The sequence below is a fragment of the Pezoporus occidentalis genome, unplaced genomic scaffold (assembly GCF_034315485.1).
Source record: "Pezoporus occidentalis ecotype Australia unplaced genomic scaffold, CSIRO_AGI_Poc_V1 ctg13, whole genome shotgun sequence".
Taxonomy (NCBI): domain Eukaryota; kingdom Metazoa; phylum Chordata; class Aves; order Psittaciformes; family Psittacidae; genus Pezoporus; species Pezoporus occidentalis.
This window is the reverse complement of record NW_026913103.1, coordinates 8,356,639-8,428,727: the sequence shown is the minus strand read 5'-3', so window position 1 is coordinate 8,428,727 and position 72,089 is coordinate 8,356,639. Positions and strand designations below refer to the sequence as shown.

Here is a 72,089-nt window from a genome sequence, read left to right as displayed (position 1 = left end):
TCAAAAACATTTCAGTTAGTGTATTTTATACTAGAGAAGCATGAAAAGAAACTTTACAAAAAATACTTGTGACACCAAAATAATATTTTGGCACTGATCCATAGGTATGAATTCAACCCCAAGTCCGTAAAACTCAAAGCTTTGCATTTTTAATGAATCTCTGATGCAGGCTTCTACGCTTTTCAAGTTATCCTGCCTCTCCCAGCCCTGCAGAGAAACACGCAAACTAAAATCCCTTACTGTAGCCATAGTTTACAGCTTAGTTACTGATTTTAGTTGTTTTGGGGTCTTTTTTCTATTTGCAAATATTCTATGAAAAGTCTGTTATTTAACTGCTCATTTCTTTAATGTGAGTAATTTAATTTTCAGGTTACACACTGGACACACAGTATTCACTGCAAATATCAAGTAAAATCCATTTAAGATTTGAACTAAGACTTAGGATCATCACTGGTAAAGCAGTAGAGACAAGACCTTACTTTGAGTTCCCATGATGAAATTTAACTACATAATGCCATTGTGTTTACACATATACCTGACACTAGAAGTTAAGTAATTAAGCTTACAACTGGATCAAGGGACTTGTCACAGGAGGAACAACAAAATGCTCTTCAGCGTTGGTTTTACTTTAGAATAAAGAATAAAAGGGGGGGTATTTCACTTAGTTGGTTGATTCTTTTATTTTTTTAACTTTTTTTTTTTTTTCATAAATGTGGACCTGACAACATCAGGTTTATGAACACACCAGGTTTATGAATGCATAGTTTATGAATACATTTTGCTTTTAACAAATTGCCTATGCATTGGGAAATGTTACCCCTGTCTCCCCTCCCCAAAAAAGCTAAGTGCTCACAGTGACATTTTATAACAGATATTTTTATACTACCTAATTAAAATAGGAGATTTCATTTCAAAATATTTTTCCATTTTGTTTTTTTTTTTTTTGAGGGGGGGCGTTAAGTTTAAAAAGTCCTCAGACCAATATGTGTCCCTAATGATTTAGGATTTTAACTTGCTATCTACTAAAAACCTCTGAACGTTTTAGGTTTGGGTAAACTTGATGCCCTGCTCTCAACAAAGTGCAAACAAACCTGCCATGCTGGAAGACCTCAGCAGAAAGACAGAGGAGTCACAAACTTCTGCCTGAACTCAGCCCGAATTTCAGTTCCCTTCAATGCCACAAGAACAGTGGGAGCTGCCTGCGGGCTGTTGGTGGTACCTTCCTCCACCATATTCCATGTGCCTTCAGCCACCCGATATAAATCCACTGTCATGTGTGAGTCAGAGCCCGAAGACTCCCTAGGGCAGAATTGCTATTTCATAGCAACCTTTTTTGGTATGCTCTGAAATTGGCCAAGTCAAGCAGCTGCTATTCTGCATTAGTCATTTGGCAGGCAAGTTGATCCTGCAATTTGTTGAGCACACATATTAGTCCTTTAATGTAGTCCATTAAACAAACCTTGGTGCATATGAGTCCTCAAATTCAGTGGGAATACCACAGCAATTGACAGATTTTGGTTTTAAGGGTTCTATCGTGGCCAGTAAGTGGGAAATTTGCCATGGAATCCCACTGGTGTGGGGGGGGATACTCCAGGATCAATCAACTCTGTAACAACATGGAGGAAAAAACACTTTTATACGTCATGTGTGGTTTAACCCAGCACCGTTGTTCTGCTACAGAAAAGTCCTTGACATGCAAAATCTGCATTTTCACTTTGTAACGCTACAGTTAGTCTTTGCCAGCATCTGCTTGGATCCACTATGAAAGTGGAAGTAAAACTGAAGCTACTCCAATTAAAGGCGTTGCATGTTTGCAAAAGCTTAAAATGCCTTTTTCTTCTAACTCCACACAAGACACATCTTCCTGGATAATCCTGTGAATCCGGGCAACAAAAAGCCACTTCACACAGCATGGCTCATCTGGATAGCGAAATATCCAGAGGAATTAGGTCTAGGGAAATGCTCTGATTTTCAGTTGTTTGAAGGCAGGACAAGTTAATAGTGTCACTGGTGAAGATAATCCAAGGAATTTCAGAGATAAACAGGAACTGAAATCTCCCTGGCTAATGGATATCTGATGTTACACCTCAGGGTTTTTTTCATAAGTCTGTGCTTATAAAGACTGTCAACAGCAATGGATGTAGTGGACTTGAACCTCCTCATACCCACCAGACAATGCTGTTCTTAACCAACAGTCGTATACTCTTTGACCTGCAGCTACTTTTAAATGTATGCTGCTACACATCAGTGCTGACCCACCTCAATTTCATTGCATGTGGCTATTGCTGTTCCCAGAGCACTGATAGCTGGCTGAAGGCTCTACTGTGGAGAAGAAGAAAAGGTCACTACCGAAATAGCTTTCCAATGCAGGCCCTGTCTGCAGGGGCAGATGCATCTTCTCACACACACTCCACATCCCCCTGCAGTCAAGGGGCTCCAGGAGGAGCAGACAGGCCTACCTATATGGAGAAAGGAAAAAGGTGGATACATCCCTGATAGGAAAGACAGGTCAAGTAAAGGGAAATAAAAGTGCATTGGAATAAGCCTTGCTCATTAAAAGGGTCTGGAAGCCAGTTTGGAGGATTTTCTTCCTCTGACCCATAAATGTCTCTTTGAAAAGAAGACTTGTAAACCATTTAAGGAAAGTGTATTTGAAGGAAGTGGTTAAAAGAAAAGAATATGAAGCCAGTCACTCCAGACAAAGGGGGCTGTGTTTATCAAAGTTGTTTTAAAAGGAAAAAATAAAGTAACTATGTTGGCTGAGTAATTTTTTTCCTGCTGAAGATGGCAAAAATATTAATTGAAGAACTTGACAAAAAACTGGCTGTTATTTAGTCAGCTGTACTTAGAACCTAATTTATGTCCATTTGCATCCTCATTGTTAGGAAAGTATCCCTCAGGAGCTAACAGTGTGAGATAGTACAAAATGTTTTGTTGTCGTGTTTTTACTTTATTTTATTTGAATATTATATTTCATTGCCTACAACCAAACGCTTGGTAATTGTATTAGGTTTTCTCAACATGACAAAAGGGTGACATGCTGGGTGAGAATTTTAGTGGAAAAAATTATTTAAGGAACAAAAAGTCTTGTTTCTTTCAACTCCCAACCTTTTGAACACCAGCAAATAACTGAGTAGAAAAATGTCATCAGAAAGAAGTATCTGTGACCCAGTCAGGACATTAACTGGCTGAAATGAGGTGACAAAGTACCTAGAGTCCAGCTGTCTACAGGAAATATTCAGGTCATCAAGGTGGGGGTACTTCCAACTCACCAAACGTGTTGAGTATCCTTACAGCAGGCCCCTAGATCCCCCTCACAAGGCACACCTACAACCTCCACTTCACACATATATACAAGGCACACACACAGTTCTTAAAACACACAGAAAAACAATCACAGTATGAAACAAAAAATACGACAAAGCTGGCAGGTGTCTGGGGACAGTGGAGTATTTCCTCCCTTTATTCTTTTGCTTTTTCCATCTGTTTTAATCCTCTCTCTCCTCCCAGCGTCAGCCCTTCCTGCACTCAATCCTTAGCCATGCTGCCCCTCTGCCACAGCCATCCTCCCATTCCCCGTACATCCCTGTACATCCTGTGGCGATCAGCAGTGCCAGCAGTTAGCCATGGCCTGCATACCCAAAAGGACAGGTAGCAACTGAAATGTTCCCCCCAGGGTCTCCTGTAAGCATCGCCACCAGCAAACTTGCTGCTGACAAAGGCACTGTGCCGGCCCCAGGAACCAAACACCCAAAGAGCAGGGGCTTTCCTGTAGCCCAAACGCAATTTACTGTAATCCCTTGCTGCCCCCTGTGCTTATGCAGTACAGACCTTCTTGGGTTACAAGACACTTTGAAGATCTCACCTTCTCCCATTACCTGTCTTTTACAAAAAATGGCCACAGATGTGAGCCTGCTAGTGTGTCAGAGGACTGCAGTTAATGATTTATAAGCCAATACTTCCTATTGGGCATGTTTAACATAGGGGTGTATGGCCGAGGAGCAGGCTACCTTGCTGCAGGAGCACCCTCTGCTGACTCCCATGTGGGGCAGCAGCTCTGAGGCGGGGGGACGACTCCCAAGGGGGGGCTGCAAGGATGCTACATCTCAGCTTCAGGGTCGTGCTGACTGTCAAACCCCTCACTCTGCTGCAAGTAACAAGGTTAAATGTCCCAGCAAAGCCCAGATGAAGAGGACTCTAGTGGAAATACTCTGATGCATAATCCTCAGGAGCCCTGTGCAATGCACCCCAGCTCATGAAGCATCACCTGCAGAAAGCCCAGTGTCATTCCTGTGAGCATGCTCCAGCAATCACACAGAAAAGGCTCCTCTTGAGCCAAAGCCACAAGGAAATGGTCTAGACAGCTACACCTGAAAATACGCCATTGTGTGTGATGGCATTTGCCATGTACTCCTAATTCACCCCAGGTCCAAGTGCATCACAGGAGAGGATGTGGGCAGATACATTTGCCATGTCAAACATGACTCTCTGCAGGTGGGACCGATGCTCTGGACCAGCAGTCACAGCCTGAAAAAAAAAGCCCTCCTTGGGAGTGTGCACTGGGTGGATCTTCTTCAACTCCCTTCCCGTCCGTGACAGCTCTGGAGCTGGAAATGCCAGTAACAATGGTGAGAACAGTCAAACAGCATCTTCCTGCAGGGATGTGTGGACTAGATCATTCTAAATAAACAATGTGGCATAGGAAGCAATGGCTGCTCAATGAACACCCATTGTGTAGCTCAAGAGTACTGTTGGCAAGTGCTTGTCCTTCCTACTCTTCCCACATCTATCTTTATGAGTCTATTTATTATTGTATTTAAATGTATTTAAAAATATTTTTAACGTTTCTGAACACTTTTTAAGCATTTGCTAATTGGTGAGCTAATGGTTCTTCACATCATCAGGAATCCTGGAGAGATTTTTAAATTGATGATTAATTTCAGATTCCCAAAATGCAGTGAGTGGTATAAATGTTACAGAAAAGCTTTCCAGGGCGCTGTGCGGTTTCATCTTGCTTTCAATTTTGCTTACGTTTCAGGCCACTTTTTTACCTGGAAAGTGATTACAAAACCAAAAAGCTCATGGCTCTCTAGGCATACCTCTACCGACCTGAGGAAGAGTTTGCTGAAAGCTTGTCTGCTTTTTCAGACTAGTGCAATAAAAGATATTGCCTTCCCTTATAAGCCTTGCCTTGCTGACTGATCAAAATGTTGCAAATGTTATTTCCAGCAGTGCTTTATTATTCAGATTAGAAGGGCAGGTTTAAAAACCTACTGTAGGGGCATGTCCTCATTTAGCTAAAAATCAAACAGACATCTTCCTGCCTGAGACTTTTGGCTGCTTATCTCCAGGCTGTGGCACAGGACCCCATTTGTGCACCAGTAGGAAACACAAATGGCTGCTGGAGGCTCTGCCACTGGACACCCTTCATGCCAGGATGGAGACTGAGGCTTAAGTGTCCTCTCATCATGCAGCAAAGATCCCAGCTGGGCTACTTCTGGGCTATTTCTCCTTCCACACTGGTGTTTGTGAGCCCCAGACTGCCCTTTCCTGCTGGGGATGCTGCTGGTTGATGCATAGAGGGAGGCACCACCGGCTAGCGTGGACAAGCACTGGGACACATGGAAGCTGCTGCATTGATACCCAAGCAGAGGACTGTCATAGACTCCTTTACATGTATAGCATGGGTCTTCACTGGAGCTAAGGGCCACCTGTCTTTACAGGCTGCTGCACATCTAGGAATGCCTGCAGGGACTGATGTTACCAAATTTCATTACACTATGCTTTCTCAGATTATCATACAACATAGAGTTTGTATTGTTGGGTTGCTGTTAACAGGGCAGGGACACAGGCAGAGGTGATTTTGTAGTAAAAGGTGAATTCTTTTCCATTCCCTCACCCAGAAGGACCCCAGAACACCTTCACAGAGGGCAGATCTGAACCATTGCAAGGACAGAGACCTTGGACCAGGACCAGGACCAACTGCTATCAGAAATACTGTGCATGTTACACTGTCATGGAGAGGCAATTTATTTAGCCCTGTTTCTGTGTATTTAATATTTTTAAAGGTGGTGGAAAAAGTACAGATAGCCTCCTTCTGCCAAAACATACCTGGTAATAGACCTTGAGCTGTTATCTGATTGGAAAAATGTTCTGACTGAACCGTCTTTTGGATTTCAATTCTGGAAGAGCTAGTGCATCAAAACCACACATAACATCTCTTTTCCACAGTTACATAATTATCTCAGTTTCTTCTGAGTGTCTTTCTTTGTCTCTTTTCCTTTTCATACATGTATTTTTCTCTTCTGTTCAATAGGGAGGAAGAGTTTCCTCCAGATAGTGGTTCATGACTTGGCTTTTCAAAGTACCAGCTTTAAGCTTGCAGCTGTAATGTCACAGGATGGACCACATTCCTATGAAAAAGCTGAACCTTTGGGGGTTTTGTCAGACCCTCACTTTTCTGTGACAACAACAGAGAAAAGATTGTCAGTAGCAATCATCTTGGGCATCTTGAATGTCACCCAGTCACAGATGTCTGCACACAGAGACTTCCAAACTGTTCTTTTAGTTGGCTGCTTTTAACACAGCCTTTGGACAAGACAATCCCCAAAGAAAACCAAGTTTCCACTGGAAACCAGGTTCCATGTTTTTCCACCACATACAGGGTTCAGTTTTGTCTTCTAGGTGCCTCCTACTCAAGAGGCTCATCCTCTGTATTTTTACCAGGTTTTGGATCAGCAACAGTTTGGTGTAACCTGTGAGCTTGATATTCATTCTCATGGTTTACAGTCAGTCATCAGGTACAACTAAAGGGCAGTTTTAACTACATGGTTTATTTTGCTAGTGCTTGTCACAAAGCAGCATCTAACAAACTCCCTGGCTACCTCAGCCACAGAGAGTAAGGCACATGCTGTCTGACAGAACAATCTGCTTGCAATAGCAGAAAGAGGATTTGTTCTGAAGGTCTTTTATTTAGGAAGAGGGGCAAAATGTTAAGGAGTGCCAAGATTTTTCTTTTGCATATAAATCCTCTCACTTTTATATCAGGGGTCATGCACCGCTGAGGTATGTGGTAAGGAAATAGCATCCTGAACTTGCCTTATACCAAAAAATGAAACAGATCTTCAATATTCCGTGGAGAAGAGAGTGTGCATCATTTCTTGAGAATAAGCCCTTTGTGTCTCTATTATTTTTACAATGCGCTTTAATGACCTGAAAGCATGTGCGCGCCTTCTTAAATCATCACATTCAAAACTACATTTTGACTGTAAAATATATTAAGAATCTTATAGAGGAAGTTATGCCATGTGTGGGGTTTTCTCTGTTTTCAGCAATAGGATGAGTTTTGCCCATACTACAAGGACAAGCTCCAAAAAAAAATAAGGTGGGAAGGGGAACACATTTAAACAAAAAGAATAAATCCTAGCTCTAGACACCAGTGTTAGGAAAGTCACCCTCACCAGATGGTTAATACAGACAAGGGAAAATAGCCAACTTGATTTCAAATGTGAGAGTGATTTTTAAAATGAATTATAGAAACTACTTCAGATTCATTATTTTAAGCAGTGAAACTCATGTGTTTAGCTTATGGGTCTGGTTTGAATAAAAGTTTGTCTTTCTTGAATAGAAATCATATGTGATTCCAGGCAGCGGCCTGGACCATTTGCTAATACTAATTGTTGCTGGTTGAAAGTAGGGTAGAGGATTGTTAAAGTCTTCCCTGGCAGCAACTTGATCTGTGGAAATGTACTTTACAGGAACTGTGATGAGGTTCACAGCTGGCAGAAGCCTGTGATAGGGTGGCCACATGACTTTACATCTCCCCTTTAATAATGGAATAAAAGCTCACATGACACAAGTTTGGAAGGTAAAGGATGGCAGGGATCATATAAACTGAAACAGGGATGTATATTTTTACAAACATTTCATATTTTGAAAGATAATCAATGATGTGGCTACTTTGAAATAATATTATCACAATATGCTGAAGTAAAGCTGGCACGTTAGAAAGCCACCAACAAAGACCAGATGGGCTGTTGAAGTTCTCACATGAAGCATCAGTGGTTTAAAAAAAAAGTGTTAGATTATAATCGTATCAGTTTGCCCTTGCCCAATCTCAACAGAAACCTGGTCAATTGGTAAATACTTCATTTTCTGATAAGGAAGAGCTGTAACATTAGTTAAATAGATAAAATGTGATTATTCTGCATAATTTACATGTTAGCACCAGTATCCTGGTAAATTCCAGAGTGAAACCTTATCTTCAATTTCTGAAATGCCAGGGTTTTGCTATTTTCAACCTTCAAACAAAACACAGTGCAGCCTTGCTATTCACATCCAATCTGGCTGCATCTTACTGCTGTGTGAAACACCTAAGGCATGATTCAGCTGCCCAAAAGTAGGTCTTGGAGCCCTTAAGAATGCCCTGATGTGCCTGAGACACATCCAATGATCTGGCAGATATGGTGCATAACCCACTGCACCCCATGTCCCTGTGTCCCCTTCCAGGGTGGCAGCAGGGAGACACCCTGTGGCATGGCAAACACTGACAGAGACTGAAAGTTGAAGCACTGAATCAAGTTTCCTATGTCTGTGGTGTAAACCTGGCAAGCTACCTTGGGATAAGGCTCTATAGGGACTCATAACAGAGATGTGGGCAGGGTACAGAGAGGAGATGCAGGTTTGACGCCTAGGTGGGTTGCTGTGGCTCCTTTCCCACAGGGAGCATGCTGGAGTTGTAAGAACCGTTCAGCTCCAGTTGAAGGGGTGAATGGCATTTGGCTGGTGTTTATACTGGTAACATGTCACTCATGAGTTCATCAAGAATTTCAGCCTGCAGTTCCAGTCAGAGAATTACACACTTATTTTCACTGCACACCCAATCAGTACCAACGTGTTTTCTGAAGCTTTGTCATGCTTGGGTAGACAGAAAGTATTCTTTTCACTAATATTTGTATTGTTTCACATCTGGTTCAGAATAATCCTCATGCTATTGTCAGTGGAATTGCTCTGCCATTTCCTTTCATGATGTACTTGATGGCTGCCCTGGAAAACAGTTTATTTACAGGTTCACGAAGATGCCATTGGGTATATTTCACATTTGGCAAACTACAAAAGTAACATTTACAGTTATAAACAGCTGCATAGACTAGCATATATGTTATACAACTTTCTTCACAGAGAGGTATACAGGGTAAATATAATGTAAATAGCTTTCCAGAAGTCAAAATGAATGCAGAAAACATGGAAGACTCTTAGGGAAATAGAAAGAAGTGCAACTTTTAAAAAAACTCTTCCCTTCCAGCCCTTCCCAATCCCAGTCATGGTTATTTCACATTCTCTCTCACTGACTCTCATTTTATATTGTACTGAAAAATCCCAAACCTTCACAACCACTGATTCTTTTCATTCATGATTTTACTTCTCTACCAATTTGCAAAGAAGCAGCTGGCTGTGAATGTTCTTGACACTAAAATGTGGGCATTGGTCATGCTGTTGTCTGGGCCAACTCTTGCTTTTCCTTGACGATTTGTTTTGTGATTCTTGCCAAGTTCTTGTCATCATGACAATACTACCTTACAAGCATAGCTCTAAAAGGAGACTTCTAACTTCTTCACCGTTGTCAGGTGGAAGGGTGAGATGTACAAGAAATTAAATATTTCTATTCTCTGACGTGTTTTGAGCAGTACATTGCAGCATCAGGTATGTCTTTCATGGATAAGCACACACTGCTACCCATATAAATGCTACAGCTATGTAACAGCCACTTGTATATAAAGACTGCAGCTCCCCTGGCTGTGGGAATTCCAGAAGATTGTAACAAACTCACAGGTGCCCGTGGCAAATATTACCTGAGAGAAAGTTCATTTTTTACACTCATAAACCTGGTATTACTGAATGAAACTTGCCTTGTCTGTATATCTCTAAAGAGGAATGGAGGTTGCTGTACAGACAGATCTCTGATTCAAAGACCAATGCAGTATCTCACTGATTTTCCTGTCCCTCACATTCCTGAGCAAATACACATTTTCTTCTCTCTGCCCCTTGTATGTCCTTCAGTCCTCTTCCAGTGGAGGGTACGAGGGAAACAAGTACAGAAGGTGCAACAAGATTAATTTCACTGCCTGTGGGTGAGTGCAACCCTACCCTGTAGTCTTCTCCTGTCTCCTCTACCACACACTTCTAAGAGGTGCAAAGCAGCTCCAATGATGTGGACAAACAGATCAAAGGACCAGCAATTCACACCTGTTCACTACGGACAAGGCTGCAGCACGGATCCCAGGACAGCTTCTTGGAAAGGACTGACGTAAACTGGTTTCCAGAACAGCCAAGATTATGCAGAAGACCACTGAGGACACTGAAAAAGAAGAATAAGACAGACTGAAGCCACCTGAGACCCACACTTTCTAAGCCATAACTGAGAGTTTCTGCATGTGTCTACCTTTCACAGGCAGTTTGGTGCAACCGCTGAGCAAATGTTGGCTTTTCCAAGAATGTGCTTTGGAGAACAGTGTGGACAAAGGCTAAGAAAAGCCTTCAGAAAAGACAAATGAAACAGGAATCAATGGAATCCTTTCACCAGGTGTAATTCGTGTGTCTTTTAAATGCTATTAACACAGACAAAAACAAATTCTCAGTTTCTGTAATAGTAAAAGCGGTTGCAATTATAGTAGGTTAGGATTCAGTGTTTCATTTTCTTTTATGCATTATAACATCCAACCATCTTTTAGCTGTCTCTGTCACCAAGTCCTGACTCCCTGTTAAGGCTCAATCTTTGGCACTTGTAACTAAAGCAACGAGACCAAGTCCTTACACTTATCCACTGAATGTGTTGGCTCTGAGAGCTTTTTCCAGAATTATGTCAACTTTCCACTTATCACTTATCTTCCTACCTCCTGCAAGTGCCCCTACTCACAACACTTTGTACATAGCCTGAGCCTTTCAGAGACAATCATGCAACATATTAAAACCATTCTAATCTGATGCTTCACACATAACCCCTCAATCACAGCTCGTACTGATTCCAACCATCAGGCTCATAATCTCTGTAGCACATTGGCCAGGAAAGAAAAAAGGGAAAATCCATTTTCATTCTATCTTATCCACAACATGTGCAAATATTACCTCATCCATCCTTGAGCTGGCTCCAGAGATTAACCCAAAGCTGACATGATAGATGTCTAATTTAAAAAATAGCCCATTTCCTGGCAGTTGATTTTATTGTCAGTTTTGTTTTAAACTTCAGCTTTGGGTGTGACATTGCTACCAGAATTTCACATTTTTAAATACCAATTCACTTTCAAAGGCTGAAGCCAAGGATGATGTCATGTGTGCTGTAGCTTAGCACATATCTGCAGTGAGAGCTTGAAGATTAAAAAGAAAGTTTTCCTTGCAAAAACAAGAGCAAGACACATACGAAAAAGATTTTTGCAGGAAAGCAATGTGATGCTATTTAACCTTCTGATTAGGTAAAGCACTACATGAGTCTCTTTAATTGAGGGAATGTTGCTTTAGCAGTTTACTAGGCAGGAAGTGGCTGCTGATGCCTGTGGAAAGCAGGCTGCATGAGGTTTGAAGCAGCACTCTGAAGTGAAGAGTTTTACTGAGCTCAGCAGAGGTAGTCTGCATTTGTACTCATGCAATTCCAAGTACAATTTGACCCATGGGGATGAAGGACACCAGCTAAATGAAAAAAATAGCATGAATCCTTTGTTTATGTTACAGAAAAGCTCATATTGTATGCAACATTACTAAGAAATAAAATATCCTTTGCAGTGAAACAGTTTGTTCTTCCTAATCCAGTATTATTGTTTATGCATATGTTAAATCATAGTATACACATGGTTGTAAAAGCTGATTTATTAACCCAGCATCTGCTGGGACTAATGTCCCTCAAAAATGTCCCATATGTCAAAGGCGGGTACAGGCTCAGAGAAACACTCACCCCAGCTGGTCAAAAGGAGCAAAATTAAAACAGGTTTTGCTTTACAGACTACAGTATTTTTGTTTGTTTTCATTAAACACTCTTACTGATTTTAAACACCTGTATTTGTTAACTTGTTTAGTTCTTTCAAACTTAAGAGTACAAACAGTGCCATATGTGCTCACTGCTGGCATTTCTGTTCCCCATGCTAACATTTGCCACCAGAGCCAGGCTTACCTCTGACAACTCAGTAAACATGCCTCACGATGACATTTGAACTACGTGAGGTAGTTTGCTGCCTAGAGAACGCAGCAAAGACACATGGAAACCTCCCTCTTAACACCTATGACACCCGCTGTGGAAATGTCAGCTCAGCTAAAGGAAAGCAGCATACGGGGGAACTGCATGTGGCCAGCTCTCCTGTCTCTGGTTGTTAGCTTTGTCATCATTTGCATTAGCTGGTTGGAGTCTGTGCAAGCAGGTGGAGGGGTAAACTCCAGAGACTTGCACATCCTGCTGTTATATTATCACAGGGGCTAGCTTAAAATGAAATGAGAAGCTTTCAGTGGCTGCATGAAGCAAGTCTGCTCACCTCAAGTCACAGCTGGCCAAGAAGATTAAGAAGTGGTTTGGCTTCAATGTGTTAGTGCTTTCACAGAGATGAAATAGAGTGCATTTCAGGGCTCTTTAATCTACCAGAGGATGCTCTCACAAGTGGAACACTCAAGCCATTTAAGTGATGAATTAGATGGGATTTTTACAAAAGGAGTAATCATTATTAGTGACAGGAACCAGTTAATAGGGAAAGCAATGTCTTTATGGCTGCCTTCCTAGAGGGCAGGCCACAGTCAAACAAGTTACCAGTCCTAGTACCACATTGCTTCCAATGGGCAGGAGATTAGACTACATGATGCGTAGTCATCTTCACCCTGTATACTTTGGGAACCCACTGAGCTGTGGATAAGTCACTTCCACTCCTACAAGTATAGCAAAATGACAGCCACGCTTCTGCTTTCACAAAAAAAGAAAAAAAAAAAAGAGAAATCCTTTAAATTCTGTTAATTTTTTTGCAATTTGAGCAGCTATGCTCAGAAAAACCAAACTCATTTAAGGCATTTCCCTTAGAGTGCCCTCATTTTGAATATTCAAGCCACTTTTAGCAACCATTAACCTAATTTCAGGTGGATCCTTTTTTATAGAATATTTCAACTCTATTTTCTCCTATGATTGACTTGTCATATCTCATTCCAATGTCTAATAAATGCCTCCTTGGGAGGTGTATAGTCATAGAACCTGGCCTGGAATTATCCAACCTAATTTTTGGCACCCAGATTTCCTGAAAAGTGGTTAATACAAATGAGCATCTCTTAAGCAACGATTCTTAGCTTCTTTTTCTGAGGTAGTTTGCCCCTTCACACAGAGACCATAAATAATGACATTAAACATTTGTCCATGTTTAGGATTACATAAACATGTATCTCTTTTGTCCTCAAATCCTGTCCCCTTTATGTTCAAGACCTATATTTCATACTTTGCCGTTCTTGTAAGACTTTGCACCCAGCCTGTGCTCCATGCTATAGGGAAAGAAGTCTGTGCTCCTCTCTACTGGTTCATTCTCCAGGGGAGGTTTAGACTGAATATTAGGAACAATTTCTTCACAAAGAGGGTGATCAGGCATTGGAACAGGCTAACCAGGGAAGTGGTGGAATCACCATCCCTGGAATTGTTAAAAACTGTGTAGATAAGGCCCTCAGTGACATGGGTTAGTGGTGGTCTTGTCAGTCTTGGGGTAATGGCTGCACTTGATGATCTAAAAGGTCTTTTCCAACCTAGCTGATTCTATGATTTGTTTCTATGACTCATAACCAGGCAACAGTTCCCTCTGTAAGACAGGGGTGTACCTATATACAAGAGCATGTGCATGCACATATGCGTGTTCACACACATGCTGTCGCTTTTTACACATGTACAGCAGCTTTGCCTGCTTCACTCCAACAGATGACATAGGAAATACTGATACTAATAAAGGCTGTGGGAGCACAGGCAGGGAGAGGTGGTGGTAGGTACATGTATACATACATTTCTTCAAAGAAGGAGAGGAATGCTTAGTAGAATATATAGACTCAGATAATCATTTAGGTTAGGAAACACCTTAAAGATGATCAAGTCCAACTGTTAATCTAGCATGGACAAATACACCACTAAACCATGTCCCTAAGCACCAAATCTGCATGTCTTTTAAATATCTCCAGGGATGGTGACTCAACCACTTCCCTGGGCAGCCTGTTCCAATGCATGACAACCCTTCCAGTGAAGAAATTTTTCCTAATATCCAATCTAAACTTTCCCTGGCACAATTTGAAGCCATTTCTTCTTGCCCAGTGGTTTGTTATTTGGGAAAAGAGACTGATATCCCTGGCGGTGTTCAGGACCAGGTTGGACAGAGCCTTGGGTGACATGGGTTAGTGCGAGGTGTCCCTGGCCATGGCAGGGGGGTGGAGCTTGATGATCTTAAGGTCCTTTCCAACCCTAACTATTCTATGGTTCTATGATTCTATGACACATGTTTAAATGGGAAACAAGGGGAGAGAAGCAAAAGATGGCAGCACTTATTTGCCAAAGGCTACAGAAGAAAGATTAACTGGGCTTGTGGATATAGAAGAACTGGGACAGCTTCTGCTGTTCATGTGCAAGTGCGTATACATGTTGGGGTGAGGGAGAGCCATGCTGAGAACAGACGAAAACTTCTGATCCTCTCTGGACACATCCCATGTGAGCCTGGCAGCAGCTGGATGAGACAACTAACAGAAGATGAGGTCAAGCAAGAGCTATGGTACAGTCTTGGTTCATTGAAAGCTTTCCAAAAGCAGGAATCCAGTGTTAGGAGAGGTGCATTACAGTCCTTCAGAGGACTAGTCAACAGTCCCTCAGAGCCACTTGAGTCACCACTACTCCTAGAGACTTTCTGAAGCCTCTCTCAACATCACACTAATAGAAGTGTGTGAAATTGTCTCTTCCAGCCTTGTAAGGCACCAACAATATGAATTGCTCAGAAAATGCACAGATTTCTAAACATGTCATTCATACCTTTTTCTTGTTCCTCTTTCTCCTGAAACATCCCTTTCACTCCATTCTTTAATATGTGTCCTTTTTTGATTACTAACATTAGCCTTCAGGAAAGCTAACTCTCGGCACACTAGTAAGAATGTATATATTAATCTGATCAGACTCAAAGTCCTCTAAAAAGGCAAAAAAAGCACCTGATAGGATTATCAAAAGTTTCTAGGCAATAAAGTATCTCAAGAAAGGTGTCTTTACTCTCCCAGGTGTAGACGGTGGCTTGTATACATTCCTGAAATCAGGGGCATGCGTCTGGGAATGCTATTCCAAAGAAAATACGCAGGGAGGTCTATTTCACATCACTTCACATTCCTTTCTGAATTTGCACCTCTTTCCATGTCCAACTATTGGGTGGTTTTTATTGCTTATTACGTTTTGAACTTGACACTGTGAAGATCAAATAAGCAGCCAGTTATCAATTAACTTTCCAAAGCAAATACTTCAATATTCACAGCACATATGTGTTGCAGGCATAAATGCTGGGGGGTGAGGGGTGTGTTGGGGTGTGTATGTGCGCACATGTAGAAAGAACCAGGAGAAAGGGCTACTCAGTTAACACACAAGTTTCCAAACATGTGGATTACACAATCTTCTTGTACCTCTTTTCCCCACAAAATCTCTTTCACTCCAAGTGCAAGCAGATACACATACACATACACACACATGCTCACCTTTGATATAAAGTGGGGCCTGGCTCTTGCTGTGAATGTAATTTTCTTCTGTTCAATGGCTCTCTCACACTCTGCTGTAAGCGGTCTGAGGGGGCCACCAAGTAAGGAGAATTTTGGCCCACCTTGTTTTAAACCTCATCACACATCAGGGCCAGAAGCAGCAATAACTTCTCATTATAAATTGTGCCTGTTATTGTAATTTATCAGGATCAAACAGTTGCTGGCAGCCCCTTCCATAAGATCCGGTTGCAGTGTCTATATCAGCATCAAGCAAAATCAAACATGGCTTGCGAACAGAGGTTTAGTGATAAATAAATCACTCAGGGAGCTTTAGAGAAACAAGTCTTCACACACACCAGTGTTATGGTACTTGTCTTTATTTCTCTTCCAGCTTTCCTTTCTTTTCTTTTCTTTTTTTTTAATTTGATTCACAGTGTTCAGATGACATGTGTTTTGCCTTATTCAGCCATTTGGAGTACAGGTGCATGACTGTGTTTTTGATGGAGTGTTGCTATTCTGGAGTGCTCCATCCAAAACACAATCCCACACATGTAATCCAAACTGCTGAAGATGAGTCAACCATCTTCCCTTTACCATGATAATTAGACATTTCTTTTTTCATTCAAAGTTTCAGTCTTTATTATTAGTTGCAGATGCCATGCTTGAACTGTACTGTTCAATCTTTAAAGGCTTTCACACCAGGCTATTTTATCCCTCAGAGTGGAGGAAACTAACAAAAAGCCCAAGCTTATCCAAACTTAAATTAAATCAAATAAAATATTATTGCACTGCAAGAACACAGTGACACCTAAATACCTTTAGTACACATATAAAAATTGTAGCTTAATATTCTATTAAGTAAATATAGCAGCTTGCCAAGGAAGGTTTGTTGCAATTAAAGGATTCATGGAACAGCAGCTTCCAGTGTTACTAATCCATGCAGGCCACACATCTAAGTGTCTTTGCTTTGAAAACGTTTCAGTTTCTTATCACCTTAAGAAAATGACGATTTCCCAGAAGGCTGAAACAACAAAGAGCTTCACCAGGTTTTAAATCCTTAAGCTAGGTATTATTTTCCAGACACATGCTTGCAAAAGGCTGTTTTCACAGGGCTTAATATACACTGTCGGAACCTTGGGACTGCTGGTGTTTATTTCTGGTACCTTAGGAGCTAATAGGTGATTAGTGGGGCAGATATGGAATGAAAGAAAAGACACAGGAAAGCAGGTGCCATAGACCTTTAAGGATAAGCTTTAAGAACTATTTTAGTCCTTCAACAAGCCTATCTCTTGGTGGCATTTTTGGCAAGAGGTGGGTGGCAGACAGACACTGAATGTTCAGCTGCTGTAAATCTCTTGAGTAATGACAGGTTGGATCCCTACCCTAAAGCACTGTTTACAGAAAAAAAGAAATCTTCTGCCTGTTCACATTTGAGAATTTCAGAGTGGTGAGATTTTCCTTTACACAGTACCTGGCTGGCTTTTGTTTTCTGTACACAGAAGATCAATTTAGATTATCTTTAGTTCCAGGTACGGAAAAATAAACCAGAAAGGACACTTGCTGACTCTACAAAGGCTGCATCACTTGGTGGAGCATGACACCTCCTTGTCAGGTGCCCCCAGCACAGAGTAACAAAGGTGGTTGGGCTATAAATGTGTTGTAGGTGAGGGATCAGCACCTAGCTGAAGTGGCCCCAAGCAGCCCTGGGGATGTGGCAATAGAGAAGACCTCAGATTTCGTTGACTTCCCCCTTCCCCGGCTCTGTAGTAGCATCTGTACAAACAGCATGGGACTGGGCACTGCATCTCTATGAGTGAGAGGATGACGAGTGAGACAGCTACATTAAACTGACAAACATGTGAACTTGCTTCGCACAGGGAACTCAGTTGTAACAGTCACCCTGTTTCCCCGTTCAATACTGGTTAACACATCCCAGGGTTTTTGTTATTATGTGTGAACCCGCGTTTGAGGGGGGTTTATTCCTTCACTGGCCTTTTTTCCATTCACTGGGGAAAAGGATTTCCTTCATGTTCACCTGGGCAGTCCATGGATCAGCTGGTGGAGCAGAACGTGTATAGGCAACAGTTCCTGGCAAGGATCTGATTTTGCCCCCTCAGCTTTTAAGACCTGATGCTCAGTTCCCTGTGCAGAAATGTAAGACTGAACCTCACAGCACGATTTCAAAGAAAATAAAAAAATGTGGAGCAGATTATCTTAGGATGAAATTATAATGAGAAAAAAGCTTGAGGAAAAGGGTAACTGGGATAAATTTCACACTCCAGCTCTCCAGCCCAACTGTACACCGTAACTACCTTTTGCCTGCTGAAAATGCCATAGAAATACTACTAACAGCCGCTCGGATCATAGGAATACTGTTTATAACAGACATGAAGACAGGAAAACTGTGGAATACATTATTGGTTTAGAAGTTAAATCAAACTCCTGGCAAATAAATCAATAATCATTCCAAATTTTCTTTCTAAAAATGTAGGCTAATATATTGCAAGGCAAGTGATCCATCAACAAAGTATGACCTTTCAAGTCAGAAGACAATCCTGTCCAGTAACTAACTGCTTAGTGAAATTATTACCTCAGCAGCAAAATTAGTATTAGTTATCGTACATGTATACACCTGCTGCTATGCCCCATGTTAGATCCAGGGAAGACAGACTTAGAGGTACCAGAGAAATGCCAGCAGTCACATGCAGGTAAAGACCAGATTGGAGGAACTGTTCTTATACACCTCTATATAAGGAACAACAACCACGCTCCTGAGTTGCTGCCACCACTGGTGTGGGGCATACTTAGAGCTGGGCTTCAAGCAGGGAATGCTCCTGGCCTCAAATAGATGTGAATCTCAATGTTGTGGATGCACAGCAACTTTAAAAACATTTTCACTGATTTTCCCAAGAAAATTTTCCACCTCTTCACTTCAGCAGAAACTCCAACACAGAATAAGCATCCTGTACTGAAAGGAGTGAAGCACGATCCCTGGCCAAGTGGGTGTTCCAGGTTCCCAGCACTCCAATAACAGATCATTTTTAAATCAGCCCCTAAAAAAAACCCTGAAGACCTCCCAGTTGCACTAAATGCCACAGTTTGATCCTTTTTTGGCCAGTAGGATAAAATGTGATGTTATGACTAGCTGTATTTTAGGAAGAAATCTCCTGTGGCAACCCTCAAGCTACCTTATTTTCAGAGGAAAATGTTAAAAATTGCAAATCTATCACTTTAGATCTTCCACTGTTTCTGTAATGGCAAATATAATTGCACTTGCCATATTGCACTTTTTTGGATACTTATCTGCAGAGAAACAATGTTCCTTTAAATTAGCTTTTTAAGATAAACACGCATGCATGTGCTGTTTATTGTACTTTAAAATACCCCCTCAAAAAAAAACCAACCAGTTGAAAATGCTTCAAACTGCATTTGGAGAATGACCTGAGATGTGGGAAAGTTGTCTATTGCTTATGTTATTTTTTCACCCACTTTTGAGTGCTTTGAGGCTACATTTCCCCTGAGTTATGACAGATATTGCCACCCACCTTAGTTCTTCCTGCCTCTGCCCTAACAGAACCTCTTTGTTGTTTTATCTAATCAGATTCAGAGGCCCTGCTAGAGTTGGCTCTTTCAGACTGTTCAAAGCACTTGTATTTCTTATTTCCCAGGCTTCAGAAGAACTAAAAATAACCAAGTGAAAATCCAAAATGCAAAGCTAATATTCTTGCCAGTGTTAAGCAGATATGTTGTCAGGATTAACAAGAGATTTTACAGATCTGAAAAATCTGAATAAATCAGAACACTTAATTTTTCTTTGCTGAGTGTTCTGAGTTTAATCTTTCCTAATCTGCTAAGAATTTTTTATAACAATATTTACCTTTTTTTCTGAAGCAAAGATATGCAGTGTGTCTTCATGCAAAGATTAAAATTTATTGTAAAACTGTCTATATACAAAGGAGAATATTCATTCTCCTTATTAATTTAGATGAGGGTTTGCAGTTCAAACCATTCGGGGGTGAAAGCAATCCAAGTTCTGCCTCCAGTCCCCATTGCAGAGCAGGAGTCATAGGTGTGTCACCTGATGCCAAGTACTGAGAATTTTCGCTGGCAAATGACCTGCAGGCAGCATAGGACAGAAACATTTGGTGAGTTTAAATGGGCTACAGTTGGTCAAACCAGACACATCTATCTTCGAACAACAATTTTCTCAGGATTCGTCAAAAGTTAAAGCTTGTAACAACAGGGATCTTGCTGCACTGGTTGCATTGGTCAGTAAAGCAATGTTTACAGGGAATGGATAAATGGAAGAAAAAGCAGTGTAAAGTGTCGGCAAATGCACTTCTTTCAAGTTGAGAGAGTGAGAAGCAGCTATAATTATTGATTGCAAACATTCATGCTCTTGAAGGAACTTTTAACTACTTCCATTTGCTGGCAATAGCAGTTTTCTCTATGATGGGGAAGGGTTTATTCCTGCAGCCAGTACTTACAGCAATTTTGTCCTCCCCTTCTTCAAGAGGAACTGAAAAGCTGGAAGCACAGGGCACAATGTAAAGGCAATTATGCATTCACACAAATTAGCCAAAGGGAGGATCTGTTTTTAAAAAGTCTGAGACACAGTGCATGTCTGCTAACTTCCAGAAGCTGGGAACTGGCCACCAAAGAGACAGCCCAGCTTCTAAACTTCTAAACTTACAGCCATTCAAGGGATCCAAGCTTGAAGCAGAAATAAGATTAGGGACTGGTCTAAGCCTCTGGAATAATTAGAAACACAACACAGAATTTAGTTCTCAGCCCATGGAGAAGCTGCATGATGAAAAAACCTGGCAGGTGAGATGTTAAACTCAGTTCAAATTAGCTACTGTAACTCAGTCTATCAGAAATCTGGCCCTCAGGATCTGAGGACTATGGCTAATCAGCAGTGGAACAAAATAAGACCTGCAGTGAAACAAAAGTGACAGTATTTAAAATGTTCCTTTAAAATGAAATTACAGTTAGGTGAACTATTTTATAACTAATCATAACTTAATAATGCCAGACTATCATTATCTCTTGCACAAAATACAGTTCCACATAATTTTTCCATTTTCTGTGAAACTTGTAATTTTACAGCAGGCTTTTCTTTTTTGATGCGTATACTGGAAAGGGTTTTTATTGCATAGTCATATAAGGAAGCATATCACAGTGGGCATGCACAGAAAATGCAGTTTTAGCTTCTTAATTCACCACTGTTTGTTTGCTTTTCATTCAGTATGAAACTGTTAACCTCTAAAAAACATAATCAAGAATATGGCTAAATATTTATTATCATAATCTCATATTTCACATATTTTCAAGTTCAGTACTGAAATACTATCCAACTCGATGCCTCAGCCGAAGTGGATGTGGCAGACGTTTTGCTGCTTTTTTATTTGATGTCTTTTTCCCCACTGACATTTACGGATGATATGACTCTGTTAGACAACAAAACAGAAGTATGGATATTTTATGCCTTTAAATTTTATTAACTGTTTGAAATTATTCCACTAATATGCAAAGCCTTATATTTTAGCAATAATAAAAAAAATGTGCTAAGTGTACATATGCCATACATTTAAATGACAAGCCAATCGCTACAGCGGGAAAAAAATCAGTTTTCACAGGAGTCAACAAAAGCTTCCCATCCATGTCAGCAGAGCCAGAATTTTACCTTAGAACCTGGGGCTGTGTCCAGCAGGACCTATTTCAGAATCTGTGATCACCCTTCTGCTTTAATCACATTGCCACCCAAATTGCCACATTCCTGGCTGAAATCCACGGCTAGCCCTGCGCTCTGTTTTCTAAGCTCCACTGCTAAGAGCTGGTTGGCATTAGAAGGAAATGAAAATCTTTTAAGTGGCTATTGTGCATGTTATTTGAATGCACTGGATGACATTTCAACACCAAGCAATGCCTCCTCTCCACCACAGTCATCAAGAGTGGTTTGGTGGTTTCTTTCCTTCCCATATGGGCACTGAGGTTTCCAACAGCATTGATCCCTCTGCACATTTTTCTATACTTTGTACAAGCCTCTTTGAACCTATTTCTGCAAACAGAGAGGCTTCAATGTGCAACAGTTTTTCAGCAGCTTGAAGGACTGAGCCCTTGATGTGATTATTTGATTATATATGAAGTAACTCTCATGATCAATGAGTGATGTCACAGCTATTACTTTGAAGTTAACGGCAAAATTTGCATTGGCTTAAATCTGAGCAGGATCAAGGCATGCAGCATCAGACTGACATTCCTTAATTAATTTCCATATTTCTCTTTAAATGCTCACGCCTCACTCCATGCTTTTTCATGAGACCAGAGAAGAGAGCAAATGCTGGAAACTGATGTTTTCACCAGCAACAGGCTGTCACGCGTAACAAATAGCTCTAGAATATGAGTTTCTGTGGGCATCCTGTCCTTGATCAGCTCCCACGTTTCCCACAGACAGCAGCATAAGTTGCACACAAAGATGAAATAAATGACCCATACCTTGCAAATGGAAATACAATACTCCATCTGCAGACAAAAGGCCTGATTGAAGGAAGTGCTTCAGCACCTTTAGTCATTTCTACAGACTTCAGTGGAAAATAGCCTGTATTTCTCTGCTTCTTTGAATTAAACTATAATTTATACTTGCATTAAAAAAAAATCTGGGATACATAAAGGCCATATTGGAAGCACAGTCTTTATTTCTCAAGCTAACAGGAAATGAGAGACAGTAATAAGATTTTAACTAGCCTCTCACTTGCACCAAGTATCCAACACCCGCTGAAGAAAACTTCCTTTCAAAATCTTTTCATTCCAAGTCTGCTCAACAGAGAACCAAAATATGTGTGTGTGTGCGTGCGAACAATGTTCATTTGTATTCTTAAGTGAGCTTGTTTTGCCATTTACTAAATGCTGGTGTAAAAATTCCTAAAGCAACGTGACTCTCACAACAAACACAACTGACAGACCCTAGCTGGGGAGCACATGCAAGCACAGACTGCAATTGTTCTGTGGTTATTTGAGAGACAGTGGTCAGGGAAACAGGGGTCATTAATTTCTCTGTGTATTTTAAACATTTCCAGAGATGTGCTAAAATGCATTAAAAGCACAGCAGCTGACATCTAAGGCTGAAACATTAGAAAAAGCTTTAGTAGGGGATTTCTTTGTAAAAGCGAGAAGGAATGGTTTGGCTTTTGACCTCTGTAGTAGCGAAAGCAACGCCCTTTTAACGCTTCACATATTGCTTTTCCAAAAGACAGCTGACCAACTCCTGGAGAAGCACATCCCTCAGAAACTTGAGGCAGAGATTTTGGCTGCAGGTGGCCACAGTGTTTGCCCCACAGGCTTCAGGAAAGAAACAAGGCTTGTCCTCTGTGTGGACCTGGCATTGCCACCAGACAAGGAAACACACTTATGAGAGAATCATAGGCTGGTTTGGGCAACCTGTGCCAGCGCCTCAGCACCTTCACAGTAATGAGTTTCTTCCTAATATCCAATCTAAACCTACCCTCTATCAGTTCAAAGCCATTCCCCCTTGTCCTGTCACTATACGCCCTTGCAAAAAGTTCCTCTCCAGCTTTCTTGCAGATCCCTTCAGGTACTGGAAGGCTGCAATAAGGTCTCCGCTTATTTAGTTTTAATTCCGCCGCTCCACCCGCAGTCTAACACAGAGACAACGCGAGCGGCAAGCTCAGAACCGACAGCGAGGGAATGACCACTGCCGCTTCCAGCATCTCCCTGCTCCCGCCGCCAGCAGCCCGGGGCAGGCAGTCCCGATCCCGTCCCGGCGGAGGCAGGTGCGTGGGCACGCCACGGCGGGCCGGGTGCTGCTGCGTTATCCTGGCGTGACCTCTCATGGTAGAAGCAGTGAGCGGCGGCGCGCTGCCCAGACGCTCTCCCCGGTGCCGGTATCCGCTGGCGCCGCCCGCCGCTGCCCAGCAGATGGCGCCGGTGCCACACATCACCGCGCGGTGACTTCCGCTTCAGCCGCGCGGGCCGGGTCGGGTCGGACCGTGCTGTGCCGAGCCGACCTTTGCCACGGTAGTAATGGCCGCCGGGCACCGTGCCGTGCTGTCACGTGTCGCGCCATGCGCGTCGTGGCGGGAGGGCCGAGGAGAGAAGGAAGCCGGCGGATTGGTCGGGATCACGTGTTGTGTCCTCCCTGCCCCGTTGCAGTGTGGTTTGGCGGGCGGTACGGTGGCCGCGAAGGTTTCCTAAGTAACCGCGCCGTGCTGCCAGCGAAGGAGGCTGCCATGGCCGTGGCGTGGCCCAGGTATGCTGCTGGCCCCCGGGGCAGAGCTGCGCTCGTCTCTGAGCCACTGCGTCCCCTGCCGCTCTGCGGCGTGTTCCTGCGGTCCGCGGAGCCGAGCTCTGCCTGGCGGTGCTCCGTTAGTGGCTTCTCTTCTCCCGTCCCCTTCCGTCCCGGCTGCACGTCTCCGAGCTCCCGCCCTGCCGGGGTTGTCGCAGTCACTCGGCAGCACTCGCTGGGCCCAGAGAACGGGGCTGGGGTTGGGACGAGCCCGTCAGTGCCAGGGGTGCTGCCCGGCCTACGCCTGCTCTGCGGGTGCTTTAAGGGAAGCTGGAGAAGGAGGAGGATCGGGTCATGGCTGGTCCTGACGCTGGGGTGATTAAAAGATTATGGGAAATATGTTAGGCTGTATAAGCTTTCCTTCGTCCCTGCGATTTAGTCATATCTTACAAAACCTTCTGCTTTCTGCACTGTGTTATAGCATATACCTCAGTAGGTGACTTCTTTGTTTTACCTACAAAGTCATTTGTGAGCCTCCAGTTCTCAAGGTATGGCCGTAGTGTGTGTTTGCTAATGGTGATGTTTGTCGATAATCTTCTGTTACGGAGATTGGCGGACATATTATTTGTCCCTTGGAAAAATAAAGTTTCATATTGTTAGATTTTGTGAAAGATGTAATTACAGGGTAGATAGAAGTACAGATAATGTGAGAAGAACGTTTTTCTCGTAAGGCTGACATTAAGTATTCTGCATTTGCTGAAATAGTTATCACAGCTAGTAAGACATCTAGTGTTTAGCATCTAGCGTTCCTTGTAAACGAACGTGTAAAAGGATACTGGATTGTGTCGTGAGAGGTAACAATCTCACCATGTTTTCAGTGGTACTGCCAAGTGGATGTAAGGGTATCTTACTCAATAAGTGTATGTTACAAGGATAGCTTACTGAATTCATAGGCAGTCTGCTATAACTTTTTTGGTTTTTACCTGCTGAAGGTAAAGTATCGGGTGGTCTATGGATGAATAAGGAGTGAAAGCAGGAAGCACTTGTCGCAGCTCACCTATCAAAATCAATTCACTAGGTGGGTAACAGTCCCGTATACTGAGAGGGCTCCATACTGAGAGAAGGTTTTTTTTAATGGTAAAAGCATTTCTGCAAGTGTTTAGCCCTTTTATGTTTACATAGCACTTCTCAGCCTGGAAGAGGCTAGGATAGTTTAATGTTATACATATGCAGTTTTGAATGTAGCCATATATGTTGAGCAGCTTGATATACAAAAACTTGGTAGAGTTTTGAGTGTGGAGTATGTGTTATACCTGAGAAGTCAATAGAAATTTCAGGGAATGGGAGGGGGACAAGTGCCACTGGCCTTCCGTGTCAGGGCATGTCAAACCAAATGTCATCCTATAATCTTTAAACACTTTCATGTATTTATTGTTTACTGAGTTCTAGGCACAGTGGGGACAATCAACCAATATTTAAAATGCCAGATGTCTCCAGTTTTGGAGAAAAAACATAAAAAGGAATTCAAAGGCCTTAAAATAGATGGGAAGTATTACTGCAGTGGATTCTTGTTCATTACCAAAATGCTTAATTGTGGATAGCTAAGAGAGCTGTCTTTTGAAATGTAGCGATGTTGAAGAAAATCATATTTTATCCATCACCCAGATTTTAATTGCTGAAGCTGTTATTTTGGAAATGAGTGTTTTGATTATAAGGAATTTTAGGTGATCCAGGTATGTTTGCATTGATTGTTTTGTTAAGTAAATAATTTAGATTAGGGGTGGGAGGAATGAAATCTGTCATCAGTCTCGAGAATTATTTTTTGCTTAAAGCTGTCTATGAAAACAGGAAAACACTGGGTTGCCTCTAATTTCAGATGCTTATAATTAATTTTATTTTAAATCTTAGGTTTTAAACTCTGTTGTTTGGAAGGTAACATCCAGGTGCAGATTATGGCTCATCAACTTTCTAAAGAAGAATTAGATGAGCAGTTTGAAGAGTTTCTGAAAGAGGTATGTTTTAGAGGAAGGTCACATCCTTTCTCTTTAAAATAGAGGGGGAAATGAAATGGAAGATGCAGCTGTGTTTTTTATCACGTAATTCACATAGCTCTCAGGTTGGGGTCTTTGCAAGGTCTTAATTTAATTGCTATACTTAATTCATACTATGCTGTGTTATTTAAATGGAAGAGTTTTGTGATTAAATAAATAATTTTGTTTATTTGTCATCACTGCTAGGTTGTATTTTCAGAAAGAGCCCTTCTTTATTTTTGTTTCAATTTAATTGTGTTATTTAGTAGCAGATGCTTCAAATTAATATAGTTGAAAATGAGATTAAAAACTTTTCCTGTATGTAAGCACAAGCTATGTTTTAATAATTTCCTTATTTTTCTGTGCAATATCTAATTTCACTGAATTCTATTTAAAAATTCTTACTAATCCTAACAAAATGAAGTAGTGATTAGAAAATTTTAATTTGATTCCTCTTATTCCCCATGGTGCTTGATGATTTTTGAATACAGGCAAGTCAGTGGGTTATGACTTAAGCTAACAATTACCAGATTTGGTCAAATGCACTAACTAGGTATGTGGGTTTTTTTCCACTATGTATAGACCTTTAATTTCAGAATTTTCTCTGTGGTCTATCAGACACACAATGTGGTAACCCTGAGATAAAAATACCACATGCTTAAGGCCTTTGTTAAATTCTGCTACTGTATGTAAGTGTAGCTAATGCTGGCAGAGAATATTCTTGGGGTCTCTATTATATGTAATGTATGCTTGAAGTGTTTTTCATGTGGAGGATGTGCTACAGTTTAATTACTTGTGAAAAATGTAGGTGCTTGATTCTATAAAAATTGAACTTTTTACTATGTAGTAAAGATCTGTAGTAATGAGAGGCTTCTTTATCAAGAATTTAACTTTCCCAGGTAGGTCTATAACTCATGTAAATGTAACGTCAATGAGAAATCCGATATTGAGAGAATAGAAAACCAAAATGCCATCTGAAATTAAGATTCACAAATAATTTAGAGGTGAATTTTGTCATTTAATTTGATGATGTAATTGAGATGACATTCTTCAATTCATCGACATTATAGTTATTAAAAATAGAAAATTAGGCTGTGCCTTTCTGCCAAAAGTTTTTTACTATTGTTATAAAGGGAGTTGATCTGGAGAAGAGAAAGGAGGCTTATTCTTTGGTTTATTTTGTGCATCTGTCAAACTCTGCATATGATTGCTTCTACTATTTTGTTCCTCATTTGGAGTGTTCTTCATGCTCTTTAGCTACTGCCAACATAGAGAATGCTTGAGTTAGAAAAAAATTAAAATAGCTGCACTGAATTATTCTAAGTGGTATTTGGCAAGTTCCAGAAAATATAACTTAATAACTCATGTCTTAATTTTTTTTTGCCATTTCAAATTAAAACAGTTTGGTTTACTATAATATACCAGCGACAGATGATGCTACTGATATATTTACTACCAATTCTGTCATTAAAAGTATGCATTGTTTTATGTTTTGTGAGCTAGATAGGGACCCAAATAACAATGACATTATCTATTCTTTGTTACTTTATATGTCTGCATCTTCTGTTATGTTCCTCCCTTTGCTTTTTTTTTTTTTATAAAAAGTGCGCAGCCCTTTAATGTTAAGATGAGAAACTGGTGTGCTCCACTGTTTGAAATTGCTGTGTAGGTGATGTTTGTGTTGAGAGTATAACAAGGGGGAATAGGAAAACTGTTTCTTAGTAGTTTGAGGAAGATTTAATACTGTTTAAGCAAATCTTTTAGAGAAGAAATGGAGCAAGGTGGTTGTTTTCTTTTTTCTTTTTCCCTTTTAAATAACTCATGGTGAAACTGGCTTTGTTTTTTTGTTGTTTTTTTTTTCAGGGGGAAGGGGTTGTATGTACATTTCTGATTAAAATGTATAAAGTTATAAGAAAGACTGCAAATACATTTGGATGGTGCAGGTCTAATATGGGGATTAAACTAAAGTCTTTTGGCATTTGCACTGAAGCTATCAGTGAGGAGGGGTTTCTAGGCTTTTGTAAATATACAGAAGGAAACACAAATGAGAGATAACAATTGCTTTATGTAGGATAGGTCTTCTAATGATTCCTTCTGCCTGGTCAAGTTTATTTCAAACCCCTTGCCAGAACAGCCTGTTGTCATCCATGATTCTCTCTTCCTCTTCAATTGTCTGTGTGCCGGTGGTCCTTCCGCTCCCCACCACCAGTATCTTGCTTTAGTATGCTTCCTCTTTCGTCACTTTAATTTCCCTTAAGCATCGTCTGTCATTGGTATAGCTCCTAGGATTCAGAATGCTGGCCATGAAGTTCCCTTGGGACATGCAGCATGAGAAGCTTGCTCTAATACACAGTGGTTCAATTAATTGCTTATTTGATGACACTTCAAGCAAAGCCAAGTTATGAAAAAACCATTGCCTGCTTCTGGTTTTCTAGGTTGGCTTATTTGGCTTGATATTCATGGGTGGTTGAGGAGGAAGACTTTCAGAAGGAAAGGCTATACCATCTTTATTAGGAAATCCATAGAATAGTACCTGGAAGAGTAAAACTACACATTAAACCATGTTTGAAAAACATTTTTCATTTTTATTAGAAGAGCAAATATATTTTAAAAATAATTGCGTACTAAAAATATCATTCGGAGTTATATTGAAGAAACTTCATGAAATAATTAGGACAACTGATCATGAATGTTTGAGTGGTTTAGATCCAATCCTGTGTTACCTGTCTACTTCCTTAAGTTTCTTCATGTGTATAGGAGGTGGTAAGCTGATTATGTGCCGTGTAATTGTCACAGTTGTTAAAACTGGCTCGCTTTATTTTTTTTACTTTTAGTTAAGATTAAGCAACTGCCACTTTTTTTCTTCTTTTTCTGTGTCTGTGTACCTGAAAGGCTGACAGGCTGTTTTATAGAGGAGCGGAAGGAAGAAATCAGTGGCACTTACTGGTGCTGAAAAGCCATTACTGGGCCAAATAAATGAACCAATCTCTTTATTTACTTTTTTCAAAGGAAGAACAAAGTCTGTAAGTTTAGCTGTTGAGACAGCTGATGTTGGGGAAAATGCACTAGTATTTTTGTGTCTGAATTTCTTTCCCAGCTGCTGCAACTTTACTGTTTGCAGTTAACAAGATGGCTGGGCCTAGAAAGTTTCCAGAACTTGGGAACAGCCTGTGGGAGTTACAGTTTCTTTAGTTACAAAACTCTAAGGAGTATGAGGATCATTGAAATCCTGCTTGCAAAAGAGAGGATACTGTTAGTCATAAAAGAAACAGCAAGTGATAATAGAGCTTGCATCAAGCACCTGTCAGTACTTCTAGCTAGCAGGAGGCACTCCAGCCTTCAGGGACAGTGACACTCGTACTTGTGACTAGTGTGTTATTTATAGGACATTTATTATGAATGTAAGGCTGTTCAGTTCTATGTCACTGAGCCAATGGAAAGAAATTGCAGCATATCCTGTTGTCTGGCAGTTTTATAATTTATTAGAATTGTGTTTTCTTAAAATGCAAGGCTCAGGGAACTTAAATTTTCTTACTGAGTGTGACAGGCATTTAGTTTTCTCAAGTGAAATGATAAGCTCTAAAGATGTTACTGGTTAGAGATAGTCACAATAATTTTCTTATATGGTAGTTCTCGATAATTGGCATTTGATTTATGGATGTTCTTATTAGGCCCCTATAAATTGAAACGTTAGGCATATAGTAAAGATAGGTTTTAATGGTAGTGCTTTTGATGTAATAGGCATCGGGCAGTGGACTGCAGAGGCTTGCTTTAATAAAACATCATGTTTTACATATTAAGTACCAACAATCCTGTTGGCTTTAGTATTCTGTTAATACTATCAAATTTTCTTATTTGGGACTATTACAAAAGGTTTTGAACTTTTCCACATGTGGTGCATTTCATATGTGAATTCTTTGTTTTTTATGTTTTATGGCTTTTTGTTAACTCTGTTCATTGTGTTCTTTAAGACACTTATACACAATTGGGTTCAACAATTGTGGCTAAAATTTAGATAAAAAGTCTGCCCCTTTCCTTAACCCCATGTTTACTGAGTTTAAGCACAAGAAAAAAAAAAAAAAGCAGCATGTAAGTTTGCAGTGCACTAGCTTAATGAATATATTTCTTTGTTCAGTGTCTGGATAGCTAATTGTGGCTCTGGGCCTGCTGTGAGGAAAAGAGCAGAGATTAGTTTAAAAAAAAAAAGCTTCATCACTTCAAGAAAAGTGCTGTTGTCTCATGAGGAGTGTGGGGGTCATTTCCTTCCTGCTAACTCTTCAGTAACTTAAGTTCATACAGTGTTCATACTCGTAGACTTTTGCTTTGTTGATTTAAGCCATCAGTTAAAATCAGTGTGGATGACTAACACATATGAAAGTTTGCTACATAGCTGGGTAGGAATGGCTCTGGCATTTCTGTTAATTTCCATGAACACAAAGTATAAAATTAATTTTTGAAATACGATTTGCTGGGAGCTGGAATGTTACTTGTGAAGACTTATTTTTAGAATATTAGTAACATTGTTCATGTACAAAGCAAGGCCAACGCAAAACTTTCTGCTCTACTGAATTATCTTTAGGGATATAGTCAGGATTTTGATTCTTGTATGTTGTAGTTAAATGAAAAAGTGTAGATTATGCTGTTCATTTGAACATATACTCTACTAAGCAGTTAACTTTTAACATACCCAAATACTGGCAATGGGGTTATTATCACATGAGGTATTATGCCACATGAAAATAGTTTTCTTACTCAACTTTGTCATGCATATACAAAAAAGGCAGACAGTGGTGAGTAAAGAGAAGCATCTGAGCTCAAAGTCCAGAACTGAGTGCCTGAAAGACAGTCAATGTGAAAATGTGAAAGCTGTCTTTAATCTGGTATGCATTTGACTCAGTCTCTTTCAGATGATTCACTTGAAAATTCAAAGAAAAAATCCAGCATTCTTGAGACATTGGGACAGCCCAGGAAAAAAGAAACAAAGAAAAAGGATTCTGTGCTGTGGTGGCTATCTGAAGAAGATTCAGACAATGGTGGTAAATAATGTAGTTTTGCAATATTTTGGCCACAGGGGGTCAGTTCTTTCTCATACTTCATATAGGCTTGGCTTCAGATTAAGTTGGTGTCACTCAAGTGCTATAGAACATTATACAATGTCCTAAATGCATGTTTGTAAAGTATAAAACTCAAATTGTTTGGGGTTTGTTTTGTTTTTTTTTTTTTAAAGGGACTGTATTCAAGCTGTAAGCAAGTTTTCTGCAGGCTTTTTCTGTAGCTTCCAAGTTACTAAAACTTGTAAAGTGCAAACACATTATAAATAGTAAGATAATTAAAAAATATAACATGAATTCTGCAGAAAAGTTTGTAGGTGTGTTTTGTAACCAGCCTGTTCTTTGTACTGACTTTTATAGATTTCTGTTTTCAATAGAGGAAAGGAAAAAGACCAATTTGTATAAACTTACACTATTTGCAACATTTATAATAAGCTGGGGAAGCAAAGAAAAACTTTTCAACAGCAGCTGATTCAGAGATGTATGTCTGTCAGTATTCTCAACATTTTCATTGCCAAGAACCATGGCTTAAGGGGAAACAGGCAGTGATGACATGATTGCTAGTTCAATATTGACTTGGTCACATAGTTCTGGAAGAAAATATATTATTGTTTGGAAGTTTTGCACCTCCAGTTTTCGATTTCTTCATTGTTTTTTTTTCTGGGTAATAAAGCTTATGAGTAGTTAGTTTCTACAGGGTGACAGTCTCATGTTCTTGTAGTAATTGGTGGCTTCTTATTTTCCTGATTTGTATAACTTACAGCTGGAGCTTAACAGAAAGTTCCAGAAATCAGTTTTTCATATGACAGAGTTAAGATACTGCTGGTAGTCTCAGATATTACAGCTGTGTTCTGTCAGTGTTGTCATATTAGGGGTGAAATCTTAGCAGTTGTGCCATTGTATGGACTGCTTATCTGTCCTTGGCCTTTTAAAATGTTGCTGGAAAACTTGGATATGATAGAGTTTCTATCAGGTAGTTATGAGGTTTTATGATTTCCTTACAGCTTTTCCAAAAATGAAAGGACAGAGTGTTCATGCTGGGCAAAGTGTGAGAATTAAGCAGTTCGCATGACCTCACTTCTTACATACTATCAAAGAAAATTTTCAGGTGACTTTAGAATTTCATCATTCTTCCATGTTTTTTTCTGAGATGCCTGAGGTAACCCGTAAAGTACTTTGTTGCTTCTCAGGCTGCTTAAACCAAAACACACTGGAATAGGTACTTAAAAGGCTGGGTGATTACAAGTTTTAGAGAACAGTGCTTGTATGGGTTAAGTACAATGCAAAGCAGAATCAGAAGACATAATATGATCGTATCAGGTTGTTCCCATCAAACCAATTCCACCTCTTTTATTTTTTTAAATTAAGGATATCTTATTAGCTGTGTAGTTTAACCAGAGATAAAGAACTGAAACATGCTTGATATGCAGTTTATTGGCATATAAAATAGACTTCTGGTAAACTTTTTAGGGGGTCTCTTAAAAAATGCTTCTCCTTTAAGAGGAAAGCATTCAGCTCGTGGACTACCCAGTTTTGCCAGTGTTGAATATATTTGCTTGCAAAAGAAGCTGTTCATATACATATTCTTGATGAGGATCTGCATGAGTTGAAAGTAATCTGCGAATCAAAGGGCTAACATATCTTGGCAGTTGTACATAATGAAACTAAGAGTACAAGAATATAGGCCAAATATTCTAGATCTATGCACTGAATTCTTCCCTGAGCACCATTTTTGCCAGATTGTTAGTTTTATTTCATCTACACCTGTCATCATTCTGCATAGAATTCTGTGCTTGGGGGCACATGCAGTAAGCCATATTCCACATAATACTTTAATATTAGCAAGCAGGGAGGCCTTTAAGTTTTATTAGAGGGTTTTCCAGGCTCTATCTTGATGAGAAGAAAATAACTCTGGCATGAAGCAGGGTTCCTGGTTGTATCATCCTGTTAGGAAAGGACTATATTTGCCACACTGGACACTCGCTAATGGTAGCAGTTGTATTAACATAAACTGTGCTAGATTAGGAAGTGCATGGCACAGAAGCAGTCTGTAATATGAATGCCATTCTGCTAACTAATGTCTAGTTGTAGGGCAATTAACTTAGAGTGAGAAGAGAGCCTTTTGCTGAAGCTGCCTTCAGTATGAACTGAATGTTCCTCTGCAGCTGTGATAGTAGATAACTTTTACGTAGCTTTAACTGAGAACGATGAATCCCACATATAAAGGGGAATTTATACATGTGTACGCACTACAAACTATGCTACGATTTCAAGTCATGTGGATAAACTTGGAGTGGTTTAAAATGACAGGTCAGGTGGCTGGAAGGAATTCGGTGTGGATAGGCTTCTAGAACTGTTCTTTGTTTCCTCTGTGTGTCTTTTTGTCTTGTGTGCTTCGAAGTACTTCATTAAATATAGTTTTGCTAGATCTAATATTCTTCAGCAGGTGTATGTTGCGAAGTATGTTGCTCAGATGTATTAATAATGGATGAAGGCATGGCAGTATTGCAATATAAGCTTCAGCATGGGATGACAGAGAAGATGATGCTTTAGAATTGTAGAATTTTGTAAGGTTATTAATTGTGCCCTAAATAGCAAAATCATTGTCCTGTGGGAAAAAGTAATATTACTGTGATGATAGCAAATATGCCAATAAGCTGAATTTCATTTCTGTAAGGTGTAATGGTGGCACGCTTTGACATTTTGTGGAGATCCTTGTATATTCTTCTAGACTTGAACCTCCATATTGGTTGCAGATAGGACTTTATTGCTGTCATCTAATAGAATAATTACATTTAAAATGTTTTTCATCTGGAGTCAAACTTACATAATTGTATGAATCTTATCTCCACCCACAGTGCAGCACTGCATTGCAAGTACTTGCTCCTGTGTATGAGTTGATGTGTTTGGATGGCATTGTGTAGAGATGCTGTTATATTAAGAAAGTCTGGCTAATCATCTTGAGTAAGGCACCAAGCTGATAAGTTGTTTCCAGTTTGAGGTTTTCATTTTGAGTTACTTTGGTATCTATATCGTGTCGTGTCTTCTTGACAGACACAAAGAGAGATGACTAGAAGACTAAATACATGCTCTACATTTATGTGTTGTCTGTTTTTTTGCAAGGCATCTTGTTAAAAAAGTGCCAGGAAATAGCTAGGGATTTGAACTAATAGCCTGTTTTCATTTTTTTGTAGATTAATCGTAAACAGTGTAGACAATTTCTGTTCATTTGGCTGAGAAATAGGAGGTACATTTTAACATATCTCCACTTGTTATTCCAGGCATGTTTGAACTCTTTGTTCTTCAGCTTTAAACTGAAATGTGCAAATTATGATTCAAGATGCTGTCTTCCATATTTGACAGGTTAAAGACCTACCTCTAACTGATGTCCTTTCTACTTGTTTTTGTCGTTTAAATGATAAAAAAGAAATTGGATAATAAGAATTCCTGTCTTGTCTTGCTTGCCTGCCTGTTCTTGCTGTTTGTCTCATTTTTTAAAGATTTTCAAACAAGATTTGTTAAACTGAGAAAAGAGAAGAAACTGATGGAAAGCCATGCTGAAATAGCAGAAAACAGTGAGCAAAAGAGTCCCCATTCAGATTCCCAGTCTGGTATTTGATTAAATGTTTTGCCATATTTTTTCAGTATCAGCTTTATATAGTGCATCTAGTGCGTTTCCTGTAGAAAATCCTTTGCAGATCGTCCATTTGACCATAGTGTTGTTACTGAAAGCAAGCTGCCACTTACTTCATTTGTCATTTCAAGAAGAAACTAACAAATGTATGAACCTTTGTTCAGCTGTCATTACATCCTACATCACTTCCTACAGTGATGTAGTAGGACAGACAGTAATGACTGTAAGCTGGGGGGGAAGGGATAACTTTGAAAATCTGAACAAAAATCAGTATGTTTAGTACAAAGAAGATCTCTTACACTTTCTGTATTTCATACTCAAGAAACATTCATATTCACTGTTCTACTTCTTTAATTTCAAAGACGGCAGTCAAAATAAGTATTCTTCTTATTTATGTTATTTTTTTTCCCTCTGCTGACCAGAAGGCTGCTGTATGCATGCTGCCCCTGGAATGGAAACAGTACAGTTGGTGTAATAATGACAAAGTTGTTTGATCTGCAGGATTATTTTAGTCAACGTAACTTCAGATTCAGGCTTTTATGTGTAGTCACTTTTTGTGCTATCTGAAGAGAAACTCCAAGGAATAATTAAGACTTCTAACATTTTGATATTTTAAATACTTTTGTGTAAATGACAATAGCAATTAACGTGTATGTACTAGTTCAAACATGGTTTTGGCGTTGAATTGAAGGAGATCAATAATATTTTGGAGAGCTATGACAAAGGAATACTTGGCACTTGGCCTTTAGTTCATGTTGGTGATCACCTACACAACCTATAGAATGTTCCCCTGTATTAGCTTTCTAGAGCATGTATGCTGTCCTGTTTTCGTAAGCCTCATGTGCATAGAATAGCTATAAAGCATCTCAGTCTGGGAGATAAACACTAGCACTGAATCTGTTTCTTGAATTAGGCTTAATATTTGAAATATGAGCAATAGGAGGACTTTGGTGGTTATTTTAAATTACTGTTTTAAAAGGCATCAGGTGTTTGCATTATTTACAACAGGAGGCAAGCTGTTGACGCTTTTTAGTTTACCTGTAAATTGGGGATAATAAATCTAGAGAAAGATGCCTCACTAGTGAACCTGGACATCAGCTGAGGGAATAAAGGACCTATGCATTGTATCAGAATGGATTTCATACTGCTTCTCTCTTTGCACTGCAACTGTCATTTGCTCACCGGCTTTCTTTAGTCATCTTGGATGTTTCTGAGATGTGTTACCGTTGGTCACGTGTCCCAGTAGTCCTGGTTCTAGATAGAAGTGTTTGGCCTCATGTCCTAGACTACTCTTGCTCTCCCTTGTGTCAAGGTAAATTGAAAAGACCTGTAACTGAGAATTTTCTCTGACATAGGCAATTCAGAAGCCTCCTTCACCCTCACAATTTGAACAAGGAAAAGTAATACAGTGCTAGCTTAAGGCATATAAAGTGTATAGTGTGACTCTCATCTAAATATCATGAGAGAGCGCAGCTTTCAGTGTTTCTAAAAATTTTACTGATGTGAATGGAAGCTTGGTTGTATTTGCTGCTAAGCAAGTCCTCACAAGGGTTTAAGCAAACAACATGCAGTTCTTGTACCTGACAGTGATAAAGACAGTAGTAATGCACATTTATCTACCCATGTTTTTCCACTTCGAGCTGATTTAGATGCTTTCTGTCAAAACTTGTAGTATAAAGCTTCTTTTATTATTTAAGTAGGTTTACTAGTTTCCTTCAGGTAGTATATTGAGCTCCTAGAGCAGTGTATTTGAATGCAAGGTATACGTGGAGCAGGAAGGAATTTGTCTTTTTTTAATTAAAAATTAAAACAAGAAAGTTTTATTCTCAGAAGTTACAAGTATTAACTTATTAGCTATAGCTTGAAAATTATTAATAATTAAATTACAAGAAACGGAACTGAGGTGTTTGTTGGGTTTTTTTTACAGAATTGTCAATTTGAATTCTCACATCTTTTTTTTTCCCTCTCTATTTCCTGTCCATTACATATAAAAACTTTATGAATGTTTGTGTACACTTAAAAGTAGTTCCCCCTAAACCTTCTTCCAGTGCATCTCGCAGCAAGGCTTTGTCTAAATTCAAAATTCTGGAAAAATTTCATAAGGAAAAGAAAGATTCGTACTTAAACAGAGAAGAAGGAAGCCTCTCTTCTGACAGTCCAGACAATTTGGAGGGTAACAAATTTACTGTATTTTATGTGATACTGAAAAGGCAAAATGGCTCAATTCTGACAGTCCTAGTCAGATTAAGTAGGAAGAAAGTTACTTTTTAAATAGATGTTTGTTACTGTCTGTAGGTTTTGAGTCCTTTGTATTTATGTTTTTAAACTTTCCTCTGCAAGTGTGGTGGTTGGAAATATTTTCCTGCTTGAAACTCAGGTTCTTATTTTAATAAATTTAAAGTGGCTGTGTATCATTAGCCTCACAAAATACTACATGTGAAGGTATGAGTAGTGACATCTTCCGAGTTGAAGACAACTGTTGCTTCAGGAAGCTTTTATGAAAAGTAACAAGTACACCCCCAAATAAATCACTCTTGGAAGCCCCACAGAAACCAGTAGGACTGTTCAAACAACCAAAAAACACAGTGAACAGAGACTTTGAAATTTATCCAAGTTGATATTTTTTTCCAGGTTTGATAGGTTTCTCAGAGTTCAGATTGTGTAGGATTAGTAAAAAGACATTTCTTGCCTTTGTTAGCAATGGTAGCATCCAATCCCCTGTAATTCAGGGGGGTGTCTGGGAATTGAGTGTAGCTGAGTGGCAAAATTCAGGCTGCAAAACTATTTGATTTTCAGATTATTATGGGAGGTAAAAAAGCTCTGGTTTGGTTCGAACTGGCAAAATTAAAATTCTGAAAGAATATTAAATAGCTTACATAAATCCCATGAAGCCTTCAAGGTCTGGGTAAGTCTGTTCAGAAAGTTCATTGAGTTTGAGATAATTTAAATGAAACAGCTCGGGAAAATGTTTTTCTCTAAAATTTTGTTCTGTTAAATGTTATAACTGCCTTTTTACTGAAGTATATGCCCATCTTCTTTCTGGTAAAGCTTACAGGACGACAGTGTCAGTTTATCTTTGATTCTGCTAACATATTCTCATTGAAAAAATAGGGTGCTGGAGGTCCGGTGAGATTATGGCTAATTTAAAACTCTGCAAAAATACTTGTGACCCAGCTGCAAACAGACTCCAGTTTGCTGTCTTGATAACTAGAATAGAGTGCCATCTGAGTAAATTTGAATTACTGTCTAGTTACTGGACAAATGGACTTATTGTACTTTTCCACTTCTGCTTGGCACTTTGAGCATTCCATTTTATACTCTTCAGTGTAGTAGCAAAATGTATTTATTTAGGTATTAACTTAGTGTACATGTAGAGCTTGACCTTTAGTTAGTGTCTCTAGCATTTATTTGTTGTATGCAAGGCAAGTCAGTGAGAGCTCTGTATCAAGGACAGAGCTGAAGTCAGATACAGGAATGTAAAAGTAATTGCCAAGATGTAGAATCTTGTGCACTTAGCCTCCCAGTAAAATGTGCAAGAGGACTTTGTCATTGAAATCAATGAAAAAAAAAATACTTCCTAACAAGGGGTATTGTGTAATCAGAATGCACATGCCTGTGGGGAAGGAACAAGGTGTTCAGACTCTTACTTTCCTCACTGTGCATACATCTTCAGTACTGAAGGGAGGGAATTCTCTATTATCATGATAAAGGTAACTGTCATTTCTTAAAAGTGACTTGGTTGGACCTGTAGAGAGGACAAAAGTAACGGAAGTAAGAGGCTGGAGTTGAAGCAGTCTATCAGCGTGCAGAAGTCTGGGTTAGTGTTCTTCAACTGAAGAGTTACTGATGTACCCATCTCCTGCAGTCTCCTGACAGCAGGAAATGAGCTGTTGTTAGTGTCTTTACCCCTCCTGGTATGTGTGGCACAAGGACACAGCTACAGTCTAAAAATCTTTTGGCCAGACATTCTCAGAAATTCTGAGTTTATTTTACCAACTGGAGATTCATGTTGGGTAAGACAGACATGGTTTCTGTTCCCTTCTGTGAGAGCTGTTAAATTATTTCATATGTCATTGGATAAAATGCATAAGAAGCTTTTCTTCTAGTCTTTTTCTAAGAGAACCTTTCAAGAATCTTAATGTGTGTTTTAGGGGCAGGCAGAAGGGACTTGGTGCTGCTTTTTAACCAGTAATGTGCAATATTTGGCTTTTAGTTTTCCAAAAGGAAGTAGATAAGGCAGCATTCTGTCTGAGAGCAGAATTCACTCTTGAAGCTGGTAAGGTGCTTCTGAACCTTCACAACACTGAAATTACATTAAAGAGAGCAACTGCATGTTGTAGTTGCATAAATATACAGAATGGGTGTTTGTCAGTGACCTTTAACTTTGGTTACTTTTTTTTCCTTAAAGCATTTAATTTGCAACAAATGAAATGTAGCTGCTAAGCTACAATTTTCAAAAATCTGTGGTGCTTTCTCCGGGATAGTAGATCAAACAAAATGAGTAGGCTTTAAACAAAGAAATGTTAAGTTCTCCATAGGGTTTGTGTGTGTGATTCCTTTCTATGAGTAACATTAAAGTAAGTCAATTTTTACAGTTGCTGTATTTGTCCCATGATGAACTTTAGGGTTGTGTGCAGATACAAAGGATAGGAAGATAATAGCCCAATTAATTCTAATTAAACAAGATTTACATATCTCATAGTAGAAGTGGAAATTGGATGAATGTGATTTACGAGACTGTATTTTTGCGGTTGCAACATAAGATTAAAATTGGTGGTTCTGGAAGATGACTGAAAGACTCAAGTGTTGTAAAAATAGCTTTTAGATGTTAATCCAGAATGCTGCAACTTTTTTTCCTAGGAATGCTTGGAACCAGTAGAAACTTTGTAAAGATACAGAACACTTCACAGACTAAGGGAGAGAGTTATGAGAATATGCACGTGGAAAAGATGCAGCTTGAGAAAAGTAATGGGGTTGCTGTCTCCTTAAGCAGAGTCAGCCTGGAGGCAAATGGTGAGAACTGAGAGCACAACTTATTTCATGAAGTTAGATAGATTTAAATTAGTTACTGTTGCAAGCAATTCACCTTAATTCACTGCAAGTTCAGATTCGTCACTTCTGCCAGCTGCACCTCATGAACTGAAGGCTCCTAGTACTAGTTTTTGATAATTTGATACTGTTAATATTTTATGAGTCTGTCTATAGTTGTGTTAACTATTATGATTATTCTATGTGAACATACAGCACAGATGCCGTTATTTTATTCTTTGTTTTGAAATTTAGATTCAGTTTTAGCTTCTGAGCCTAATCAAAGTATCGTGGGAGCTGGATTGGATACCTTGGAAGAACAAGAAGAAAAAGAAATGTTCTTTGCCAGACTTGAACGAGAAGCTTCCTCTACTATTGATTATTCAAGATTAAATAAAGAGCTGGATTCCAATGATTCTGTCATACTAGCACCATTTTTACGGTAATTTAGAGGGAAGAAAAATTGTGGACTGTATTAGTGGGCATATGTGATGGGTATGGCCAGTGAGATTTTGTGAGACAGCATCCTGTATGATTCAGTCAGGTTTTGGTTTTTGTTATAGTCTAGGGTTTTTGAGGGTTTTCTGTTTGTTTGTTTTAAGGCAAGGACAGACATGAGCTTAGTAAAAGAAAGGAGTAAGGTGGGAGCGTGACTTGGTGATGAGTGGAAATAACTGCATTCTTGTACATGACTCAATAGAAACAATTTAACATTCTTAATTGTAAGGTGTAACTAATTGAAGAGTTAACAACTGACAATAACAAGGAAATAGACCACCAAAGATTGTGTCCTCTTGGATGTTATGTTACAAATTAGTCTGGAGGAAGGATACAAAATCTTCATAGACTAGGGCAATTCATTTATAATGAGTTATGTGAGAATAATTTCAAACGTGAGAGAAATAGATCAAGGGGCAATTCAGGCTGCTGTTGCTAAAAAATACTGCGCACAGAAGCAACTTCCAATGTGAAAGGTGTTGAAGGGTTAGAAATCTGGAGAGTTTTAAGTAAGGACAAAACTAGCTTTACAGGAAAAGGGTGAAGAAAGGAAAGATTTTTTTTTTTTTTTCTAGAATGCAGTGAAAAGGTCAGAACAGGAAGCAGACCTGATAAAAATTTCTTTGAGAAGCTAATGTAGATGTTGGAGGGAAGGCAGAAAGGGAATGGTTCTAAGAGTTAGATTAAGAATTTTAACTATGGACAGTTGTAAAAACTTAAATATTGATTTTAATAATTGCAGCTATTCATCCACCTTTCTTACCTCTGGCTTGATATGATGAACAAATTTGAGTTTTTATTGCTAATTGTAAGAAGTATTGAAGTTTGGAGTTTGAAAAAAGCTGTATTTATTTGCTGACCAAAAAGAGTAAATTTTTCATTTCATTTCTCAGAAATGAAGAAACTGAAAAAGAAAAGGAAGCTGCACATGAAGAGAAATCTGGTACTGCCATCTTTCTCAATCATTCATTTGAAAATTCTTGCCTTTGGGGCTTTGTTTGGGTTTCTTTTTGTGTTTGCTTTGGGTTGTTTTTTTGTTTTTTTTTTAATTGCTGCATGTACACTAAGAGTTATGAGAACCTGATTAAACAGAATGACAGAAATTAAAGCGGTGCATTATTGCTCCAGTTCAAATGCAGAGTCTTCAGAAAACATCACAGCAGGGTGTCAGAGGAAAACATAAGTTTGTAGAGGGATGTAATTTAGAGGTCTGGAAAGAGGAAACTGTACTACAGTCTTGTACTTTGTTCTATACCCTGTGTTCCCTTTGAAGCTAGTCAGAAAACTTGACTCTTCCTACATTTCAGAAGCACAAGAGAGTCCAGCATTCTCACTGAACTTTTTTGTTCTGAGAAATATGTAAACCAGTTGACTTCTGATCCCATGTCACCCTCGCAGTTGCGGGTAAACCTTTTATTTAACTGAAAACTAATGTAATTTTCATTGTAATTATTTTCATTTATCTGTAGTTCTTACATCAGCCTTTTACGCTGCTTTTGCGTTATGCCGGTGTGACTGTTATTCACACAGAGGGTTTTAGGGGATTGCTTTTGGTTTTGTGATATCTTTTTTTTATTTTTTTTAAACTTTTTTTTTCTTTTTCTCTTTTTATTTTTAAATGGATTTTTTAACCTGTTGTGACCTTAAAGACAAACAGAAAAGAAAAAACAAACCCAATTGCCAATCAAAAAAATAAAGAAAAATTAATGTTGAAATAAGTCTTAATGTTTGAGCTACTCTAGTGTCTTAACTGTCATCTGTATTTTTGTACCATCTTATCATACCTGCATTTAATCTGTAATCTGCAGAATACTCTTAACCTGCTTTTTTCCCACAAATTACTATGCTTCACCCCTTCCATCTTGCTTATTTGTGTTTTACTTGTCATCTCTATTTCACTCTTCATTGCTAGCATATGATAGAGTGTATTCCTGTAATTTAATCAGTAGAGTATATATATCTTCAGATTTATATATTTAGCTGAACCTTTGAGAGGCCCCATTGTCAAGCTTGAATTTCCCAGACATAAAGAGGCTGTATTTGTAAACTATTATCACAGGAAATCTTTTCTCCTTGAAAGCTTGATTACTCCATAGGCCGCAACGGATCATGATAATTATAGCAGTAATGCTACAACAGTTTTGTAACCTTTTTTCTAACAAAATAGTTGAAATTACCCAATTGTTATGGTCAGTTTATAAAATTGACATTTCTGTTTTTAAGAAAACAAGTTTCTATGAAATACTCATTATGACCAGTCTCTGCGTTGTGTGTGTGCTTTTGTTTGTTCGTTGTCAAACTGCTATTTCATGAATGAAATAAGTGGATAATATGTGTGCAGGAATGATACAAGCACTGTGTATGTCTTCAGTCAGTAGGAAAAAGCTATTTTCAGCTGATCAGACTGGTCCAAAACCAAAAAGAATGCTGAAATACAGTGCCTTTCCAGAGAGTAGTTTTTATACATGAGATCAACTGTGTGTCAGGTGTCTAGTGACAGAACACAGAAAGAACACATTGTAAACCAGTGTTTTGTAATGTTTCTAGTTTTAAGCATTATGGATGATGCAGACACTGAACAGGAGCTGAGTAGGAGGAGATACAGCAACAGGGAATCAAAACTTGTGGAAGGATCTAAGTAACTGAAGAAAAGCATTTGGCTTGCTTGTAAAATTCATTCTCTGACACACTTGTGGTTTTAAATAATGCTTACTCTTGAGAGTGCTGCTGGGCCACTAGAGCAGGTCAGGGGAAGCAGAATTACAGATTCTGAGCCTAAAAACTGCTGGTGTTGTCAAGGTTAACTGCTGGTGTTGTCAAGACAAGGTACAGAGTACCTTGTCTACTGGGGAGGGAATTACATCATTTCACCTGTTAGTGAAAGTCATAGAATAAAAAGGGTCAATTCAGTTGTGCCTTGAGAAGACAGGTAAAGTGTGTCTGATCATAACACAAACTTCATTTGAATACACAGACATTATGTGTCACTTTTACTGTAGTTTTACGGTACCATGTAAAACTACTAGTAGTATCAAGTCCAGTCTCAAAACCTTTCTCTTCACTTTATGAGTAATAGTGGCAGTAGCTCTTCCTAGATTGGGTGAAGGGAAATAGCTTTCCCTTACTGCTTTACCTTCCTTGAATATTCATTCTGTTTGATGTTTATTGTACTCTTCAGGCAGCTACAGTGAAGATTTTGAAGAAGAAACAGATTCTGATCCTGCCTTTAAAACTGAAGGAAGTCACATGAATCAAAACATCATTTCAGGAGTTGATTTAAGTCCTCAAGAACAGGTATAACTGTTTATATACTTGCCTGAATTGTAAAAGCTCTGCAATGTATATAATTACAAATATACTAAACCTTCATATAATGTGTTCTGTCTGAAAGAAAATAATATAGTGGTCCTGAGACTATGTTGTTCTAGTAAGGATATGCAATGGTTATGATAAGTCACTGAAAGGATTAAGTTTTTAACAGGGTTTCCTGCTTACTCCGCCTTTGAGTTAAGAACTGTGAATGGGAGTGCACAAATTATGAGCTCAGGTTGTAGCCTCAGCCTCACAATGGGTAGCAACTAATCTCTTTTGGAGCTGCTAGGGTGGTATCTACACCAGCAAATACTTAGAGAAGCAGTTTGGTAAAGAGAAGCAGATTGGACGCAGGACCCAAAATCTACACTGTGTGAACTTTGAGAGTATTACTGTTGACTACCTTAGTCAGGTCTTTTGATGTGGAGCGCATGTGGCTGGAGCACACCAGGTGCATTCCTGGAGCATGTGTTCTGATTTGTTTGTTTTTTTTTTGTGAAAAGAATCTGTAGAGCACTACGTGTTCACCTATAATAGATAGATGAGGGCTTTTAATTCTTAAGTTTATTAGAATAGTAATTCTGATAAATGTTTGAAAAGAACAACTGCTACGTTATTTTCTTTTCTCAAATTACAGTACAAGAGAACCAAGGCAGTGCAGAAATATCCTTATGTGGAGTAGCATTTAGCTCCTGGTTACTTTTGAGAGGGTTTATAGAGTACAGGATATTGGAGACCTTTTGGCATCCTTAGAGGAGTTTTAGACAAGTGCATATTCCTGGAGCATGAAGAACTGCTTAGCTCTGAGTTCTAAGAACTGTGCTTAGATTTTTGGAACAACTTTTAAAGTTCATCCAGATTTTCTTCCCCCACCCCGAAACTTAAAAAGTAATATTTGTTTTTTCTTTATTTTTGTTAGGAAGAAGTAAATGCTGGCATGCTGGCTAAAGGTAAACTATAAACTGATCAGTAGGGGAGTACTTAATGTAACTTTTTTTTAAACTTGCTTACCTGATTTTTACTATTTTGGTATTTTTCACCTTAATTTTGTGTTCTACTTGAAAGACTGTTGGACTGAAAGGTTAAAAATTAATCTGCATATTAGCAGTTCAAAGTGATCATCAATGTAATTTTTAATTTACATATAGTCAGTACTCAGAGTTTGATGCTTACGATCAGAATTAATCACTTTACAGTTAATGGCATTATTTGCATGTTTAGGATATCAAATAAGCTTTGGTATACTTCTGATTGCAGTGAAGATAGAGTATAAATAAGAGAATTGTGTTTTCTTTAACATTCATCTTCTTGAGTTTAGTTGTATTACTTGATTCACAAGATTCAACTACAGAACTTCAGAAGGCTGTTGAAACATCAGATGTAGCTGTAGGTGAACATCGTCTTCCTGAAGAAGTCAGTGGAATTGAAATGAATGAAGCAGGTAAGGGTTGCTTTAAAACAACAAACCCCCACCCCCTTTTTTTTTTAATCAGAAAAGGAAAACCAAACACACAACAAAACACAGTTCTCAGAATCTTACTTTGGTAGAATAGGTGGCTCTGATGTCTTTCTTTGTTCTTAGGCTAACAGTGAACATGAAGCCCTTGGCTTTCAGTAACAAATCTTGAAAGGAGGAGGAAGTGTTTCAGGAGAAAGTCATCTTTCTGCTAAAGATACCTTTTTACTCTTGGTTATTGTAAAGTTGCTTTTGACATTGCAGCTTGAATTGAAATATCACTTCCTCTGGTTATTTGTCATAGCTAAAATTCTTCTTTGACAGCATCGAAAACAATTATAAAATACATTCTCTTACCAAACTTTTTTACAATAGTGTGTGCCACTTGTCACCAGAGTTGTACTCTGAATGTGTCTGTTAAAATAGTTTATCACATATGCTGTTAGTTTTAGTACTGATAAAATAGTGAGGCAGTTGAAGGGGGTGGAGAGGCATGTAAACTGAAGATGGGACTATTTAGTATGTGCTGATTAACTCAGCACTGTTTATAGTAAAAATGAGATTTTGAAACATTTTTTTACAAATGAAATCGTTATTCTCATAACAACATTATACACCAAGCTAGTAACTGAAGCACAGGCTCCAGTGGGATGTCTCCCAAACCAGAAAATTCTGTAGTGTCTCTTATGAGCCTGTGTTTTTCACAGGCACTTCCTATGAGCAAACCACCAGTGACATGGAAGCGTTACACCAAGCATACCGTCATATTGATCAGTCTTTGGGAGACACTGATGAGCAAAAACTGCACGATCCTGCAGTGGCAGTCTCAGAATACATAGTGCAAGGTGTTTCACAAAATAATGACGTCTATTCAAAAGGCATGTCAACCATAGAATCAGGTAAATACCTCAAATGCAGGCATGTATTGTACAAGTATGTAAAATAAGTGAACCAGTAATTTTTAATACTCCTTTTATGAAATGTTTTTAAATGTTGTCCTTTTTACAAATATTTTTTCTAAGTTTTTTTGTTTGTTTGTTTGTTTGTTTTGGTGCTAATTAGATTTACCTACTATGGAAGAATTGATGAAACCCATTAAAGGACATTCGTGTAATGTCAGAAATTTTGATGTGGAGCATGAGAGGTATTTACTTCAGAATGCATTTTAAGAATTGTAATAACTTAAGTCCATTAACTGTTTGTGAAAAGCAGCTTACAGAATAACTCATCTGTCTTTTTCCCCAGTTAAATGTTGACATTTCGTTATGTCTTACAGTCGCATTATGGTATATGCAGTGAAATGTAAATTGGTTTATACTGGGGATTCCCCAACTGTCTGAGTGATAAGCAGCAATGTTTGCCAGATCACTTGGAGGAGCGTTCCTCAGTCTCATAGCTACCACAGCTAGCATCATTGCTCTTCCAGTCTTCTGCTCTTTCCCCTCCCCCATACATGGATTTCAGACCACATCCTATCCTAGCTCTCCAACCTCCATAATCTAAGATCAAATCCTCTTATTCTGCTTATTCTTGTGAATCTTACTAACCTGTGCTCCATACCTCATTCTGGTTTGCTCCAGCTGTTGTGTCTAGATCAGAAAACACAGGCCTTGAACTGTCAGAAATAGGTTATGCTTAGCAATGAGTTTTGGGAGTTTATCATGTAGCTGCACCCAGCAGATATTACCATTCATTGTTTTATTAGCATTAATTGCATGCTTTCAGGTGTTCGTTCATCTTGTAGCCGAGTTTGGTACTTCCACAAAAGCAGTCACTGCTGGGAAATGGCTCTTGTCCCACAGCATGGAAGTGAATCTGTGTAACTAAATCTGCCAGGTTGTTCTTAAAAAAAGCCTACTAGCTCTTTCAGATTCAAGTAGTCTGTACAGCTGATACCTAAGGAAAAAAATGACCCACTTTTTCTGAAGTGGTAGAGAAGCAAAGGGCAAAATTCTTGTTGTATATGACTTTATTCCATTCTCTCGTAGTCCTGTGAAACTGGTAGGCAGCGCAGCAAATGACCTCAGCAGCTGTTCACCCATTAAAGAGCACCAGAATAATATGATTTGCAAGGCAAATTTATTTGAAAAATTTAACAAGGAAGAGAGCAACTTTGTGCGGACAGGTGTGAATGACAGTAACCTTCAGAGAGTGACTGAGAAAGAAATTCAGACCAGTGAAGTACAGCCTGATGTACTAAGAGAAGAAATAGTACAAGACTCTCTGCTTTCACAAGGCAGCAAAACTAAACAAGTAAGTAGTATCAGCCAGATTTTTATTATATGGAGATAAGTTTTAAATACAAAAATTTTTAGACTGCCTGTCATTTGATTATGCTCTGATGTTTAGAGATTGGGAGACCGTTGCTGTTTTTCTTGAAACTCCTGGTACCATTGCTATTGTTAGAAGTAGCCAAACCCAGTGGACTCTGGGACCAGCAGGATTCTTCCTGTCCCAGCCCAATACATGCAAGGCTACTGTGCTTCCATGTCCCCAGCTCTAGCTAGTAGCGAATCTGAGCACGTGTTCCCATTGGGAGTGTATGCGTAAACATACACAAGCTCAGAACAGAGAGCATATTTACAGAGATGGCAGGTAGAAACACCACTCAATAAGAATATAGGAGAGACCGCAATGATCAGTGCTCAGCTTAGTCACACAGATGGACTGACCAGCAACCTGGTGGTGTCACCAGCTTCTTTAATCTTATTTTCCCTCTGTTTCCCAGATCTGTTCCTACTTGATCCACCTTGATTGCTCCCATTACCTAGTTTTTGTCCTTTGCCTAAATATCCTGTAAGTTTTGCACATTCTCATGATCCACTCAAATGTTGGGGACCAACATTTACACAATTCCAAATCTCCCTGCATACTCAAATTTTCTTCTCCTTGCATCCCCTAAATTAGCCCCACACTCCTTTAGGCAATCACCTCTTCTGTCTGCAAGGTGTTGCAGGGAGAGAGATTGTTTGGCTGATTAATCCTGATGGATTTTCCACCAGGGCCAACAGGCTAAGCTTTCTTACTTTCTTGTCTTGAGCTGTGTTCTCTATTTTTGATGATCAAGTTATGCAGGGTTCCTCTGCCTGACACTGTTCCTCTCTTCATCATTGGGTTTCTGTGTTCACTGTGATTAGCCTTTAGTCACGAGCTACCTGCTTTGGTAAGCTAAGGAACCTGTAATGTAATACAACTTCCCAGAACAATTAAACAGAGCTTTACTTGTATTACGTATACTTCTAAAGTACTAAAATTCTGTAAAATTACACACTGTTAACTTGGTTAAAAATAATGCTTCCCACCACCCTGAGTCTTACAGCTGTTTAAATCTGGTAAGAATCTATATTCTTTTAATAGTGAAAGCTACCTTCAGATTACATTGGAGCCAAAAATTTATTTTAAACAAGTGTGCTCTATCACAGGCTCTTCGGTCTTGTTCCTTGAAGAATGAAAGATCGGAATCGATGACAACTAAACCAGCATTATACAAGAATATCGGAAGTCCAGCACCTATACATAAAAAGAAATCTTCCTATGGTACTCATGGGGTAGTTAAAAGTTCTGGGTATGGGAAACCCAATTCACTCTCAAAACAGTGTTTTCCAGTTAATGAAAAGAAAACACCAAAAGAAACTTTCAAAAAGACCAATGTGAAAGCCAGAAGTCCTGCAGATAAATCAAGATCTAAAGGTAATTCTATCATAAAACGACTGAGTTTTAAGAGCCAGAGAGCTTTGTTGTTCATGCTTCATATAACAAAAAAAGAAAAATGCAGAAGAAATCTTAACCCAAATGCAATTAAGTACTGAATTATTTCTGTAGCAGCATGAAGTTGCTAGAAGAGAGACTTTTAAATAAAACTTCACAGTGTAGTCTTGTTTCATTTCTATTCACTGATGCTGCCACTAGGTTTGAGTTTTCACTATTGTTTACCTGTAGGACCAAAACAGTAGAAAAGCTGCTGTTCAAAATAAATGTCTGAGTTATGTTTTTCATTACAGTAAGTGCAAAGACTTGCTGACACACAAACGTCTGTGTGATCCTCAGTTTCTCTTCTCAGCTGCTGCTTCTTATTTTTGCTTTCCTAGAGTACAAAGACAGCTCTAGAAAAAGTTTTATTTTCTGTTCCTGTTACTTCTAACACAAAGGAAAGGAGAATGCAAGGACTGAACCATTTTTTTGGGAAATGAGGCCTGAAGAGTTTCATAAGATAATTCAGTTTAGCATCTTTGCAATGGTGTTTGCAGTCTCTGAGGCATGGGAAAATAACTTTACAGATGCCAAGGTTTTAGCACACTTCTAGCATGTGTGCTTAAAAACCCTGCAAGTAGTGTTGGGAAAAGCAGTTTAAGATTATGTCGCCCCTCTTAGAGAGATGTGGCAGCTGTCAAACTAAGGAGCTGGGGCACTAAGTGCTGTGACACTTCCTGGAGAAGAGGAGGATGCTCAGCCAGATGAGGTGGTGAAGTGAATGATGAGCCTTGAGAAAATGAGGCCATAGCATCATCCAAACATGTGTTTCTCTCTCCAGCTATAACCATTGTTCATAGTAATTTCAGAAGTTAATTTCACCAGGATGCATTCTGTAGGACTTGTATAACTAGGAAGAGAATGGTATTAAATCAAAAAATCCCCTAATAATCATCAATGCTAAGGGAGCACCTTTGTGAAGGCATTGTGTGAGAAATGTAAAAAGTATTAAATTTGGAAAATGATCATTGCCTATTTGTTTTCAGGTATAACATTCCTAAGCAGGACCTCTTGGCATAAGTTGCTAAAGGCAGAAGAGAAAGGGCAGTTGTAGTTACTATCTGCATTTTAGAAGACTAAGAACAGTTCTGTGTAGCTACTCTTTAGGAGGAGCTTCCCCTAATTTTAATTTCCAGTCAAGTTGCTATTTGATGCCACAAATAAATGTTACATGTCTTTGTACACTGTCTGTGCTCAAGTCCATTTTGCAAATTGCTGTCTAACTTTATCTTACCTCATAGCTTGGAATGTGTTGTGTTTCTGTAACTTGGATAACTGGCCACTTCTTGAGCAGAGAACTGAAGTTAACCTTGTTTCATGAAGGATTTATGAGACAGCTACTTGTTTCATTTGTTCCTTTGGGTTTTGTTTTATCTTGTCATCAGTTGCTTACTTAAAAAAATAAAAAAATAAAAAACTGCAACATTTTCCACAGTGTCTCATTGCTCTCAGGTTTCTATATTTAGTTAAAAAATTCAGGTTTTAGAATATTTAAGCTATATGCTTAATGGGTGGATTATGTGAATAGATTTTCTTGAAAAGACATTAAATTCTGAATTTAATTTTGTTCTATTTTACTTTCTGCCTAAATGAAGAAGCCTTATTTGCTACTAGGATAATAAGATCTACAACAAATGAACCAACTTTGAAGGAAAGTGTTAACAGAGCTATGTCAAGCAAATCAGTCGTCAATAATCTTGGACAGCAGGCCATGGATTATTGTATGCAATATCACCATGTAAGTAATAATCAGTGGTGCTCCTAATTATAGTATGTACAACTTGGTTCACAAGCCTATTTTGTCAAGACTTTTAATAATTATCACAGTATTGGCAAATGTTGAAATACTGAATAAAGACTTTCCTTGTCAAAGACTAGTTTTTGCTTTTAAAATACACAAGTATTATACTACTCTTGTTGCTTGCATAATTTTATCACTTGAGTGGTTCTATATACTTGGTTGGAATGCTTATTAATTTTTAAAAATTACTACTTTGTGATAGAAAAGGGGACAATTTTAAATGAATCTTTTACTTAAAAGTATTCTGCTACTAATGTTAAATAGCACTACTATTTGTTTTTTTTTCTCTTTGCATTGCATTGAATACTTAATAGTAACTTCTGACTTCTCCAAGGTGACTAAATTTGCAGGATCATGATGGATTATCCTTCTTTCTTATCAAATGTATAAAAAATTATTAATTGAATACCTAAATCATTACTCCTTTTTCAGAGAGATGCATAATAGGATAGTTCTGGTAGCTGTATAGTGCCTCTCATATGAGAAGCATTCATTTCTTGTTGGGTTTTGTGGCTTGTTTTTCTGATACATATTTCAGAAATGAGGAAGTAGCTCATTAAAGTAAATGCAGAGTATTCTGCAATTAAAATATTGGGGGGAAGGGAATGGGGGGATTGGGTTGTTGGGGTGGTTGTTTTTTTTCATTTCCAAGTACCTTATGTGGTTGCTGAGAGGCTGACAAGCCAGTTAAGTACAATTGCTGAGCAGAATTTTTGATAAACAATCAGTTCAGTGTAATGGGTCGCTGAATTTTCTCTTTACTAGGATTTATCATTTTCTCCTATCAAGAGTTGTGACAGAGAACTATATTTGCTAAAACGAGTACAAGTTGCAGAGGAGGAGCTGAACACAGCTCGTGATTTGATTCAACAGCTAACCATCACAGTTTCACAAAAAGAGAAAGAAATAGAGACAAAGATAGTAGAGCTGAAAACACAGCATGAAAAAGAGCTTTCTCAGCTGGGTCAGGAAAACTACGTTCTTCAGTCTAAGGTACTTTATCATCTTTTATCCCATTACCATATAACAGTTGAAACACTGCTATTGTTATTTGACATGAGTTGTTAGTGAGTAGAAAATCCAGATTTACACAAACATGGCCAGTTTGAAAATGCATCCCTGCTGTTACATTTCTTGCTCATAAGAGCTCTGTTGGGTTGGGTTTTTTTCCTACTGAGATAAACTATGTTATCCTGAGTTTCTTTAGTTTGCTATTTGGAGAGTTCTGCAGCAGTTGTTTGCAAAGATTTAACTCGCTCTTAACAGATACTGCGTGTTACGAAGAAGACCTATATGTTGAGATATAGATTATTTTTTTTAATGCATTTTTCAATGTTGTGTTTTGCTTATATGGCATGTTCCCAAGGTTATTTGACTACGCCCTCCTGTCTAGATACATAAGAACAGAAGAGGGAGGGTAAAACTTTGGTAACTTCTAAACCTTTTATGCTTTGTTCCTGTTTCATAATGCTTATATAAATCTCCAATAATAAGATTGACTCATTGCTCTGCTTTCATATCTTAGTAAAAAGATTGACCTATTTACATTGTAAAAGTATAGTCATGTAAAGAATTCCATATTGCTGACAGCATTCTTATTAGTTCTGTATCTCTTTCTTTCTGAAAGTTAAGAAGTATGGAAGAGCTGACTCAAGAAAAGAGGTGGACCTGTTGCACAGCAACAGTTCCTGTCACTGAAGAAAAACTGGCACAAATACAAAAGGAAATTGCAGATCAAGAGGTCATTATTCAAGGTTATCAACAGGTACAGCACACAGTGTATTGAGCTGTGTTCTAGCCAGTTTCAGAAATAGAATTGTAACAGAAGGTTACTCCTTCTCTGATGAAAACAGTTACCTTGCCGTCTGAACAGTGGATTAAATTTAGGTGTGAAGGGCAAATACGTATCGCACATCTGAAAAGTATTTCACACATGTCTAGTTGGGCTAAGTTTTTCCATAATTCCATGTAACTGTTCTGAATTGTAACAATATGCTGACTTGTAGGTTTGCGAACTGGGAAAGTACCTTATGGCCAATAAAGAACCACAGACTTTTTGCCCTAAACGTAGAGAAAAGTAGTATTTTTATGCAATATTAGAGGATTCTCTTTTTAAGATGTTTTTCACAGAATCTGAGCAGATTAATTCAAGGAAACCTTTTTAGTGTTTCTGATTCTTACTACTCAGTCAGGTGTAGAAATAGATAATAATCCCTTTGAATACTTGCAGCTGTAAAATCAAATAAGTTAGTTTAAACAGCTTCCAGCTGGTGCTTGGCAGCATTTCTTGATATTGGCACAATGTCTTGCCAGTATGGCTGTAAGCATCCCAAATTGGTAATGGTTTGTGTCCACAGGATTGGAGCATGAGCATGCTGAGCTCTGATCTGTCAGCACCCATGCATGTATATGCTTTTAGAATATAGTTGGAATAGCTTTGCAGAGGAACATGCCTAGTTCTCCAGAGTGAGTATGCACTTGAACAGGACTGTAGAGGTCACTGTGAATTGCTTTAGTGTAAAGATAATGAAAGTACCCATTGTAGAAAGTCAGTAATAAAACATTTAGTGTTTTCCTCCACTGTTTCTGTAGATAAACTATGGAAATCATATCCAATTTTTTTTAACTGGATAAAACTAATTTATGAATATTCTTTAACTTTTTCTGTCTCACCTTAGGAAAATGAGAAGTTATACAAACAAATGAAAGAGCTACAAATCCAAAACAAAAAAAATGAGGAACAAATGTTTAAAGAGAATCAGTGTGTAATGTCTGAATTAATAGCTCTAAGGTAGGCTCATTTAAACATCTAACCTGAAATCTATGAGTTTTCAGCTGTATTTATTATTTTATTTGTGAAGAATCACTGCAGAGTCTATCAGGTGCATTTTTCCTGGTATTTCTTGAGTTTGTGGTTTTGTTTTTCTTTTTGAGAACTCATGTTTATTATGGGCACTTAATTCATAAGTCTTCTTGCTGATGTTAAAGACTTGTAGAGTCTTCCACTGGGGAATATTTCAATGCTAAAATTCAAATACTCTTATTCAAACCAGAATGTGTAATACATATACTACACTTGTTCTGTGTAGTATATGTATACGGCTCTGCTCACATCTCAAAATATTTTGATACTGTTATAGGATACACAGTAGATCAGGGACCATAAGGGATCCTGGTAGTGGAGGAACCATTAGATTCACAGCAGTGTAGATCCTATAAGATTTATATCCTGTGGTAGTAATGAGGAAAAAAACTAGCATTGCATGTACTCCTCATTTACAAATCTTTGCTTGGGATTTTCCTGTAGATGACTTCCACTGACGTACAGCAGGGTTTTTTTTCCCTACTCTTGTATAGTCCTAACAAACAAGTTTGTGTAAGGTGAGAAGATTTCACCTTATATGTGAATTTTTTTGGTATGAATATGAACTGCAGTTGCTTATTCCTTCAGTTTGAGCCAGCATAGATTGACTTATGGTACCGTTCTGGGGGAGCTGGGTTGGAGGTGGTGGGATTTTTTTAGTACAGCACTGTTACTATGCCAAGTCACCACATTGCATAACTGGTTTTGCTGTTATCATTTAGAGAAAAGGTAGAGAAGACTAATATCCAGGCACGAATCGTGCAGGATTCTGAACCAGCCAGAAATCAGAGCTTCACAGAATTGATTTCAGAGCTTCGAGCAGCACAGGTAGATATATACCAAGACTGGTTTTCATGCGTTCTCACTAAAAAAGCATAACCATCCATGGTGTAGACTATTAATGTAAATTAAGTAATGGGAGTATGCTACTTTTCTACAACATTAATTATTTGCTACACTTGTCTATCACAAATGTCTCATCAAATGAACTTTCACAAATAACCCCATATAAGACGCAGATTCGCTGAAAGAAGTGCAATGTTGCCACATTCATTGGCAATTCTGAAATATCTTGTGAGAGCTTGCAGAAATTAGTGATACCTCTATAGCTTTCCCTCAGAAGACAAATCCAGTGATTACACATAAAAAAAACAGAACAGAGTGCATGAATGCTCTGCTATAGCAAGGCCTGAGAATAATCAGAAACTAGAAAACCTCACTGATGCTCTGTTCTGATGCAGTTGTTGTGTTCTCATCATTTTACAGGGAAAAACTACTCATATTTTTTGTATGACAATGGCTTCTTATTCTTTATTGTCTTACTATTTGCTCTATAACTTAGAAGGAAGAAACTAAATTACAAGAAGAGATAAGACGTCTCAAACAAGATAAGCAAGCTCTTGAGGTAGACTTGGGACAAGCAAAGAAGGAGAGAGATTTAGCAAAAGCGCAGACTGCATCCATATCAGGTAAAGCACCTTCATTTTGTTGAATAATCTTGCCTACTCTGCATCACTAAATAAACAGGTAACTTGTTTCCTGTTAAAGTATTACTTAGTCAAGTGCATCTAGACCATTTCCAAATATTAACTAAGCTTCTAATAAAAGCATTCAGTGAATGACATGCTACAGTACCTTTGGCACTCTGTCAGAAACCCTTTTCTTGTACCCAGCCAAACTCTTTGTTGTTGTATATTGTTAGATTTCCGTCCCATCTTCCACAGGCAATTCCATTTACATGACAACTCTGTTCATAAGAAAAGTTTTACTATGCTGCATCTTCATTTCCTATTTAGATCTTTCTCACTTTTTTACCTGTATCTTGCACCTGAGTACTTTTTTCAAAATTCCTATCAGAAGTCTTTCCAGTTTGACTTCAGCTTTCTTAATGAGAAAGGGTGAGAAATGGACTCTTTCACTTCCAGTATTAGACATTACAAATGCTAAGGGCTGTAATATTTAGCTCCATGTCTTTTCTCAAAATGCTTGATCCCTAAATGGGAGAAGCATAGTCAATACATATCTAAGCTTATAGTCTATATCACATCCATGATGTTACTGAAAATTTGTTTACTGTAAGATGATAAAGAATAGATCCCCTGGGATTCTGTTTTAAATAATTTACATGGTAAACTCTGAACCACTGAGGTACTACTATGTATGAGAGAAAAAGATTTTTTCAAATACTGTTGCATTTAAAATCCTAACTAGGTCTGGTTTTAAAACTTTACTGCAGTAACAGGATTGTCACAAGAGTAAATGTATGAAATGTGCTGAGAAGGATAGTGTTGACTAATTACTTCTTCAATGCATAATTACTAATAAACAGTACTAAGGATATTTTATTTGTGTAGGTGAGAAGTCTTACGAATTTAAAGTTAAGGAAGAATCGTACAAACAGGAAATCACTCATTTGAAAAGAAAACTTGAGTGGTATGCAGAAAATCAAGATCTTCTGGATAAAGATGCAGCCCGTCTTAAAGATGCAAGAAAAGAAATTGAGAAACTGAACCTAGAGGTGATAACATCTTGTTTTATTGATGTTTGAACTTACTTAAAATTATTTCTTTTCTACTGATAATGTAATGTAATTCTGTCCTTCATTCTAATCCAAGTTTTTTCAAAAAAATAGTGAACTCTTTAACTTTTAAATCAAATATGGAGTCTTTATATGCAAAATTGATATTACTGCATATGCAGGGAGAGTTGCAAGTGCAGAGTGCTTAAAATCTGGTTTTGCTTCTCTTGGACATCTTGATGATGCTTCTGGAAACAAGTATGTGTTTCTTTAAAACCTACAAATTTCTTTACTAAGAAAAGAAAGTAATTGTTACATAAACAATTTGGAACATCCCTCTTGTCCTTCTCTTTTCCTCCTTACTCTGTGGTAGCGTAGACAACATTTACTTTTAAGTACTGGTTCTAGATTCTCTTACAAAAATTCTCTGGATGCTGTAGTAGGGAGGAAAAGCCAAAACACTTGAAATAATAAAGCAAACAAACCTAATGCATGAATCTTGAGTAATTCTGAGATTTGCATTGCTTGTCAGTAGATTTGACTTGAGATTCACAGAAATTAAGAATTTTACCAGTGATAAAATATAATTGATCTTGGAATCTTTTCATGGGGTTTTTATTAGATCACAGATGAAAGGATGTGCTTCTGAAGGAGAAGCCCCAGGGAACAAGATCCCTTAAATACCACCATACCAAACTTTGATCAACATATTATTGCTGTAAAACAAAATATTTTTATTTGCATTTGCTCCAAGATGGAGTGGTGTTTAAAAACAGTGAAAAGCTTTGACTTCATAGAAACAATCAAATTAGTCAAACTACACTGGCATAAAAGCATTGCTTATGCTTACTTTGCCAATGTATGAGAGAAATCAAAATGTATATATATACACAATATACAAAAAATCCAACTATACAAAGTGTAATACCCTGTACAGTGATTATAGTGACTCATAAAGGTAGGAAATACAATTTTAGATTACAGCTTTGAGTCTTCATGGCCAGACTTTATGGGAGTGCAGGAGCATTAGCTACCCACTTCCCAGGACTATCCCTTGATCCTGGAAGTCAGCATTTATTTAGGCACAACACAAAAATTGCTTTTTGGCTGTTTCTGTATCTCATCACAGAGCATAGCCTTGCAAATCACAAACTATTTCCTTAACTCATCCTGAATTCATGTAGTGCACTGTAGTACTTTATATTATAGCTTAACCAAGCCTGCATACCAGAAATATGGGACAAAGAAGCAGATTTACTCATCTGAAGACAAGAATGTCTCAGAGCTGAAGGTCTCTTCTAGATTTCCATAGCTCATTTCAGCTCCTTTGATCTTCAGTGGGTTAAAAAAGCTGTAACTTAGTTTAAGAACTTGAAGATTCAGTTAGAAATTACTATTGCCAATTCGTAAGTTGCAGAATATTTCCATTATTTTGTGTGTGTTTGAAATTCTTACTTTTTTATTTCAGGACAATGTCTCTGAATATATATTTCAATTCATTTTCTCATAAATTGGATAGGTGGAGAAGCTCAGAGCTGAAGCTGGAGGTCAGTGTGTGCCGCAGAAGAAACGTTTGCGAGACAGAGCAGCAGATGCTAAAAGAATTCAGGATCTCGAGCGACAAGTATGCAATAATAGAACTGTATTTCATTTAAACGTTATTTCAGATAGATTATAGAATCATAGAATGCCAGGTTGGAAGGGACCTCAAGAATCATCTGGTCCAAACTTTCTTGGCATAAGCACAGTCTAGACAAGATGGGCCAGCACCATGTCCAGCTGAATCTTAAAAGTGTCCAACACTGGGGAATCTACCACTTCCCCATGGAGATTACTCCAGTGGTTGTTTGGATTCCTACAAGATTCATGAAAACTAGGGGAGTGGACACTTCAAAATCCATGTTTCTACTGTTTCCACTGAGGAAAAGTCAGGTGGAATTGGGCCTTTCTGAATTTTAGGAGATGGCAGCCACATTTGGTAGGGATGTGAAACAAATGGGAAACAGCCTCTACAAGTAGTCTGATGCAAAGAATATCTTGTCCATAGGTAAGAGGGGCTTGTTAATAGTCTTGCATGCAAGGCATTAGTTTTATTGTAATGCAGACTCCAAAATAAAAGGCATATAATCTGTTACTAGGAGAATAATTTCAATACTGTTAAAAAAAAATCTTTGTAACATTTGGAAAACTAGAACTTGAATATAAGTAGAGAAAAGAAAGCAAATACTTTTAACAGCATTAGGAGCTATATACGTTAATTTCTAAGAAAGTAAATAAAATGTCCATTTGACATAAGCCACTCTGAACACCAGAGCAGTATTTTGTTTAAAATGATGTGTAAGTCAATCAGTGAGAGATGATAATTTTTGCTTTTCTGTAAAGAATAGCATAAATGTAAACAACATAAAAAATTTCTCAACATACGTATCTCTAGTTTTCTTTCTTCACTCAGCTTAAGTGGGTGACATTTATTAGCATTCTGACAGTTATTCCCATTCACTTTTCATTAGAACTTTCTTCTTTTTGACTTCTGATTTAATATTCTTTTTGCTAGATCAGTGAAATGGAAGGAATTCTAAAAAGAAGGTATCCAAATTCTTTGCCTGCTTTGATTTATGCTGCTGCTGCTGCTGCTGAGAAAACTAATGATCTTTTGGCTAAACCAAACACAGTTGATTTCCTGGAGAGAAGAATAAAAAAGTTAGAAACAGAACTTGAAGGTAAAGATGATGAAGCTAAAAAAAGTCTCCGTGCCATGGAACAACAATTTCAAAAAGTCAAGGTAAAAGTTGGAGGGTTGTTTGGTAGTCTGCTGTGCAAGTTAACAGTCACAAGTTTATTGTGGTCTAACACAGACCAGTGGTAAAAACTGGAGGTAAAGACCACATTCAAGGGAAAAAGTATTCAAAGAATTTATAACTAGAATTTCAGTAGATTCAGCACCTAATCTAAAAAGAGCACTGAAACTGTTACAGTACTATTGAAATTGAGAGGACAGGTTCTTGAGGCATTTTAATTCTTACAATTAGGATACATGTGTTTCATCAAGTGGGTCACAGTAGCTGCTTACCTAATTGCTTGCTGTACCAATGGCTGTGGTTTTAAAGGTCTGCTGACCATTCTGCAAGGTATGTCTGGGAATACTAAACATTTTATCCAAAAATTATGTTATAGCAAATCTTAAGACTTGTGTTAGGAAGCATGAAAACTGCACTTCTCAAGGAAAAGGTGAACTGCACAGGTACTTAATGAGCAGGAAAGGAAATCATTGTCCAGTCGTTCCTCCTGGGAATAACGCATCAGGCTTTCCTTGGAGACTATCAAGGCTATTAAGAAGAGTTAGGTTTTCCTCAGCTCATTAGGAAGAAAGATTCTGTGTCTCTCAGAGTTCATACTTCTGAATTCAAACTTAAATAAAAGTAAAGATCTGTCCTGTTAAAATCTAAGATGTTTTTTAAAATGATTGGTACAGTTTTGAGCATGTGACTGATGTTTTGCAAACTGGCACATGGCAAATACTTAATGACAGATTTTGTTTTAATTAAAGACTTCTTTGTATCCTCAAAGAAGACGTTACTCTGCCTGCCCAGCTTAGTAACATCTGAAGATAACTCAATTGTACAAAAGTGAAATAATTTCTTGTCAGTTGAATTTTCTTTCCCATAGTTACTGCATTCATTGTGAGCAGAGGATTACTTTGTATTAAATGTTTTGAGTAGTCCTGTTTTACAGCAGACTTAAGTTTGCTTCACATAATTTTTTCACTTGCTAATTGCTAAACTGATTGAGCAGTCTTGTGAAATCTTGCTTCAGATGTGCAGTAATTTAAAAGAATAGGAAGAGCTAACAAAGTACACTTGAGGAAACTGAATTTTTTTTTTTTTTCCCCTCCTCCCCCTCCCCTCTCTTAGATACAGTATGAGCAAAGACTTGTAGAGCTTGAGCAACTGCTTGCCTACAAATTCATGGACCAATCACCAAAATTGAACAGTGATAAAGCCAGTTCTACAGAACTTGAACGGGAGCTTCAGAATCTGAAGAAGGTCCATCAGATCACCATCAAAAACCTCCAGACAGAAATTGAAAACCTTAAAAGTCAAAATTCCCAATTAAAACTCAGAAGTAAAAAAGACAATAAAGACTTAGAGTCCACAGACTCTCAAATGAAACAAGGTAACACAAAAGACAAACTGTTAAAACTAAATGAAGAACTGGTCACCAAAAATAAAGAAATACAAGACCTTACAAAAACAGTAGAGAAACTTCAAAAAGAAAGGATGATGATGTTGTCTGATAATAATTTGAGAAATAAAACTGATAACAAGGAAAACTCTACAGAGATCTTGAAAAAAAATATCTCAGCAACAGATAAAAAGAATTCCAGCAACAGTAAACCCTTTCAAAGCATTTTGAAGGATGGCAAAATATACCAACCACATACCTTTTCTGACCGTAATCTCTCGGAAGTTCTACAAGAAAATGCACAGCTGAAAGAAGAGCTAGAAAGATTGTCTCTAGAAATGAACCAGCAGAGGGTGAAGTCTCAAGCAACAATAGCTTATTCTGAAAATAACATACGAAGGTAAATGCTCAACATATTCCTTTAAAAACCTTGTTGGCTGATACAGAATTGAAGTGACACATTATCATATCAGCCATGTGTGAAGCTAGCTTATACTGTATAGCCAATGTTCTCTGTAAGTTTCATTTTACTGTTTGGTTTTGGTTGGGGAATGTGGGGTTGGGGTTTGTTTGGTTATTTTTTTAAAGCAGTGCATTCTCACAATTGATTCTACAGGCAAACTTCTGTTAATCCCTCTTACTAATACTACAGTTTGTCATGGTTTGAAGTAAAAAGATTTCAGTGTAAAGTTGTTGCATATTAGATGCTTTGTACTTGTGTTGTATGGTCTTGATATTTGGTACGTATACTTTCTCTCAAACTGGTGTGTGCTTTCAGTGGGATTTATCTGACCAACTGTAGAAACTTTACACTTTGCCTGGTCTCCCGTAGATCCCTTCGTAGTCGGTGTATTTATTTAGATTGCAGCATGTTCTGTTCTGAAATAGGATAGCTGCATTATGATTTAAAAAGCACCTCTTTTCTCTCCCTCTTCTTTTTTAATAAGAGGAGCAAAAAAATCATGATTGACCAAATATTTTAGCTGCCTTTAGTTAAATGAGGCACATACCAGCATTGTGTGTTGTCCTTCCAGTGCTTTCTTGTGAGGTTTTGTTATGAAATTTCAAAAACATTCTGCCCTTAACATTTTTGATATTTTATATGCTCAAGTGAGAAACTTTTTTTGGAGAACTGTCTGTAGCTGCTTTACTACTTACTATTTTTCTCTCACTCTGTTCAGGATACAGGAAGACACAGCAGAATACATTGCATCTCTGAAAGCTTCCCATCAGAGAGAAGTGGAAGAGATTCTTTGCCAGCATGCAAAGGAGCATTCTACTTCTAAAGTAGCTGAATTGAGCAGCAAAATTTCAACACAAGAGGTGGAGTAGCTGTATTCGTTACATATAGATATCTGCTAAAGTTATTTCTTTCTTTATTACTAAAAGTGGTGGCTATATAGCCAACAGAGAAGTGATAATATACAGTATAATATAGCAGTTAACATCATACAGTTTAATTCATTGGTTATTCTCAGCCAAAGTTAAATCCCGTTGAGGTACACACAAGGCATCTCCATCCTACCACATTACCCGCTAAGTGCACCATGCTCCTTTAGCAAAAGCTATTCACAATTTCACAAATGTGTTTGCCTTTGTCTGAGGTAGCAATAACCCAGACTGTTCTCCCTTGCATATTTTTTTTATGTGCACTACAGGAATTTTATCCTCTTCTACAGTATGTAATTGTTTTGATTGGGCTGGGCCAGCTTGATTGGCAGATTCATGTATCACCTTCTCCTCTGGTGGCATTCTGAAATATTTTCCTTTGACCAGTCCGTTATGATTTCCAAGATCCCTGAACAACTGGGATTTCCTATTTGAATTTATTGTGTGACCCACTTATTCCATGTAGCATCAGTTGCATGATGTGTAGAGGACACCCTCCCTTTGAACATCCAGCCCAGCACAGGCAACTGTGCCAGGAGCAGCTGTCATTATCATGCACTGAAGCGCATGGGTTAATTCTCTGGTTCAGCTGCAGTCCCTGTTGCCAGGGTTGGAGTAGCCACGGTGTCTGCTGCTTTACCATCAGATCCAGAGACCTTCCTTTCCCCTTGAGAGTACTGAATAGTGTTAAGCAGTGCTCTGTAGGCATAGGCGCCAGCATGTTGCAGTAATTTGTGCCTCTCTGTTATTGCCAGGAGGACAGCAAACCTTTTCTAAGTGTTTTGTTAGTTTTTTCAGATTCTGCACTTGTTCAGGAGTGAAGTTCCAAAGCACTGGAGGTGCCCACTGGCCTAAGTACTTGTTCATACTATCCCACACACCCTGCCACTCATGACTGTCCAGCCACAGGGCAGATCTCTGGGTGGTATTTTCAGTAGTTAGTTAAACTTAAACAAGACCTGAACTATGTGCAGCACTTGCTAGTCCATAGCAAGAGGACCAGGTTGGTCAAAAGGACAGAAGACAAAAGGTGTAATTATTAACAGTTCCCAATAGGTGGCTCCCGAATTACAGAGGTGATGGCAATACTGAGTATACAGATCAGTTTCACAACTGGCGATTCTGTCATATCATAAACCAGTCCTAAGTACAAAATTATAATTTTAGCTCAGGCCCCAACAATGATAAATATCACTGCAGGTAACGCATACAGTAAGTAAGGTGTGATATAACGCAACTCTGAGAACAAGTGCAACAACTCTGAGAGCAAATAGAACAACATTGTGACCAGTGACTGTTAAACCACACAGTAATGCGTATATTAATGCACATGTGTTAGAGGTAGGATGCTTGATACATGCATCATTTATACCTGCAGTACTACAACACTGGCTGTATTTTTGGTGTATTTTTCCTGCACAGGTTTTCACACATTATAGGTATTTATGTTAATGACAAACTATTTTTAATCTTTTTGTAGATATTAATAAAACATCTGCAAGAACAAATTGGTGAACAACAGAGACATCAGGAAGCCCTTTTAGTTTCACAGATGCGAGAGGAACTCCTACAAAAAGAGGTATATTTAAATTTGGATTGGGGGTACCCTATCTTAATAAGAGCTTTCACTTTCATCTTTGTAAAGCCTCAAATAATGTGTAGTAAAATAAGTCTTAGAAACAGTATCTTTGTCAGTTACTTCTAGATCAGTTATACCTGAGAATGTGGTATATTTTTCTGATGTGGACAAGAGAACAACACAGAACAGAAGGTAGAACTTTGAAATTATTTTTTTTAATTAATTAGAAATATCTGACATCTGTATGAAAACTGATCAGCAGGTTATTCCAAGTGTTCATAGCCTTTGCTATGACAGTTATGATGGGTAGTAAATAGGCCACAGGACTTTCCCTGTATTTGAAGGTGTCGTGGTTTAAACCCTAGCCAGACAGCTTGTTCACTCATTCCCAGTGAGTGGTGCCAGGCTGAGAGCAATCAAGGGCCCCCCTGCCCCGGGGCTCTCCCTTTCCCCACTCCCGGAGGAACAGGGAGGAGGATCGAAAGAGTGCAATTCCCATGGGTTGAGACAAGAACAGTCCAGCAACCAATGTACAACACAAATCACCACCGCTACCACCAACGACAACAATGATAAGGGAAAATAACAAGGGAAGAGAATACAATACCACCGGCCAAGAAACGAGTCCAAACCAGAAGCCAGTGTCCTTCCGGGTAACTCCCAGTTACCCCCCACCCCGGGCATGACGTGCTGTGGTATGGAATACCTCCTTGGCTAGCCTGGGTCAGGCGCCCTGTCTCTGCTTGCTCACGGCTTCCCCTCCTCCCTGGCAGAGCATGAGCCTCACAAAGTCCTTGGTCAGGGTAAACCACTTAGGAACAACTGAAAACACCGGTATCACCAGCACTGTTCCCAGGCTGGAAGCCAAAGCACATCACTGCACCAGCTACCACGAAGGAGAAAAATGACTGCTACTGCTGAACTCAGGACAGAAGGATATTTTATTATTGTTTTAAATTCTTTGTTCAGATGAAGCCTTCCTTTTTTCATCCCCCATTGCCATACAACAGACTTAGTTATATTCTTGGTTTTCTCACAGAATCATAAAATGTTTTAGGCTGGAAGGAGCCTTAAAGATCATCTGGTTCCAGCCCCTCTGCCATGGGCAGGAACACCTTCCACTAGACCAGGTTACTCAAAGCCCTTTCCAACTTGGCCTTGAACACTGCCAGGGATGGGGCAGCCACATTTTCTCTCGGCAACCTGTGCCAGTGCCTCACTATTCTCACAGGAAAGAATTTTTTCCTAATACCTAATCTAAATTCACTCTTTCATTTTAAAGCCATTCCGCCTTGTCCTGTCACCACCTGCCCTTGTAAAAAGTCCCTCTCCAGATTTCTTGTAGGCACTCTTTAGGTACTAAAAGGCTGCTCTAAGGTTTCTCCAGAGCCTTCTCTTCTCCAGGCTGAACAAGCCCAGCGCTCTCAGACTGTCTTCATAGGAGAGGTGCTCCAGCCCTCAGGTCATCTTCGTAGTCCTGTTCTGGACTTGACTGAGAAGGTCCACATCCATCTTGTGTTGAGCTGAATGCAGGTGGGGTCTCACAAAAGTGGAGTAGAGGGGGAGAGTTACCTCCCTTGAGGAGAATCACCTCCCTTGACCTGCTGGCCATGCTTCTTTTGATGCAGCCCAGGATGTGGTTGGCTTTCTGCTTTGATATCTGTGAAACTTAGGGTCTCTTGAGAAGTCTAGTTGTAATAATTTTTCTGAAATTCACTGAGAGCTCACTGAGAGAGGTAAGAGAAACTTACCAAGGTTTTCTTCATCTTCTATTAATAGCATATAATCTAAAAATTACACTTTTTTGTGTGTTCATTTTTGACTTAATATTGTATAAAATTGCTGTCTTTTAGCTGAAGCTGTTTAAACTATTGGCTGTGGTTTTGTAGTTCTTCAGGAGGAGGCTATAGCCTGGCTTATCATTATGCCTATGCTTAATTCTCCATCTCCTTGATGTATGAATCTTGCTGATCTTAATTTTATTTTGCTAATATGCTAATTAACCTGCAATAATTATTAAAAAGAATTCTCCTATTCTCTAAGGGATTGAGAACTCCAGACATTTAGTCTTGTTTACTGCCCTTATTTAGAGGAAATGAGAGAAATATCAGTATTTGTTTAGTACATAATATAATTAATCTCACTAAAGTCATTAAGTATTTATATTACCCATGCAAAATTCCACCTCTGTGTGAAGTACTCGAGAAAAGTGAGGGCTTGTAGAGAAAGAAAAAGGATCTATTAAACAAGCTCTCTATTTTCAGAATAGAGGTTGAGACTTTGGGTTCATATTATGAGTCTAATGGTGGGTGTTGCCTTCGTATACAGAGCTTGTTTCACTCTAGTGATCTCAGTATATATAATACTTCCTTCTCTGAAAACAGGTCGAGAGTACAGTGAGACAAATGTTGTTAATTTGTTTCTTCTGTGACTGCTATACAGATTATTAATACCAGTGATGTTTAAGAGAATGATCATCCTATCTGACCCCTATATTACAGGCTGAGTTCAAGGTGCTGGCATGTAAGAAAATGGAATGGAGAGCTTTGTTACAAAAATCGTAGCTGCACTACACAGAGAAATGTCAATGTAAAGCCTTCCTTTTGCCCTCTAGCATGATTGCTGCAATGCTTATAAAATACATTTTGAGCATTAAATAGTTAAGTATGTTGAGCTGACAAAAGAAAGCAACCAAATCTGCAAACAGAGTTAGTCATGATAGGGAAAAGCACTACCATTTGCAGTAGGATTGAGCCCTCAGTCTAAAATGGTGGTACCTCAAAAAGGGCAAAAAAGTCTGAGGTTCCCTGGAAGATTGTTATTTTAATACTAATTTTAGAAATGCTCTTTATGGCTGTTTTCCATAAACTATATACTTCTCTGGATAACAGCTTGCACATTGCACAGCTTTGTATTTAACATAGTTCTGTTGCTGGCAAAATATATGGAGCTCATTTTTCCTTGGGGCTTTTTTCCCTACATAAGATTTTTCCTGCATGAATTTTTTATTTAATTATGTACTTGAAATCACGCATCAGCCCTTTTCCTTCTGTGGAGCAACTTAGCAGCCAAGCACCAGACACTCAGTTTCACAGACCTTATGAAACTAAGACAGCTCATCTGACAAATGTGGCTGAAATTGGCCCACAGCTTCAAAGCTGCTGAAGCTATGGAGAGAGGCAGAAATGAAAGTAGCATCGGCCTTGTTATTTTGGAAAGCCATGTTAAAAAAGTGGAAATAATAGTAAGCCATCCTGGAGTAATTTCTCAGTAACAGTGACAACATCTTAAGAAGACACAATGCTTCCAGCTACTTGAATTCAGCAGCAGAGAGCCAGGTGTAACTGGGTGCTTGAAGAGGGTTAGCAGTTCTCACATATATTGGGTAAGAGGAGTTAAGGGTTATAATAAAGGATAAGGACTTCAAAGCTTCCACTTTAGTTTACTTATGCACATTAAGAAAATGACCAAAAAAAAAATTTAAATGGAGAAATACCAAGTTACTTAAAATAGGCAAAGAATGAGAATAAACCAAGCTTTATAGAAAACTTACAACTGATTTCCTAATCCTCCAGAAATTCAGGTAAATCATTGGTAGAGCTGATTTGACCTGGCATGTTTTAGACCAAAGGGGGCTTGTAATCGTATCTGTTAGCAGCATGTCTTTTCTTAATTTATTCCTTAGAAATACACTACTACATGTTATATTTGATCCTTATCCAGGCTGTGAGAAGGGGCTGTGTAAGACCAGCTAATCATGTATTCTCTATTATTTTTTTAGTATGTTTAGAAGCGTAAGAAGTGTCTGTGAATAATCACTTCATGACACATAATGAAAAGGATTGGAATCATCAAGGGCTAGATTTTCATTTCCTCAGGCCACTTCTTAAAGCTGAAAGATCGTAATCTAAGTGCCCAAGACCCTGTTTAAGCTTTTGAATAAAGGAGATTTTTGTCTTCCTTTCTGCAGCTTTTGAATGGAATGATTGAACACCACAAGTATGCTTTGAAAGGAATCTGTTTTATACACTGCTTAACACAATAATAATTTTCATCAATTCTCTCAAATTTTAGGTGACAAAATTGTTGGAAGAACTGAGAGAGGCTAAGGAGAACCAGAGTCCCAAAATGAAACATTTCTTGTGCCTGGAAAAGAAAATCAAGCATATAGAGACCAGGCATGCAGAACGGCAGCAAGAAATTCAAAAGGTACAGCAGAGTTATCTCTGCATTTACTTCTTAAGAGCAATTTATCAGTTTTACTGTAATTGCATGGTACTTGCACAGGCTTATTTAGCTCACACTGCAGGGGGCAAGTAGTTATTGATACAGCCATGTCTTCAGTGCCTGCTGATGGAAGTGAGTGTAGATGCTGTTGTTGTGGTAATGAAGATTACTTGTGCATGACTCACCTATCAGGTAGCTTCCTCACAAACTGATCTAAGGAGGCTTTGCTTCTGCAGAGGCTTGGACCACAGGACCTCTCAAAGTCCCGTGTATCATTCACCTATTTCATACTTCAGTTACACAATGAAAGCTAGCTATTGAAAAATTTGTAATGCAGTTTGTTAAGCTATGATACGTTCCTCAACGGAACTGTAATTTCGTTTTCTAGTCCTAGAAGTCCCATTCAGAGAAGCTGCATTAAAAGTATAGAAACATCTTTCAGCAGACTACTGTTTCTTACCCCAGCCAACAACAACGAAAAGCCTTTATCCTCCACAAGTTAAAAATTTTGAAGCTTGGATCTTTGTAATACAGCTTCTTGTATCTGACGTTTGTATCCCTTAAGCGGGTAAAACATTTGCATTGATTTTTTTTTAATCTTCTTTTATCATAGCCTCCATCCTGGTTTTTCATCTATTATCTGGAAACAGTTTTCTGGTTGATACAGATTTATTTTTTTTTCTCAACACTTCCATCACTTAAATGTATGATTGTCTTTTGTATGTGTTTTAACTTTGGATTTGCTGAAATGTATGAACTTAAAAAAGGTCAGTCGGACAGGCAAATCATCAAAACTGTAGCAGTTCTTAGTTTGGGGAGTTTGTTCTACAGTTTTGAAACCAGGTCTGAAGGAATACACTTTTATGTACAGAATTGTTCATGTTAAAAGGCTTTATTCTCATACATTCCTACGTCATGTACTTAATTTACTTTCCAAAAAGAGCTGTGCATAAAAACAGGTCATTGGATTAAGAGCAGACTGTGCTGCCACTGATGATTTTATTATTTCTGTTCACATTCTGTCCTCCCAAAGGTAACTGTAATATAGTTATTTTTTATGCTATTTATTTGCTTTTGTATTACTGTTTCTGTAGAGTGTCTGCTGCTGCCTCTTCCGTGATCTGTCTCCATTAAATTAATTACCTGACCTGTAGTATTTACTAAGATGTGTTGTAATGTATTTCATAAAAATAGAAATAGTAGTACACACAGTTTCTGCTATGTAATGTCATCTTTCCTGCTGTTACCAGCCTTGTTATGTATTAAGCTTTGGATTTTGTTTGTCCTGTTTTTGCATCTTTACTCATCTGCAGTGGGGCACCCAACAGTCCCCCAGATGAAGGATAAGGAAATGAACAATGTAGAAAAAGTAACTGCTGAACAAGAAAATAACAGGTTATCCTGAACATCAAACTACAAATACATTAATTACAGCTTTTAAGTTGATAGAGCTTTCCTTAAAGAATCTGTTACAATTAATAGTCGTGTGAAGATTCTGATACCTTGTGACATTTTTTATTTTGGGTAATTTAATAGGATTATGCCATGGATTCATGTCAAAGTTAATTCAGACTTTTATCTGCAGCAGCTTCAGATTTCTGTGACTACAGGATATTTTCTGGTAATTCATAGACCTTGTGGTTTTTAAAAGTGCAGCAGTAGCCCAGAAGATGTCATTCAGATGCTGTTGCAGAATGTCCTCTTAATTAACACACTTAAATGGCAACTCAAAAGATTAATTTTGATTATATGGGGGTTTATGTTATACACCCAGCTTTGTCTTAGTCAAGCTTTTAATTGCTGCTTTGGGCAGGGTAAGTTAAATTTGTCTGAGGCTCATTACACGCTAATGGATTCTACCCTTCTGTCATTAATGCAGCTATTGAAATTCAGGGTGATTTTTGTAATATACAGAACAAATTATTTCCACTTAATGTGAGCACTGGGCTTTGAGACTGAGCATCAAATGTAATGAAGTGGTATATTTTGGCAAAGAGGCCACACTGGCTGAGTAGAATCACAGAATGGTCTGGGTTGGAAAGGACCATAAAACTATCTAGTTCCGTGGGCATGGGACACCTCCTGCTAGACCAGGTTGCTCAAGGCACTGTCCAGCCTGGCCTTGAACAGTGCCAGGAATATAGGGCATAGTAGTTGATTAGAAAGTCACAGTGCTGACCTGCTTCTCTTTTGCAGGCAACCCAGCTATCGCAACATGTTGCTCAAGTGAGACAAACCCAGGAGGTGGAGAAGTGGCAAAGGCTGGCACAGCGGAAGAACCAGGAACTGGAGAGATTTCGAGTGGAATTGGATTCAATATTAGATGTTTTACGCGAACTGCAGAAACAAGGGGTTGTTATTCCTGCACCTAATTACAGTGGATTCAGCATGCAAGACAGCTGTTGGAAGACGTGATTGGGTAGGAGTTGATTAGAGAAGTACAATTTTAATATTCAAAGTTATGTATAGAAAATATTACTGACAATCATTAATGTAGCGCTTGTAAATTGAATTGCATTCTGACCTTATCTGGAATCTTGCTTGTCCAAAGGTAGGTTTGCCTTGAGCAGCACCCAGTTGTATTGTATGTCATATTTTGTTAGCAATAAAGTTACATGCCATTTTTAAAAAAGATTAGGAATATTGAGGTTATTCCATAAATTTGATCACTAATGAAAAATTCCAGTTGATACTTTTTCAGATACTGTAGAACATGCCTTAGTATTTTTAACTTTTGTTGAATGATTCCTTTGTGAACAATATAATATGCTGTTTAGCTTCTGGTTTTGGTGTGTAGAGTTACTATTTTTCATTCATTAAGGCATGAAACTCTCTTTTCCCAAGACTTTGCTTCTCTCCCTCCAATTCATGAAGCATTCCTTCCCTTATCTATCTTTAATACCACTTTCAACTTTGTGAATGGTTGGTGGGTTGGAGCAGAGCAGGCACTTGCTGGTGATGCTCAGATTCAAACTATTCTTTGTCTCCTTTTCATATATTTCCCACTGTGCTGGTAAGAATGATGGCAGAGTGATCTAGCTGAGTTGGACAGCTATGAAAAAAAGCCTATAAAATACAGTGAGAGTAGTTATCGGTATCCCTTTTAGAAGGGAAAGCTGTATTGAGTATGATTTTTACAAGGGGCTGTTCTGGTTCTGAGATAGTAACTTTATAGATGATCTTGACAGAACAAAGAGGCCAGCCTGCTGCTAAAAAGGATAAAAGAAGGAGAAGCATTAAGTCAAGTTAAAGAAAATTCAAGCTAGCTGGCTTTTGGTGGCTTGAAAGACAGGTTTGCAAACACATCAGTAAATTACTAGTTTGAAGTCTCAGCAGTGCAAGTCCTTAAGAATTCCACAGCACATATACTGAGGTTGTAGTTCAATCAACTACCCTTATTTAGGACAATAACAAGATGAAAACTAGAATCTGCTCTTCAGAATGTACTAGAATGTATTGCACCCTGTACTACTGGAAATAGTTCAGGTCTGTGACTATATGATTGTGCTTCTTTAAGGAACAGCAGTAAATAGGTTTGGTTTATACAAGCATGTGACTGAGCATGCATAAAGGACAAAATAATGTAACACATTATACTGTGGAAACACTGGCAGTAATAGTGCAAGGACTTTTCTTTCTTCTCAAGCATATACATACACAAACATAAGTGAGAGTGAATACACACAAATCAAAAAAAAGATAAGTCAGTTAGCAATATCGTAATCTGTCTTGGTTGTTTCATATACAGGTATTTTCAGTATTTTTAGTGAGGCTGTTTTGTCCCCCAGAGATGAAGTATTAGTCTGTATTCATAAACTATGTAAATACAACACTGCTTTGTATAGATAAGCTATGTGTAAATATGCCTTTGTGTTCTTGATTTTGGATTGTTTTGCAAATGAAAAGCATAAAACTGAGTAATTTCAACTCTAATTTTTTTTTCTTTCTGTACAATTTGCCATTGATGTAACTCTGTATTAAAGTCCGTGACCTGAAGTGTGATGTTTTTAATTACAGCTGGGGCACTGCCTGGGATGGGAAGGCCCAGGGGGAGCATTTCTGGTTGCTGGAAATTCTCTCTCCAAACATTGCCTTCAAATGTTCTCACATGAGTTACATTTCAAATTAAATTATCTCTCCTAGTTTGTTTTACTGAGCAGGGACAGTATTATTGACCATTACTGTAAGCTATACTATGGTTTATACTGTGTTCTCACATGTATTTATGTAGTTACACATAGACTACATGGTCTTTATTTTTCAGGCATTTCCCATGAAGTGGGTGCTCTACACAGTAACAGACTACCTCTGGTCTTGAGCAGCTGTAGCAATGGCTTCTTTCTGAAGAACTAAGATCCAAATTTTAACTTCGCTGATAAAGTTATGAGTTTGTGACTCTCCAGCAGCCTGAAACATACCCTGAAACACAGCTGACAGAAACGGCCATTAGCTTTTACCATATTCCAGTGAGAAATTTGGTGCAATCTCTCAGAGTAATATAATTCTATACTGCTTTGTGTTTGTTTTTCCTCTTCTTCTGTTATCCTAGTTCATTGTGCATTTCCAGGGCCCATTATAATGGATAGATTAAAAGAATCTTAAAGATAATTTCTTTGAATCATCGCCTTATGTTTAGCTGGAATTCATTTGTTTATAGCAAAGCAGCTGGCATACAGTAATTTGAATTGTCATGTTTGAAGCTTTAGGAAACCAAGTGAGCAGCTGGCCGGGTGCCTCAGTGACCTACATTGCAGAAAAGACATTTGCTTTGAGAGAGAACAGGGTGTGCAGAGGAGCACAGCACTTGCAGCA

At 38.5% G+C, this 72,089-nt stretch overlaps 1 protein-coding gene across 4 annotated transcripts; it reads left to right on the top strand.

The window, feature by feature from the left end:
- Nucleotides 1-23,894: 23,894 nt before the first annotated feature.
- Nucleotides 23,895-71,885, top strand: CEP162 (centrosomal protein 162). Of its 4 annotated transcripts, none has more exons than XM_062608313.1 (28): nucleotides 23,895-23,983; nucleotides 24,952-25,037; nucleotides 25,868-25,971; nucleotides 30,887-31,025; nucleotides 39,535-39,687; nucleotides 39,958-40,144; nucleotides 41,094-41,143; nucleotides 43,379-43,494; nucleotides 44,432-44,462; nucleotides 44,831-44,953; nucleotides 45,676-45,867; nucleotides 46,031-46,112; nucleotides 46,957-47,221; nucleotides 48,391-48,658; nucleotides 50,314-50,456; nucleotides 51,285-51,512; nucleotides 52,147-52,284; nucleotides 53,198-53,310; nucleotides 54,105-54,210; nucleotides 54,725-54,851; nucleotides 55,737-55,900; nucleotides 57,420-57,524; nucleotides 58,455-58,682; nucleotides 59,812-60,482; nucleotides 61,264-61,405; nucleotides 62,952-63,050; nucleotides 67,125-67,259; nucleotides 69,474-71,885. In XM_062608313.1, exons 3-28 carry the CDS (start codon nucleotides 25,912-25,914, stop codon nucleotides 69,690-69,692), a joined length of 4,284 nt encoding a protein of 1,427 aa, XP_062464297.1. In that variant the 5' UTR covers nucleotides 23,895-23,983; nucleotides 24,952-25,037; nucleotides 25,868-25,911; the 3' UTR covers nucleotides 69,693-71,885. The 4 variants fall into 4 exon arrangements, with proteins under 4 accessions (XP_062464297.1, XP_062464298.1, XP_062464296.1 ...); XM_062608312.1 differs by lacking the exon at nucleotides 23,895-23,983 and adding an exon at nucleotides 24,279-24,507; XM_062608314.1 differs by lacking the exon at nucleotides 24,952-25,037 and having other exon boundaries at nucleotides 23,963-23,983.
- The last annotated feature ends 204 nt before the right edge of the window (nucleotides 71,886-72,089 follow it).

Coding starts and splice junctions, on each gene's coding strand:
- CEP162 (XM_062608313.1), top strand. CDS start 25,912: ATGGCTCATCAACTTTCTAAAGAAGAATTAGATGAGCAGTTTGAAGAG. Junction 40,145..41,093: donor ATACTAGCACCATTTTTACG/GTAATTTAGAGG, acceptor TTCATTTCTCAG/AAATGAAGAAACTGAAAAAG. Junction 52,285..53,197: donor TTATTCAAGGTTATCAACAG/GTACAGCACACA, acceptor GTCTCACCTTAG/GAAAATGAGAAGTTATACAA.